Source organism: Acartia tonsa, chromosome 2 (genome assembly GCF_053477335.1).
Source record: "Acartia tonsa isolate MP-2025a chromosome 2, ASM5347733v1, whole genome shotgun sequence".
In the NCBI taxonomy this organism is placed as follows: Eukaryota; Metazoa; Arthropoda; class Copepoda; order Calanoida; family Acartiidae; genus Acartia; species Acartia tonsa.
This window is the reverse complement of record NC_137261.1, coordinates 35,882,906-35,954,994: the sequence shown is the minus strand read 5'-3', so window position 1 is coordinate 35,954,994 and position 72,089 is coordinate 35,882,906. Positions and strand designations below refer to the sequence as shown.

The window sequence follows — 72,089 nt, the reverse complement described above, 5'->3', positions numbered from 1 at the left end:
CACCGATGAATTTAAACTAGATAAAGAATCATTTTAATTAAAAGCAGCTTAAAAACAATGATTTTAATGGGAGGTTGAAAGTTTATAAATTTTCTACCATTCTTTAGTTTAACAAATGCAGAGGCAAGGTGTCAAAACTTGTCAACCAATAAATTTAAACAACTTACAGAATGATTTTGTTTATAGTAATGGGGGGTGGGAGTTATATTAATCAATCAGACATTATATTTATTTATTCCTGATAGAGGAGAGAAAAATTTCTAAGATATTGTTAAAAATATACAAGATATTAGATAGACTCTATTTAGAAGAAAGGTAATTAGACAGACGGACGTATTATTTTGAATATATCCACTTATGGAAAATCTACGCTAAAAAAACAACTGTCCTTGTTGTATAATATTTAATTTAGACTGCTAAACAGGACAGCTATTTAGTTTGGCGGTCAAATAAAAAATATGTAAACAGAGGTGTTCAAGCAAACATGAAAATTTTTTTAAAATGTTTTTAAAAGCGAGCACTTAAAGTATGTTACGTCCAAATATTTGAAATCTTCAATGATGATTACTGATATACTGAGGTATAATCTAGAAAGAGTAGCAACTCTTTTATCAGAAACTGTGTACGTTAATATGATTTAATTCTTTAACTATTTTTTATGCCAACTTATATATGATCGTTTTTAATGTCTAATATATCTTTTGAATCATTTCTTTCTACAATAATGTTCATAGCATTTCTGAAGATTAAAGACGTGTAAGATTTTATAAAGTATTATACATTTAAAGCTGTTAACAACACAGATAATTAATTCACGGTAGGGCATCCAAATATCATATGTTTTTTTCATTATTAGAATTTCTTATTATTAATTACCTATTGATTCACTGTAAATCATGGAAAATTAAACAGTTATAGGTATAGTTGCGGGTTTTATTGAATGTCTAAACAATTGCTTTGTTTTGCACTCGCGTCATAAATACCCTGAAAATATTTTTACAATGGGCTTATTAGCAAAGTAAAAACTTTCATTTTCTATGGCTATTTGAGGAAAATTATTAATTTTATTATTTGTTAACTTTACAAATTACAAAATGAAAATGAAATATATCATAAATTTTTTGAATTATATTTGCTTTAGTTTTAAATATGACAACATTTCCTTACGTGAATTTACAAAAATAATTATTTATATCAATAAGTGGTGTGCACAGAGAAGAGGAGTGCGCGAAGTGCACCAGAACATATGAACCAAAATCGAGGTTAGTTTAGGAAAGGAATGGGCCTTAGAGGACTGTATTTCAAACAACAAGAGGATTTTTTTTGTTACTGCCTTAATTTGTCTTGATGGTAAATGTACATTCACGATGGATAAAATAGCCCTTCTGCAGGTTAAAAATATTTATTTTTGAACACTGCTAGTTTGAACAACAACCAATCAGGTTTTAAAAAAGTGCCTGATGTTATCAAGCCAACATATAAAAAATGTTATAGAACAAGGATGACAACATCCATAAAAGCGAAGCACTGAAACGGTAGGACAAACGGACATTAACACTTGTATAGTATCTGAACTCAAAAATCGAAACATAAATGTATAAATGTCAAATCAAAATTGTAGGTAAATTTGTTGAAAAACTGCTTAAAAACAGGATAATGTTTATGGACATACAAACATTTTTGGACTTGATTATAGAGTTGCTTCGCTTATATTATTGTTCTTTGTTGTCCCAGGAATCAATATACCAAAAATCAGATCAAACGGATAATTAAAACACTTGAAAATTTGTTGTTAAAAAAGTAGAAAAATCAACATGTTTAAAATGGACGTACGGACATTCTGGTAATGATTATAGAGTTGCTACGCTTTCTAAATCGTACCCAACTACTACAGGAATCATCATGCAAAGTTTGAAATCGATAGGACAATTCTAACATGCCTAAATTAACGAATAAAAGCTATCTATCTCGGACGGACGGACGTACGGACGGACGTACGGACGGACGGACGGACCGACCCTAATTATAGAAAAGCTTCGCTTTTAAAAATGGGGACCAGTGTAATTTTCACAGTCTTATAAAGAGAAAAAAAATTTCTCTGTTTTTCCTGTACCTATTAACTATTGAAAAAATATACAATAAACAATTCCTAGAAAAATAATCTCATTATAAATATATTACAAACAAAAAATACATTTATTTTTATCATTTTATAACATTCATATTATTTATTTTTATGTGACTCTAAAAGAGCAAAAATTAATTATCTTGTATCTACAAATTTTGCTTTATATTAGTTTTGTTAAAACTGTACTATGTTCCTCAAGGAAGTGTTAATTTTTACCTGTTAAAAAGTTAATAGTTTTAGAGTCCCTGATTATTATTTGAATCAATATAAAATTGCTATTTTTTAATATATTTTCTATACTCAGATGTTTACCAATTGCTTCTTTAGAAAAACTTGCGACGTTGACGTAACAATTAGCGCAATCACTAGTCGTTGAGGAGGTCATGGGTTCGAATCTCTGTCAAATCTTCAGCATAACAAAGAACAAAATACTGTTATGGTAGATGAATGTTATAACTAAAAAGTTTGCCTCTACTTCGTAATCAACCTTACGTAGAGGTAGTACAAAAAATTACTTAAAAGATAAGGCACAACAAATAATCTTAAATATAATTTAAAATATTGCTACATAAAGATTTGTTGCTTTATTGCAAACTACTATTTGCCCTACTAAATTTAATTAAAAATCACATTACAAGAAACTATAGATCTGCTATCTGAATGGATATTAATTATAGAAATGGGGAAGTAAATTACAAATTATCGCCATTTACAAGGACAGAAAGAAAAAAAATCGTTTGTTTGTGTAATAAGCACAAACAAATAAAATGTATATTCATATGTCATAAGTATTGCAGCAATTTTAACAGTGACGTGTACAGGGTTTGCTAGGGGTGTGAGATTTGAGATTCTGAAAAAAGAGAATGCAAGTCTTCCAAATTTTTAAACAATATTTCATTTTCATTAAAAATATAACTATAGAATATTTGAATAAATGTTTTAAAACAGCATGGAGTAACAATAAAGGTACTTAAAGTTGGAAAAAGTAATCTGGAGAGAGCTTACTTGTTAAAGCATTAGAGTAAAACACTAGAGGGAGAAAGGGTTAAATAACTTTATATCCCCTTCGCAACCACCTTGTGCATCCTTTCTATTGGGTCATTAAAAATCAAGCAATGATGTCGCTTATATTAACACAGCCAAGTAGCAGAAAATAATTTATAAGGGAGGTAGTTGTCTGTATATACGTCTATACTATAGATCTGTTGATAAATCATTAAGTAAGTCTTAAAAGGACAAGCTAATACCCATATGTAGAGATTTACGCATGTTTAAAAAGCTAAGAGACAAATAACCACTATTATATTTCTAAGTTGAATTAATATTTGGCTTTTAAAATCTCTTTGTTTTGTACATTTTAAAATATTTGTTAATTTTTCTGAAATCAGACAAAATATTCTATTGTCCACTTTAAAAATAACTGAAACAGTCATGGTCTAAAAAATATCAAGAATGTTCAATGAAATAAAAGAGGAGGGCTAGAACTTGCTACCTCGTTGGCTAAATTGCATTCTTTAGATAAGAATGATATTTGCTAAATGATCCAGTTCCCTGACAAATCCTATTTTATGAAAAACAATCCAGAATGATATTATTATTATTAGAGCAACTAAATAAAACTAACAAAATTCTTTTTTTAAACGAACAGAATTCTGTAATGTTTTTGAAAAGTTTGAACACTTAATGTTCCCTCCTTCCCTTGCCAATACTGCATAGAACATTTAAACGTCTGTCGTTTTCATATCTTTATATCATAGTAGCTGCACACCACATAAAAAAAAACATAATGTTTGGCATGCTTGCAACTATTTTTTAATACAAGTTTAGTTTATGTTATTGCCTAAAATTTTCTGGCAAATGGGATCCATATTTTATTTTTTATTGTCCACGCCACTGATTATTGTTCAAATATTGCTTTTTCCAAACAAATAGAGAATGTACAGTAGCAATTCACAAACGTTTTAAACAACATTGAACAAAATAAAGATCAACCTTTTTTATTATTTAATGTTAACTAGTGGATTCGTCCATCATAACCCCCCCCCTCCCCAAATAAAAAAATGCCTCTATGAAATAAAGATTACCCCCCCCCCCAAATAAAAAAGCTTGGACACCCCTGTCGTCCATAGCATCTCAATGACGCATATTTTAGAGCTTGTGTTCTAGGAAAGATATTGAGTTTTTCATTAATTCTAGCTTTTTTAAATACATATTTTTATTCGAGAGTGTATTATTTTCAAGAAAGTAGAGGACAATGGAAGGTTAGATTACATCCCGAATTAAAACTTATTTGAATTTTATTAAAACCAGTATTTTTTCAGTCCATTGTCCCTTCCCACCCTGGTGATTATTAAATATTTAAGATCAATTATTTTGTATATGTTTTAGTATTGAAACTGCCATGATACATGATAAATTTAATTGGATTTGGAGGTAGGGAGGGTAAATTTGACATTACTTGTCTTATCCCTTGAGATAGCAGGATTTTGAAGGCATATTACAAAATCTATGATTTGGGTATAATTTCAAAAGAGGGATAGAAAAGGCATTATAGTAGGCAAGCTTTGGTAGAAATTTAGTTTAATATCAAAACAAAGTATTGGTAAAAATCTAATATTCCTAAAATCTTTGAAACCTAAAAGAAAGGAAAAATATCTTTAATCTGCTATATATATTTATCAAAATCAAACTGTCAACCATTTAAAATACAAGAAGAAAATTATAAAGGCTAAACAAAAACAATATACCCAATAAAAAGATAATTCTAAAACAATTAACTTTTTTTTTATTTTCATAGCAATGACAATCTAAGGGAAAAAGAATTAACCATTGGACAGGATTCATTCCCCCTCCCCTCTTTTACACATTTTCCCCTAAAGACATCTAGAGATGCAGCCGCCAGTTTAACATAATGAAATCATTCTATTGTTAACAGTAACTTGCAAGTTGCATAAAAATCATTCAAAACTCTAATAGAAATCATTTACAATATATTGTCAAATTTGTTCAGATTTTGAGGAAAAAGTTTTGACAATATTTCACAAATTTTAGATTTATCATTATTAATCCCTGCCCCCCTCTCTCTCTCTATCTCTCTCACTCTCTCTCTCTCTTTATCTCTCTTTTGGTTAATTTTGTTTTGGTTTGTAAACATTTATTTTGAGATGATTTTGACTACTCTACTTGCTTGGAGAGGGGGTTTAACTCCCAAAACAAGCAAAACAGCCTGAAACCTTCTCTTGTTGCCCATTGGAAAGCTTTTCTGAAATTAAGAGAACTCTTGGTCTTACTGAACAAAAGGACAGGTGCACGTCCATTTTTTTGTACGAGAAAACCTTTCATAAATGAAAGGAGGTAAATTTGAAGTCATAGTAAATTATAAGGAAAAAGTAAAATATTCGTATCTATTTTGTCCTTTTCTCGTGTTAGGAAATGCATTTTCACAGAAATACAATGATAGGTCAATGAAAGAAAAAGATTTCAAAAATATCTCTAAAACTAAAAATAATAAGACTTCTAATATTAAATTTTGTCTTTAGAAGCGCAGCTGATATATAAGTCAGTTATTTGGTTACTTTCAGTTCTTATGTTTGTGGTGACAAAATCTGACCCTACATGTTGCTTGCCTTAATTTTGTTCATTTGACCGTTTCTGGATGTTCTTGCTTTGGATCTTATTGACAGTGCGCATATCGGCTAAATTGTATCTATTTATTTCCTTACTGGCTATCCATATTTTACAGATTTCTCATAATTCGAATACATATAGGAATAGAAAAGAAAAGGTATATTAGATATAGAACTGCACAGTTCCTTGTAAAATGTGCAATATGAGTCTATAATATATATTTTTTCTTAACATTATTACGTATTCTACATATTTTACAAATTATTACAAACTGTTATAAAAATAGAAAATATATATCCCTATTGCAAAATTTTCTATTATTTTATTTTACATAATGGTGATTCCATATATTATTTATTAGTTTCAATAAGCAATTAAGGTTGAAATGATTTCCATGAGGTAAATGTAACTAACAATGATAATGACATCAATAATTAGCAAAATAGATAAGAAGGACAGCCAAACTGATTAAAGATATAAATAAGCATAACAGACAGACATACAGAGCTTTGGAGTAGATGATCAATGTTCATACGAATATTTATCAGTCTTTTAAAAAAGATGGAAAAAAACATTTTTAAAAAGTGTAAATAGAAAGACGGACAAAGTAATTTTTGGAGTAAATGTAAATTTATCTCATAATAGACAGACACACCTATAAAATCAACCTTCTATCTTATAATATACGATTTATATAGTAGCTTAGCAAATAAAATGATAATTCTTACCTTGCATGGCATAAATATTCATGGTATAATTGCTGGGTAAACTTGGAAGTTTTCTTGGCATCTGTGGCAGGCGGAAGTTTAATGCCTGGGCAAGAACTGGACTCTCTAAATTTAATTTTTTCCTTTTAAAAGCGAAGCTTCGTATAATTAGGGTCGGTTCGTACGTCCGTCAGTTGTAGATAGTATAGTTGCTAATTTAGGCATGTTAAAATTGTCCTCTTATTTTCAAACTTGGCCTGGTGTTTGCTCTATCAAGTACAACTTAGAAATTTCAATACCAGAAAACACTTGAAAATCGGCATTAATGAAATGAAGATGCTGAAACTGCAGATATGTTGGATACATGAAACTAATCTCAAGATTTGGGATATTTTTCAATAACCCTACCTAGTTTGTAATATCAAATATATGAAGAAAAAATGCAAATAAAACTTTTTTCTATCTTCTACTTCTAGTTTTATCTAGTATTTTGAAGACAAGGGCAAAATATCAATGATGTAAATATTTTTTTAACAAACTGTTTTTGTAATTGTTTTTTTTTTGTAACACTTTTTTGTATAGATTGTTTCACCTATTAAAAACTAAACTGTTAAATCTATAAAATTTTAACTTTGTCTAAATCTAGAACAGTTAATCTAAAATATAAATTTGTCTTTGAATTGTAAATTTTGATGTAATTAACACTATATAGGTGCACATTCTTTCTGTAATCATTATGGGAGGGAAAGAAAAGTTGACTGTAAATAGTGCTGGTATTCAATTTCTCTCATCCTTTGGCTTTCAAAAATTGGATCTTGATTGGTTGGTACAAAACAAATAGTTCAACTTTTCAACAGACAATTCCAATTTATATATCTTACTTTATTTTTCTAGATAGGTCTACATTTATGTGGCGCTATTAATATAAACATATTCTAGATTAAAGTATATCTTTAAAAAAATATACATGAGCGCAACCTCCTAAAAGAAATATATTTTGACTGATTTTTCCTTATTCTTATTGACTATAAAATAGTACGATAATATCTCCTTACAGTAATTTAGATAATTGAATAAGAATTTCCCTTCTTACAGTTGAGATGTCAAAATGGTTCATAAATAAAATAGAGAATAAACTAATATGCTCATTCTCTTACTTAATATTCTCATTAGTCATCCCCTTTTTTTAATCACGAAAAGTAAAAATTATTTTAATTAAAAAATTGCCATTTTATCAAAATTTAAAATGATATACTAGGGGCCTTACCCAGGGAGGGAGGAGACATTGGGATGATTTCTTACACTAGTCCCTAAAGTTTATAATAACGTTTTCTTATTCGTATGCTTACCAACTTTAGGGTCTTTTATAAAACTTTGATTGGTTGGTTTATCAAGTTGAGTGTCCTAACGTTTTAACTAATAATCATTATCTATAAAAGGGGTAATTTTGAGTATATCATTGGGGATGTACATCAATTTATCAGCAATGTATTATCCCTTTAGATCCATGGGCCTAATAAGTTATTGTTCTCCCTAATTAATATGACAAGATAGCCACTCTTTTTCAATCATAGATACATCAAGTTCTCCACTACTTTACACCTATTATGAATCTCTAAGTGTAGATTTTTCATAAACAGAGAGTGTTAAGCAAATCTAATTATGAAAAGACATTAGTCTGTCAGAAATAATTGAGGTTATAATGTATTCATATTTATGTAATGATTTATTTATCATTTAGGACAAAGTTAGGAGTGAAAAAATAGTTGTTGTAATTTCTGTAGACTTTTTATATTTAATTAGTTTTCGCAGCTTCAATGAACCGTCGCCGCCACCGAAATTTATGTTTTGAATATTTGATATGAAATATACAAAAGTAAATATTTTATGAAAAAAATGTTCATCTAACTTAAAAAACAAGAAAGTTACAACTTACAGTCATACAAATTTGAAATAAAAAAGGACCTATAAACAAATGTTGTGAAATAAAAGGGTAAAGGAAGCAAAATTTGACTTTGACTGACTTATAGCCGTAAATTCATATAAGCCCTCAACCAATTTAAGTCCAGAAGGGGGCTCGACTGTAAAGGGCTTAAAATGCGTTTTAAAATTTTTGCCTATCCTTTATTTCATCACTTAATACTACTAATAATGATTTCTTTTAAAAGTTGACTATCAATGAAGGAAAAAATGCCTAGTTGTGAGTCAGTATATCCTTGTGGTGGGTGCTTAGTGTTCCATGTCTCCAGGTATGGCTGGCCGCCAGAGGTATCCGTCTTCCCAGGATGCTCTCCAGTCCACGCAGATCTAGACGATTCAATCAACCTATTATAATAGGTTCTACTATGTACTAGCCTGTTTAAAATTTTAAATATTTAAAAAAAAGTTTTCTAAAATAGTTATTTTGTTGATAAATTGTATGACTGTCTTTTTTTTCACATAACTTATTGTAATAATTCTGCTTAATTTTTTTTTTCAAACTTGAACCTTTCCCTGGACACTTTTTCTAAAAGAAATCATAACAGAATTTCAACTTTTTTCTTTATACTCCCTATCTAAATAACACAACAAGGGTAATTTTGTCATAGCACATTTCATAGCACACTTTCAATGCAATAATAACATATTTGATATAAACTTGTAAACCTGCATATTATAATTTAGCAAATGTATATATCTGCTGCAAGCGATTATTTAATTGTGTGTGTGTAAGTCTTGATGAGAAAGTGTTCTGTCATGTATGTATTAGTCTGTTATGACAATTCCGTGCGCGAAGAAAACTGCTTAAATAATGCATAATTTGCACAAACTATGTTGTACTTTAATGAGGCAGACGTACGGACCGCCATATTCCCAAGTAATAGGGTAGCTGCACTACTATAATAAGGTAATGTGATGTGTTACCTGTCCTCGTACTCATATTTATCTTTGTCAAAATAGTTGAGTGGGGCAATCACTAGCAAACAAACTTTGATTCATTATTAGAATGGCGGTGATTGAAAATATATATATATGGTTTATTATATTCATTTATAAGACGTCCTATACTTTAGAGCATGTATTTGAATGATAACATTAGAAATTCCACTATCTAGCCCCTAGCCCCTGCAGGGAGTCTAAACATCGCGTGGGGCTAACCTAAACTAACTGTATTAGAATTTAAACACCTAAATAAACCATTAAATAGTTGCAAATCTACGTTTGCTGATTGTATGCATAATTGTTTATTTTTAAAAAGTTGAAATTTCGACGATATTATTCGTTTCTTCTGTTGTCACATCCCTGATTGTGACACGTAATAGTCAAGGTCAATATAAAAACAACTTATTCAGTCCTATTTCACGCTTAGTTAAATTCACGTCTAAAAAATATCAGAGCTTCTCTTAAAGCTATAATATTTTTTACATTTTTTATTTATTTCTTATTACACAAAAAAAACACTTTTTTATATGACATAGACATTGCATGTTTAGTAAAACTACAATGTTCTTAAAGAATCAGTTTTTTAACACGAATTTTCATTTTAATTTATTAATTTGCGGCTTCGTCCATATCACAATTAATCCCGTTCACATACTTTCCATATTAATTAAATTACCTTTTGCTTTATACTTACAAAGTTAAACCTATTTGCGCCGCTAAACAAAGGCATGTTCTTGTTAATCTACATAAATTCTAGTTTTTGGGAAATTGATAGTAGAATGTTTTACGCGTTTTTACATTTTTACGTAATTAATTAACTAAGATATTTTATCAACAATGTATATTTCACTAATCTGACATTTCAAAAAGAGTATATATATGGTTAAACTTTGAGTGTGTTAAAAAGACTGGCTTCTTCTACAGGTAGTTTGTGCTTCCTTCTTGTCTGGTTGTCCGCACGCGCAGTATGCATGGTTGTGGTTTATATTTTTCGGAGGTGTTACAAAAGTTGTAACATGCTCCCCCCTCTTTATGAGGCCAACGAGGCAGGAACTTACAATCATTCAGTAACCTGGATTATCTTTTGTAGATTTAGAAGTTATTTTCAAAAGTCGTCTTCAACATAGTAAATGTTTTTGTTTTCAGGTTTCGATGACAATATGATGATTCAACCAAAATTGCAAGGTAGAAGCTCGCGGAAAATATGAATAATTTGAAGGAGAACTACAACGAACAATTGTGAAGAAGTGGCGCTGCTTCGTATCATTATGATTAGTTTATTACATAGTAAGCAATATTATATATTACAAAATATTAAAAAATGTTAATCAATATCATTTTCTTAATCAAAGGGAAATATTTACTATTTGTATTTAATTGGTAATTGTCACTAAGCATAAAAAATATCAAAAGTAAATGATTTTGTAACTTTAATTTTATTGCAAAAAGTTGATTCAATTTTTCATTTTGAGTTTTCATTTATATTTAACATATTAAAATACATAGATCACATATTAACAAATGTTTTAAATTACATAAATTTTGTATTACAATTATCAGTGAATTATATTAATTTTGTATCATAATTACTGGCGAAAATGTTTGAATTGTTAAAGAAAATTTATTATTTTTGCAGTACTATGTAACACAATAAAAAATTAAGAACAAAGATAAATGAATGTCGCCAAAATTATAGTATATACGAATTGTTGATTATAATTATAATAAGAATTGAATATCATAATTATTGTTTCTTTGTTTTGCTGTTTTTTATTTGTTTTATTATAACCAAATAAAGTATGACAACTTGGTTATTAGATTGATTCGTACAAGTATTTAATTATAAATAATGGTTTATTTGTCGGTTTATAACAAATTTCCTCAATCGAATAAAGAATGGATTATTGATTGATTTACATTTCGATTATATTAGCCAATTAAAGAATGAATTAACGGCTGATATATTTTACATCAACTAGATAAAGTTTGAATTATCTTGTTGTGATTACGCAATTTTTATAAAAAGTAAATTACATTTCGATTCTATTAGCCAATTAAAGAATGAATTAACGGCAGATATTTTGATTTTTATAAAAAGTAAATTACATTTCGATTCTATTAGCCAATTAAAGAATGAATTAACGGCAGATATACTTTACATAAACTAGATAAAGTTTGAATTATCTTGTTGTGATTACGCAATTTTTATAAAGAGTGAATTATAAAATGCTTAATTTAGGGACGCAGGTTTATAAAGAGTGAATTATAAAATGCTTAGTTTAGGGACATGTCAATAAATACCAGCTTTAATATTTTATTCCTGATTAGGATTGACTTAAGGAGATATAAACACTGGTTCTTGTGTATTAGCTGGTGTATACATTGCACTCCTTCTTGTATAACTTAGGGACATTAACCCTATAACTTTATAATTTGAGCAAACACATTTGTAAAAAATGTAATAATATGGCGCTGATAAATGTTTGAGTAGAATCACCCCCCAGAGTGAGATGGTTTAACAGAAACCAGGTAATGTCTAGGTAAAAACCTCGAGAAAGGGCAAGGTTTGTAGATATTAATCATGCAGGCTTTGTCTAAAATTTTCGTCGTCAAAGGTTGTCTTGGATACCTTAATAGGAAACAAAAATAATTTAAACTTGAAAAGCAAGATCTGATTATAAAATCTTATCTGGTATCTTTAAGCCATTTTTTAAAAAAGAAAATCAAGACCATTAAAGAAGATAGGAACAGGGAAACTTAACTCCACTACTCATTTGATCTTTGAAATGAATTTAAAAATTACGTTTACTTTTATGTAATTGAAATGAAATATGTCTAATATTTATATACATGTGTATATTATGTGTATATACATGTATATATAATACATGTGTATATTATATATATGTATGTATATATGTATGTATATTTTGCGTCTCGAAAAGGGGTTGTTGTATCTATAATGAACCTTGATATTCGGCGCTCCGAATAACGTAGCGCGCACGCGAAAAACCGGTAATTTTATACCTAAAAGTTTGGAATTTTTTGGGGTTTTTATTTCAAAAATATTATTTATGTACATTAATGTGCAATTTCTATTACTTTTTCGCAATTTTTTGGGATGTTTTTAAGCATAAAAACGCTATTTACTTGAAAAATCAGGAAGATAGTATTTTATGAGCGCACACTTTATTGTTTGTGTGAGTATCGTAAAAACATTGACCACTTTTGAGATTTGAATTTTCCGATATTCACGAAACCCAACTAAAAACCGTTACAAATTGTTTACAAATATAAGACCATATCGATCGTTATGGTAATGTGTAGACAAATACTTTCTAAAATATTTATTCCATATCTGCGTATTGTGCAGACATAAAAAAATAAAATAATATATCTCAATGCAGATTGATAAAAAAATAAAATAATATATCTCAATGCAGATTGGTTATGTAATATATATATTTACATCTTTCTTTATATAGATATATTTTTTAGATACATATTATAAATTTACGTATTTTTTAAGGGAAAAAGAAACCGGTGATGAGATCAAGTACAACAAGATGAATCTGACCTCGGATACTAGACAAGCGGTCTTCAATGCTTTATTGGGATTCAAAGTGAGTTTTACCTTATATAATTCTTCAATATTAGGTATAATCTGCGATGTTTTATTGAGGATGGTCGATCCTGAAAAATAAGAATTTTTTTAGGGATTTTTATATCCAATATATAACTTGTTATGAAAAAGTTTTTAATAGTTAATTTTTTAGGAAACCTATGGACTCGATGGACGTCAGACTTGCAAGAATGAAGTTAACGGATGGCTACTTCTGATTGTTTTTGTACTTTCATGTTTCTTGGTAAGATAATTTACAGAACACTTTTACTGGCTTCAAAAGCAAATACTTATAATTATTATTTTACTTCATAATAAATAATTAATAAGCATTTTGTGTGTAAATATAAAAGATGCGGTATAAGCAAATAAAAACGTTTATTTATGTATCATAAAGAATAGAAATTTGATTTAGTTTAATTGCGTAGATAAGAATCAATTCCGCAAGCAAAAAAGAACCTTGTGAACGAAAGGGGAGAAAAATTTTTCATTCAACGGCTAGGCAAAACTGTAAGACTCAATTATCTTGCCGCAATCGCGGACGTGATTAGTTACCCTTTTTTTTATAATGTTGGTAACATAATTTCCTAACTAAATTTTATATATTATTTATGGTACATAACAAAGAATAATTTTCAAGCCTTTATTTTCTTACACACACAAAGAAGTTTGGGAACTAGTTGTTTAACAACAAAAGATAATATACTAACAAGTTAGAAAAATAGGGTCTAAATAATTCTATTTTTATTTTAATTTTATTTAGGTTTCGGCGGTTGTTTTAGCAGCTGTAGGTAAATCCCGTAAGCAAGGACAATGTTAAGGACAGTTGAAATAACAATTAACTTAAGGTTTGAAATTAGTAACCTGTTAGTATTTTACTTAATAGCGCAAGTTGGTAGAATTTTTATATGTAGTGGTGAGTTATCATTTCCGTTTTTGCTTAGATGCTTTCATTGCTTAACAAATCCTTATTGTTTGTAGGAAAAATAACTATTAAATGTTAATTTGATGTAAAGTTAATAATAAAATAATTGTTTTGTAATTGACGTTTTTCTTGTATGTCAATCATTAATTGTTATCTATTATAAAAATGTACAACCTATTGATATGTTATTAAAATTCATTGCACGTAATAAAATTTAAAAATAAAATAATATTGCAAATTTGTTTTTAACTTGCGGAAATTGTAAAACGTTAGTAGGGCTTAGCCTAACCCGGATGCCAAGCCTAGTAAAGCTAGTTTTTATGTTGCTTTGTCATGCTAAATCGTGCTAGGTAGAATATCTTGTTTTGCACAAGAAGGTGTTCTTACTTTTTCCGCAAATTGTTTAATTTACAATATAAAGGATGGAATTATGTGTAAAATAATTGGTAAAAGAATTTGCATTGGCTTTAGAACAAATATACTTGTATAACGATTTAAAATACAAAAACACTAGTATAATGACGTGATACTAATATTTGGTATATAAGCCTTTTTAGCCAGTTTTGCAAAACATTTATTTTTAAATAATATACGGCGGGCCCGCATAGCTTGCCCTGGCACAGAAACGCCTTTTTAGAAAGTGCGTACCGTACCGGATAGGTTTACCACTAAACCATTAGGCTAGCTATGGATGTACTACAAATTTTTACACATTATGTTTGATAAATATCGTTTTAGCGTATTTTAAATATATTTTAATAATTACCTTTTTATGTTTTTGTAGTTTTTTGCCTTTATACAAGATAGGTAGGACACGGGGGTATTCAGGGTTCCTATAATATTAAAAGATTAACATTAAAGATATAATTGTTCTTTTTTTAAAAAGACATTTTTCAGTATGGAGAAAAGATTTTATTACAAACATGAAGATGGTTGTCTTTTAAAATATAACAATATAAAAATTGAGCGAAAATAATTTCTGTCAAATATTCACCTTTAAGTCTTTTAATAGTATAGGATGTGTGTTATTTTGATGATATAACTCGATGAGTGCGTTATCCTTCCGTCTGAAAGAAAAAGGCAATTTTATAAAAAATGTTTATGAGGTTTGATAATTTCTACAATTATTTTTTTATTAACATTCAGAATATATAAACCATAAGTCACAATTTTTGGGATATTATGTACAGTAGATATAATAATAGGATACATACTCATAAACATTCAGAATATATAAACCATAAGTCACAATTATAATCAGGGAAATGGTTTAATGAGTATGATGTATAACTGTCTATCTATATATTTATAACTTAGGATGAAAAGTTATAAGAAATAGAGACAGACATTAAATTATTATACAAAAGATAGAGTGAAGGGGAAAATAGGTAAGGCTATATTATAGCCATATTTTAGGGGACAATTTATTAAAAAGGATTTAAATTTACATTTTAAACTTTTATAACGTCTACCTATTTTTAATTTTCTGTACTTGTTTGGTATACCAAATTTAATGTTATTAAAGGGAAATAAACTCGTTACATTAAAGCTTAACACAAATAGATATAACGCAAAATTAACGTCAATTAAACTAAAGTATGTTAGCAATATGAGAAAGAAAGTTGTATTAAAAATGAATTTAGTAAAACTATGTAAAGACTGATAGTTATTACTGCTATTAATTTGTTGTGTATTATTTGCAAAATTAGTATTCAAATCATTTTTTTCAAAAAGATGATGTCGATAAATTTTCTTTTCAAGATTGATTACATTAACCTTATTTGATAAAGATATATCAACAGAAAGATTTAAAAAAGGGACTGACTTACTGAACTTACTATCTGTAATGTTGATAGGGTTCTCCAAAGATACATCAACAGAATGATTTAAAACAGGGACTGACCTACTGAACTTACTATCTGTAATGTTGATAGGGTTCTCCAAAGATACATCAACAGAATGATTTAAGACAGGGACTGACTTACTGAACTTACTATCTGTAATGTTTATAGGGTTCTCCAAAGATACATCAACGGAATGATTTAAAAATGGGACTGGCTTACTGAACTTACTATCTGTAATGTTGATAGGGTTCTCCAAAGATATATCAACAGAATGATTTAAAACAGGGATTGACTTACTGAACTTACTATCTGTAATGTTGATAGGGTTCTCCAAAGATACATCAACAGAATGATTTAAAAAAGGGACTAACTTACTGAACTTACTATCTGTAATGTTGATAGGGTTCTCCAAAGATATATCAACAGAATGATTTAAAACAGGGACTGACTTACTGAACTTACTATCTGTAATGTTGATAGGGTTTTCCAACATAGTATCATTATTTACAACAGGGACTGTGTAGTATGGCACACTATTTGTACAATTAAAAGAGTAATTTTGTGCATTTTTAGGACGACGCTTTCTTACGTGTCTTTTTCTGACCTTTTTAACTTTTCTAAAAAATTGTTCTTTAGACATGCATCTACAGGGTGATCATATAAGTCTTCAGCATAAATGTCAAATTGCTCCCAGTCAACATCTACCCTTTTTATCATGTTTTTCTGTATCCTAGATTCTTTGGATATAAAACTGTCAATGGAAGCTTCGTGGGTACGCAAAAAATTTTCAAAGCCGAAAAGCGTAAGCTGGCCATTTTGCATGGCAGCGGTCGAATTAAGCAGGTGCCGAAGGTCATAGGGAATATATTTATATACCGCACTAATAATTTTTCTCTGCTTTTCCCGCTCAGAAATAATAGTGTCAGATATATTTTCAAGGTATTTTTTGTATTCCCACAAAATGGACATAACGGATTTAGAGGAAGGTTTAAATTTATAAAATTTTTCCTCTACTTCAAACATGTTTGTAATTGACCCATTAAGGACACGATTTACTTTATTTAAATATTCGCTAGTAGGGAGATCTAACGGGTTACCCCCAGCCATTTCCAATTTTTCTTTGATTTCCTTAGATATGGACATGTGAATTAACATATTGTATTCACATGGGCTAAAGTCCGAAAGATCAAAACTATCCAACTGATTTAAAAAAGCTTTTAGCCCTACTGTTTCTATGGACATCAATTGACGATGGATAACTCTTTGTTTTTGGAAAAGTTTATCTGCATTGTACGTGTTTTTTCTATTTGCTAAGAAAGGGGGCTCAAGGTTGTTAAAGGTGTTACACTTTAAATGAGGGGCGTTGTAAGTATTCTCAGTGTTTTGTGCTTTAAAGATTTGTTTTATTTGTTGGCTAGTTTGATCTAATAGCAAATCTTTGTTTATTCTATCCAACCCTTTAGCCTTATTTATATGGTCCTCTATTGAAGAGAGAAGTTCCCTAGCATGAATTGTGGATAATCCCGTAGGAGATAAATCTCGTTGGTTTGACCTGTAGACGGGAATATCAGTTGTAGCGTAGCGATAATTCTGAGGGCCAAAACTAAGTATTGGGTTTAGGCTAGGAGGGGGTTGGCTGAAATCATTCCTTATTGCATTACTAGAACCAACCTGCAGGTTGGATATGTCACTTGCCATTTTGTTAAGACTACTTACAATTTCTCCCATATTATTTTTTAAAGCATTTAATTGATCTTCATTATTAGAATTGGAGTTTTGGGAATTAACTGGTGGAGTAGGGGCCGAAGGGACTAATAAAGGTGCTCTAGGTGTGTTTCTTACAAATCTTCGTCCGAAAGTTCTCCATCTATCCCTCATACCTATAGAACCTTCGTCATCGCTGACGTCATAATCTCTGTTCCTATCCATGACTTATTAAAAGCAGTATGTAGCCTTAAATATTTATATGGATTTAGGGACGAATTTAATATGGATATATTTTTGTTAAAAATATATATTATAATAACTGACAAAATTTAACATACAATTATAGCAGTATGACGCTATATGTAATATGTAAAAAATCGTACAGAATTATATAAATTGAATTAGTTAACAATAACTTTTACAAACAATTATAGCAGTGTGATGCTATATTACAATATATAGGTTAGGTTATAAAAGGGATTTGTGACTTTAGATATGGTATATAAACTAAAATGAGTCTTTTTATGAGGGACTGAGTAAGGACAGTACCCCGCGGGAAAAAAAATAAATTTTTATATAAAATTAATATATAAAAATTGAATAAAACTTACCGGTTCGAAAAAGTCGACGGTGGTTAAGCCTCCATTTTACATTTTTACGTAATTAATTAACTAAGATATTTTATCAACAATGTATATTTCACTAATCTGACATTTCAAAAAGAGTATATATATGGTTAAACTTTGAGTGTGTTAAAAAGACTGGCTTCTTCTACAGGTAGTTTGTGCTTCCTTCTTGTCTGGTTGTCCGCACGCGCAGTATGCATGGTTGTGGTTTATATTTTTCGGAGGTGTTACAAAAGTTGTAACAGCGTTTGAATTCCGGACTAGACATCAAATATATCCTCACAAGAAATCTACTTTTCACACTAACATATATTTAACAGTAATACATCATTATAAATCATGCTGCGTTTTTTGGGCTCGACAGATGCTGTTTTTTAGCCTAATTTAATGCATAATTTGATTTCATTAGCATAGGTTTTAGTTTCTTTGTGTGTCTTTCTAATTCAAAAGATCTCAGTAACGTCCAGATCAATTAAATAACCTTTTTTGTGGATATTTAGTCTTGTTATCATTTTGATGAAAACACTTTTATAAAAGAATAAATATAAAATTCAATATATTATCAAACACTTTTATGAAGTCAAGGTGATGATAAATTACAGTTATCACAGTAAACATTTGTATTCTAGATAGCTGCAATCTTTTTATATATAGATACGAGGTAAAGACAGCAAGAATTATAAGACAATAAGTAGCGTAGCTAGGACATGACACAAAGTCCAACACATTAACATTTAGAATGGTAACGATGCTCTACAGTTTTAGTTTAAATATGATTTTCAAAGCTAATTTTACGTTATATATATTCATATATATGCTTCATATTAATCTACAAAAAAAAACTAATTGTAAAGAATCTACTCGCAAATACTTGCGTATGTCAGAAACGTCGTTTTCTGAGGCAGCATTGCTACAAAAAATACCATTATACAATTGTAGTCCGTGTCTTATAAATGTAATTATAAACCATTCATTTTTGATCTTTTAACTTTTTCTTTTTATAAAAGTTTAGCAATAAAACAAGAATCAGAAGCCACAAGCCATTCGCTTAAAAAAACTTGTAAAATGACTAATTCTTCCCTTTATAATACATTTTACTCCTTAAGTAAATTGATAAAACAGCAAAACTGCGACTTTTTGCGGCCAGCGGCTGTCGTGCACAAAGATCGAGTTAAAGAATCCAAGTTAGTTTCCTGGGTTGTGAGTTAGAAAAATGGCCACAATTAAAACATTCTTCATCTGAAAGTTTTGTCTTTGTTACGTCATATAATTAAAATATCTTTGTTATCTGTTTGTATACGTGAGTTTTATCTATAGGGTTGTACCTATTTCACACTAGTTGACACTACACTTAGGTGTAGAAAGATTGGCGGTTTCCCTCATAATGCATCTGATTCTGGACTACTTTTTAAACTGTTTTTTCATGTTTATTATGGAATAGCTAAGGTTAGATAAAGGTTATAAATAGGAATAGAGACCCACAGAACACCATGTAGGGCTAGAAACATTATTTATAAATTAAAGAAAATAGGGGGGGGGGGGGGGAATCTTAAAATATCTTTGAGTAAAGAACCAAACGGTTTAAAAAGAATAATAAGAAAGTACTCCAATATATCATAAGCAATAATATAAAATTTGATTAATCCCTTCTAATGTAGGTAGTCCCAGCAGAGATAAATTTTTGTTTATGGTGGTATTGTTGTATATACCCATTACCTCATCTAATTTATCTTTAGAAGTTTGAAATAGCAGAACCTTGTCGGGGAATTTAAGAAGATTCACTAAAAATGAGATCCAAATACTAAGGTCCAACTGTTATTGATATCTTTTGGTAAAACAGACAGACATACATTCTTCTATTTTTAGAAATTGAGGTAAATAAGTACAATATGTGTACTGTCACATGTATGTATTTCTAACAGTATAAATATATAAATTAATTAGATAAAGTTATTAAGCACGATTTCCTTATAAAATAGATGTATTGTAGGGAAAACATACAGCTGCGAGGAGAGGTACACGGGAAATAATTTTTCTTAATCCTGACACCAAAATTTCTTACTATAGGTGACGATTAAAAGTTTGAATCTTGGCAAAAATCTCGACATAATAATTGACGTTATAAATATAACCTTATTATATTATGGCACTTGATACTTATAAAGGGGTACCTAAAATCGGTCATGATACTTAGGACTTATAGGTAAGGAAATGGTTGCTTGTTTGGTTGGTTACTTTACCTAATGCCCTTGACGTAAATAATGAAGAAAGAAACAAATTATATAAAAAATAAATATGAAATAGGAAATTTAATGTTTTTATTTTATATTTCACAAGATATTAATTTATCTCCTATTGGCCTTTCTCTATATTTCAAGCTATAAAAGATAATTAAATAAATGACACCCCTCCACATCTGATAGACATTAAGTACATAATGCTCTAAAACTATCAGCATTAATGCGATGTATAAATGTGCCCCCCAAACCTCAATTGAAAAAAATCTCTGTAACAAATAAGCAAATATTTTTTTTAAAATCAAGACATCCTCCTGCGTATGATTCATTTAGAATGCCTATGACGATTAGGTACTCTTTATAAAACGCTGCTTTACTATAATAGTACGTCATTGTGTATAGCAATATCTTGATTCAATAATGTATTGATTTCAAGATTAGATTAGCCTTGTAACATAATAAAAAAAATGTTTAAACTTTTTTGTGATCTCTTTAAAGTAATTTTTGTTGTAATACTTAATTATTCTTTTACTCGTTAGAATTATTTCTGTAACTTTTTAGGACATGTTTACAAATATTTGAGCTAAATAATCTCCAATAATGCCCAGAATTTCTTTTGAAAACTTTATATTCGCAAGAAAGAGTGTTGATAAATTAGTTTCTAACATTTATTTCATTCTCTCCCCACCCCCCGCATTGTACAGTGTGGCAATACTATCAAAAATCTTGTTAATTACTGTTAATTTTGCTAATCAATGGGCATAAGATTGTTGAGGTTTAAAAAACACATGTACTTTATCTCTCAATTGTCTAATTATTTTTTAATAATTTTCCTCTGTATCCCACTGTGCTTTGAAATAGTTTTCACAACTCATTAGCTTCAATAGCTTTATTTAAACTGTGTGGATGGGGGAAAACTAAGCAAATATTTGTTAATTACTTTAATCCCTTTGTCTTTTATAAGCTTATTTAGTTCTCAGCTGTATCATTAAAATAAGGTGCTTCCACACAAAGTGCTTGTTGGGCACTTATATGCCACTTATTTTTAAAAAAATAGTTTGCTTGTTTAGGTCAGGTTAGGTTAAGTTATACCTGGTAGCCCCGTAATGAGAGAGCAACCCAGGGTCCCCTGCATGGATTAGACATAGGGAAAATCCCCCACCTTAGTATAAAGCGTTTTTCGGTGCTCGACAAACACTTTAAGGATGCTGTGAGTATTGGTGCAAAAAATATGACGTAACAAAAAAAATTAGCCAATGAGAGGCCACTATAAATTTTACCATTGGTCAATAACGGCCTCTCATTGGCTAATTTTTTTGTTACGTCATATTTTTTGCACCAATACTCACAGCATCACTTTAAGGGAAAGCATTAAGTTGTATCATTTTAAATTATAAAACTAATTTAAGCAAACTTTTGTATTTGATAAATTAATTTCAAGAATAAATCAATGACAACACCACTTCGAGTAGTACTGACTATTAAAAGAATAAGACTATATTCATCTTTTTATAAATCTGAATCTATCCGAAGGACAGTCCTTATAGGATTGTGCAATTTTTAAGAAGCCAAAAAATCTGAAATATTTTTGTATTTTAATTAATTTAGCGTCCTAAACTGAAAATGCAACCTCTATAGATAAAAAAATCGAAGATATTTTCTAAAAGTCTAAATTTCTTACAGTTTCACCCACGGAATTTAGTTTTTAATAATGAAAGGTTGGCATTGTTTTTCATTTTGCTTATTGCAGAGGGCAAACTTGTTAAAGAGAAAAAAAGACCGAAAACGGTTATAAAACACAAAAATGAAATGAAAAGAAACAAAATACAAATATGATTAAACATTACGTGTTTTATGACAAAATTGTAAACATATTTTATTGTACGTATTTCTAACGCATTTTTATTATAATCTTATTTATATCAAAAGGAGTTGGAAATTAATGTTATAAAATAATTAGGGAGAAAGGGATAGGAGCTTTAATTAATTCGGCTACAAAATTCGTAATAGAAATAGAGGATATTTTATTGAATCATTATCTGGCCGGTTTTTTACCTGAATATTGAAAAGTTGGATAATTAAGAAAACAAAAATAACTTGATGCTTATTTCCTCTAAAATTAGGTTCATGAAGTAGGATCCCCAAAGAAAGTATATGAGGGATTGGTTGATTTTTTGTTATGATTGAAATGAAACAAAATGTTTATATTATATCTTAAAATATAAAACATCTTATTATATAGTTAATTCAACAACAATTGCGGTGGCCGAGTCATACTTCAGGGTGTTAAGATACATTATATGAAACATTTTATAATTAACTTGTATATTTAATCTTTTTGGAGTTAAATATGCATTTTAATATTAAAAAAGAAGAAGAGTAATTGCGTTCATGAGTAGCGCAACAATAACAAGCTAATTTCATTCAGATTTATTAAGACAAGTAAGTAAAACATAAGTTTTGCGATAAAGCTGTTTTTAATTCATTAGCAAGTTTATCTACACCACTAAATAAGACTTTGCTTATAGATATCTTATTAAATTTCATTCGATTATAGCAGTAAGTTTTCGATAAAATATCAATAAATAAGAGAGTTCTACTCATTTTAAGTAATTAACTTGGTTGAATTGAACCAGTGACAGATGTACATCAACTATTCATTAAATAACTGCGCTAATAACAAATTAAATGTTGTTAAATAATTTTCCGTTTAAAGCAAAGTTACACAATTTAAATTAATTTCACTGTATTTGGTATTCACTTAATCACAATTAAAAATCACAAGGGCAAAAATGTCCATAATTAGCACAGTAATCAATAGCAAAGAAAACAATAATAAAGTATGATTAATTAAGCCTGAAGTAATCTATGTGTTTGTAAGTGTGAAGATACTATTGTAAAGAAGCTTCGCTATAAAAAATCACAGAGGTGACCTCTTGATAGGTCAGAGAGAAGATATTAACTAATGAAAATTTGCTTTCTCAGGAGCACCACCTCCTTCTCTAGCATAGACACAGCTAGTGGCCTGACGGTCATACAACACTATATACTACACGGTGTTCATACACATTAATACAAGTAACAAATAGAGTAACAACCCATCTAATATTCAACAATATTTAGAAGTCTGAGAACAATCTTTTGTAACTTTTCAAGAAGACTTAAATACAGTAGACCTAATATAGACATACCTACATTTTTGAAGTAATTATAGAGATGCTTCGCTTGTCAATACGTATCTAGGATATAATCAATAATTAATTTATCACTTAGATTTTTATGGACCTAATTGTACTTGTTTCAATGTACAAAACAAGTATTTTGGCAAAATGGAGTAATCACCTTTATATACACACAATTTTCTGACAATTTCTCGCAAGCAGTTACGCCCTAGGGGACAGAGAATTGTAAATGAAAACAAAAAAGGTTAGGAGGGCAACTATAAAAACAAAAACTATCCAGGATTCATTCTTGTTTGTTCAGGATAGACAAGGTACACCTGTTTATTAGTAGCGAGGCTATATTTTGACCAGGGTGTGACTGTCCATCTACCTATTTTCCTTAAGTAGTGAATAATAAATAATGTAAATTATACTAATATCCAAAAATAGTAACAAATTCCTCTCATTCGTTGGTTTAAAAACCTTGGGACCTTTTATGTATAAATATTGCTTTAGTGATAAAAACATTTTCCACAAATAATTTTCATCTAAAATGGGGTAAATTTGTCTTCTATAATTCAATACAATACATGCATTTCGGTAAGACACAGAACTGTTTCAAATCCAGCGTAAATTAAAGAGGATAGAACCCATGTTGGAATTAGTATTCCTTGTTTATACTTCAATTCTTTGTATGTTTGTTCTTTATGTTTTGTGTTGGAAGATTTTTTGTTTTTTAAGTTCTTTAAAATTTAATTTTAATTCTTCTTTTGTGCTTCCTTTTACATTGACCTACTTAACTTTAACACTTTCATCTCATTTGATGAAAAATTATTATTACAAAATATACCAATAAATATTTTTTTGGTAGCAGTTGGTGAAAAGGGATGTCTTCTCCAATAAACAGCCTCAACTAATCGTGATACTAGCTTAGGATTAAGCTTATTGAATTGCTTACGAATCTGCGCGCCTTATAGTGGCTGTGACTGCAGAGCCTTTTAATCTTAACATTTTCAAGATTTTCTTAACATTTCTAGTCATGCTATTTTCTATCTATAAATAAAATATTTTATATTATAACAAACAAACTTGAACTGTCTGAAACTAAAAAAAAATACACTTATCTAATTGTAAAATAAAACGAAGATAAAGAAAAGATTCCCTAGATAATTAAATCTTGACATTTGCCTGGCCTATAAAACTTTAATTATCCTGTTGTTTCAGTTTATTATAAAAATAAGAGCTTAATTGTATTTTGGCCCTTTTACTATTCTTTAAACAGGGATTTCTTTATTTTTAGTCAAATATTTCACTTTTAAATTTGAAATATAAAATGTGTACTTAATGTTTTCTATTAATGATTATTGTTTATTTAAAAAACACACATACCTTATAAGTATTTAGAAGCGAAGCTATTCTTGAATTCGAATTATACGTCTGTATGTCTGTAAGAAATGGAATGGAATTTAAGATAAACAGCTAAAATTTTTGTCAATATTACTGTAATGTTAAAATCAGTAAAATTTTCATCATTTTTAGGGATTTTTGTGTCCTTTAATGAAAGGAAAAGTGTTCTCATGAATGTTTTCATCCTTGATTTAATATCAATATGGACCTAATAATTTAAAATTAAATTATGCAATTGCTTGACATTATAATTTTTATTGAATTATATGCCAAAAAAATAGGGCTCGGCATTTACGCCTATCCGCGCATAAGCCTCACATTTAAACTCACTTGTGTACCAAAAAGAAATTCTGAAAAGTTGGATTGTCTGTTTAGGAACAGGTTTAAACATCAAGAGGAATCTTAAATTTATAAAAGGGGTCAGTTAATAAAACAAAATTTAGCATAAATGAGTTATTTAAGCAAACAAAATTTAGCATAAATGGATATTTAAATCCCAAGGTAATGAATTTCAAAAATCGGTCTGACAGTTTTCCCAAAGTCGGGAAGATCTATCGAATGGAAAAGGTTTGAAACCGATAGAACATTTCTTTATACTAAAACATATTTTTTCTCACGTTTTTCCCTTCTCAGATATTTTTCCCACGATTGAAAAAAATGAAATTAAATGATCATTTAATGCCAAAAAAATGTTTCTCACACTAAAAAATATCTCACGCTTTAAAAATATGAATTAAATGATAATCATATGTATCATTTAAATTACAATGTTTGAATAAAAGAATATTTACTTAAACCAAATATCGCCTTTTTTGCAATGGAATGAGTTATTTAAATTCCAATGTATTAAATGATCGAGCGAGACTTACACGCGGTTTGCGCGCAGCAGCCGAGTCCTGACTAGGGTTGGGCCGGATATCCGGTGAGGCCGGATATCCGGCCGGATATCCGGCCATTTTCAATATCCGGCCGGATACCGGATATTAAAACTATCCGGCCGGATATCCGGCAATATAATATTTTATATTTTACAACAAAAATTTCTGTTTTTTTTAAATTATAAATGGCTGTAATTTTCTTATTATTGAAGCTATAAGTACAATTTTTTCTGAATATGTTTATCTTTATGTAAATTTTATATTAGAAATCTCAAAACATAAATTTTGGCGGGGGCAGCAGTTCTTGGCAGCTGCCAGCCTCAAACTGGCAGTCGGCAGGTAAACAGTAACAGATTTTATGAAATTGTAATATGTCATGAAGACATATAAAAAGCCTAAATTTAAAATTTGAAGTGTCTAAGACAAAAATTGCTGTCACAGGAACCGTTTAAAGATTTCTGGAGACCTGGAGGTTCAGGACTTGCAGGACTATACCTGGATTCTGAAATCACCTTGAACACCTATATTTCATATGAGGATGTACGACTATAGAATATTTAAGTTTTTAACAACATGAAATGCTTTGTTTAAGTAAAAAAAAATGTTTTTACTTTTTACCTGAATGACCTTGCCAAGTTTGCTGGCATCCTGTGCCCGCCAGGAAGGAGGTATTCAAAAAATTCCAACTCTCAGTTATGTGTCATATCCATATTTCGAAAGTCATTTAGTTATAGCCCTCTACCTTTTATACAGAGAAAATGCACAGGGGGGGGGGGCATGCGTTAAATGCCATCTCCCCGCCCATCCTCCAACAGGGGTTAATATTTAACAGATTGAGGGTAGTAATAGTTTATTAGATTAGTTAATAATAGTTAATAGTTACATAACCTGAATCCTTATAATAAAGTAACAGGATGTATATCTGTTTGTCTGTACTGAAGGATCTCGCTAACCGCTGAACCGATTGGGTTCTCCTTTACAGGGTTGCTTCTCATAGGCCTTGGGAAGGTTTATAACTATTTTTGGTGAGGGTACCAACACTCTACCAAGAGAAATTGCCCCTAGAAAAAAATACCCCCCCCCCCAAAAAAAAAAATATATTTTTATTTAATTTTTCAACTAAATATAAAAATAAGGGGCGTCAGCCCCCCCTACATTTTTTTTCTTTCTTAAATCTGAAATAAAAAAAATGGTTATCAAATTCAACTCCCCCCCCCTCAAGTGCCCCTAGAGGCATCTAAGGCGTAGCCGCCAGTTTTATATAATAAGACGCCAGTAATTTGGCTGGTTATCCGGCCGAATATCCGGCATTTTGGCCGGATATCCGATAGTTTGCTGGATACCGGATATCCGGCATTTGAAATCGGCCGGATATCCGGTATCCGGCCAAAAAACTATCCGGCCCAACCCTAGTCCTGACAAAAACTATTAGTGATTTAAGTCAAACTTAGGTACTGTACGTTTAAAAGATGCGCTCAAAGATAAAAACATGAGACAATTTTACGGTGGCTACATTATCTGAGAAAAAAGGAATCATAAATACAATTATTTCATTTAAAAGATAATTAACAAAGATAAGAGAAAATTAAAATAGGAAGAATAGCTGAATTTAAGATATTTAAAAGTTGCAAGGCTAACAGTTAGATACGTAGGTGTATAAATATATATTTGAAAAGTGTATAATAACTTTTTTAGTGGCAAAGCTACTCTATCATTCACTTCGTCAGTCTGTCCGTCTGTAACGCTATGGGGAATATGAGGATTATGAGGTTTACTAAGCTGCTATTATATCTAGACCTCTGACTTCAGTATTCAAAATTCATATTTTTATTGGTCTTATATAACATTTATTGCAGTCCGACTGATTTGAAGTATCTATTCAGCCACTTTTTTCTGATATCTATGGTGTTTTTGGTTTGATTAAAAAAATGTTGTTTGTTGAAAGTGTCGTCGTTTTTATCATTCTTAATATCTTCTATTCTAATGCCCGTCTTTTTGTTTATAACCACTGAACATTTGCTTAATCCACGTTGTCCATTTGTCAATCCATGTTTTTTTATAGGCTTCACTACTTATGGATGTTGTCATCCTTGTTTAAGACATAATAAATGTTATTGTTTGAAGAGTTGTTTACAGTTGTGGATAGATACTACAAACAACATATTGGAAGGTTCATTTTTATTTTACAGTAAATTTTATTTTCTTAAACACCTAAGAAAACATTTATCGTATTGTTTGATAAACTTAAACCCTGAACAACTTTATTATGCAATCTACATTTTTCTGGATATTTTGTCTATGGTAGTTCAGCTTTACAGTATATTGTTTCTATTTTGTGAAGCAACATATATGATAAAAGAAAAAGATGCTTTTTAGAGTAAAATGCTTAGATATCATTCAAAATCTAAATTTTTAGATTTTTTACTGAACAACTTTATTATGCAAATCTTTAAAAGAGGAGAACAGTGCAAAATAAACGTTTTCCCATTAATTTTCTTTTCATTTGCATAATAAAGTTGTTCAGTAAAAAATCTAAAAATTTAGATTGTGATTTATATACAAGCATTTTACTCTAAAAAGCACATTTTTCTTTTATTATACGTGTTGCTTTACCAAATAAAAACAATGTATTGTAAAGCTGTACACTTATGGACTAACATAGACATAATATCCAGGAAAATGTATAGATTGCATAATAAAGTTGTTCAGGGTTTATATATAAATATTAGGGTTGGGCTGGATATCTATTTTCATTATCCGACAATATAATCTTTAATAAATTATATCACACAAATTCCTACTTTTTGTATTTTAAATGGTTGTATTTTTTTTTAAGATATATGAAATTTTTTTCAGAAAATGTTTACCTATATGAAAATTTTATATTATAAATAGCAAAACATAACTTTTGGCGGCGGCATCTGTACTTGGCAGCTACCAGCAGCCACAGTTGGCAGTTAAACAGAAGCAGATATATTTTAAATCAGCCGGATATCCGGTTTCCGGCCAAATAAGTATCCGGCCCAGTCCTAATATGTATATTGCATTTTGATGAAAAAAGATAAACGTATAGCGATAAAGATGTTATTGATACAGCATTATTATTTCAACAAAACGTGAAAAGTATTTGTATTTAGAGGAGATTTATTACATATCTAACAACAGACCTAGAGTATAGATTTTATACAAATAACTTCCTCCCTCCCTTTTTCAATGATCTTATTCGTCTGCTGCCAAATTGATTTTTGCTACTTCTAGCAGTGTTAATAGAACCCACAACATTGGTAGATTTCCTATGACCCAATTGAGAGTCAGCACAAGGACACTGCGATTGGAGTTACAGTTATTTTACCCTTCCCCCCTTTAGTGTTTTATTCTAATTATCTAACTTTTTATATAAAATTGAGAGCATGTTATGTTTGTACTTTAAGGTTATTAAGACGATTTAGTTATCTATTTAAGAGATGCATCAAATTGGTCCCGCGATGGTTAAAGCATTCATTGGTAGGTTTTAGGCCATTTTTCTGCGCTTCTTCCACCTAAATGGAATAATCGCCTCCCTAATCTATAATAATCAATTCACGCACCTAACTGTCAGAGTTGTCAAGATCAATTATTGCAAAAGAAATATCCTGCCTGCATTATGTTCATTCTAATTATGCAATAATGGTAATAAAATAAACATTAATATTTTCAAGTTGTAAGTTGTTTCTTGCGACACCTCCCTCTAAGAAGTAATATATACACTTTGTCATACATCAGATAAAGACTAGAAAAAATGAATAATAAAAAATTTCTTACTTGATTTAAATTCTCATTGTTAAATGTCTGTTTAGTGTAATATTCTAATTTTATAAACAAGAATGGAGAAAATATTTTTGCAGAATTCTTGTCAAATATTTTACATAGCAAAATTACATCTTTTCATATTCTTACAAGGTTATCTGCGTTCATAAGAAGTAAAATAAAACTATATATCTAGCGAAACGGATAGCTTTTGTGGTTAATTTATGCATGTTAGAATAATCCTTTTGATTTTAAACTTTGCATGGTGATTCTTATAATAGTTAGGTGCGATTTAGAGAGCGTAGGAACACTACAATCATTATGGGAATGTCAGTACGTTCATTTAGACATGTTGATTTTAAACTTTTTTGACAACAACTTTTTATGATTATCCAATTTATCTGATTTCAGTGATGCATCTTTATAATCAAGTCCTAAAAATATAAGTATGTCCTGTATTTAAGCATTTTTGCAACAAATTTACTTACATTTATGTTTGTTAGTCCTATCGTTTCAGAGCTTCGATTTACTGTAATGTAGTAAATATTTTGAAAATCCCATAATAACAAATTCAAAGTTTTATACAGCGAATATGAGGCAATGAAATACTAAGCTCTCCAATGAATTATTGTACCACAATTTTGTTTATGCATTTTTAAAATATAGAGTATCGGAGAGGGACGGGCGTGGACAAACCTAGTGTTATAGAACAGCTATGCTACTAAAAATGTTCATAATATGTGGAATTGTGGATACTAAGTGAACTATTTAATATCATTTACAAAACAATTTAATACAAAGTTCATAAATTTTATCATTTAGTGACTATATTATAGTCACGAGTGGTTGCGATAGAGAAACAGAACCTGAATTGTGGTATAGCACCAATCATTTGATTAAAGATTCTAGGAATTTGAGGCTAAGATTAAGCTTTATCATCCAGAAAAATTACTAATAATCTGCCTGAAGCAATACAAAGTTGTCAAAAATTGTTGCCCAATTTGTCGAGTACTCTTTCAATAAAGAGTTAGTTTATACTAAGTACATACACAAATACAATATTGCTTTAATATATAGGAAATCATTCAATACAAAAATTAAATTCTACTTTTCAATATAGTTTTTAAAGAAATCTGAAAGTATAATACGTTTTTTTGCTTTTCTCAGCATTATAAAAACCAATAATGGTGGAATGTGTTACCGATCAATTATTACTCAATATCTTAGAACCAAATCTAAAAACAAGGATGATATAGAAGAAAAAATAATCTCTGCAAGTGTTAGTGTAAGTAGCCGATTTTCATTATAAAGAATTTTCACTCTTTTAAATAAAACATTTTAAAAGGAAGAACATTCTAAAGTTTATACTAAGAGTATGACTCTTAAACGCAAAGAAGATAGAGTATAGAATAGAATCCAGGTAGACGATTCTACCTGGCTAGCCTGAAATAAAATTGGAACTTTTGAAAGTCCCAAAAGTCATAATGGCCCTATTAAAATCGCATCACTACAGAAATTATCCAGATATATTACTAAAATAAATGCCTTTTTTACTAAATTACTGGAAGACGTACGAACTGGCATTCGGCCATTCACAATGGATTAAAACTTTGTGTAATGTGCAAAACCATGTAAAAAATTGAATGTAAACATAAATTTAGTAAAGAATAACTAAGAAATATTTGGACAAACATAATGATATTGGCACATTCGATATATTTTCCTTTTATAAAGTATTATTTCAGTTTTGTCCCAACTGAACAATCGTACAATTCAAGTTTTTTTTTTGCGCAAGCGCGACTTTTCTTCAATTTTCCATGATATATTTGAGGAATAGAAATAGGAGAGAAGAACTTTAGTGTGAACCCCTTTTTCGTAAATCTGACAAAGGAACTCCTCCAGCTGACAAAAAACTTTAAAATATATAATTTCTAGAAAGCTAACTTTATATTAAGGAATTCAACAATTCATAGCTAACTTATTAAATGATTTGTAATATGCTTTACACTATACTAGAAAATAAATTTTAACACGATATAATTTACGTGAGAAAAGCTTTATCTTAAGAAATGCGACTATTTACAGCAGTGGCGAGCGAACTGAAGGGGGCGTTTTGGGCAATCGCCCCCCCCCCCTAGCGACCAAAACGCCCCCCCCTGCCCCCCCCCCCTAGCGACCGCCCCCCCCTGCCCCCCCCCCCTAAATGTTGAAAAATGCCCCGTTTTGCCCCCCCCCTGGTAAACAAAAATGCCCCTTTTTGCCCCCTACCCTACAAAAAGCAAAACTCTCCCAATTTCCAAAAAAAAAGATCAAGAAATACTCAACAAAAAAAATTTTGGCGCTTCGCGCCAAACAGGCAGTTACTATTCATTTAACCTTAATAGGAAGTATCTTTTTTTGTATAATATAAACTTTTTACCAAAGAAATTTTGTACATCCCCAATGATGATACACAAAATTACCCCTTATATAGATTACAATTAGTGGATGAAACGTATGGAAACTCAACTTAATTAACCAACCAATCAATATTCCATTTAAGTCCCAAAAGATGTTGAGCTAACGAATAAGAAAATGTTTATATGAAATATTGGGGACTAGTGTAATAAATAGCCCAAAACACCTTCCCTCCTCCCTGCATATTTGAAGAAAAAAATTTGCGCTTTGCGCCCTTCCAATTGGTTTCTGCTTTTTATCACATTGTATAAAAACATTTGTAAAAATCAAATATTTAATCAAAAAGTTATTTAAATAGAAATGAAACAGCGTTGATATTTATCTAAGCCTTTTTTTCAACATTGTATGTCTGTCTAAATTAATAACTATATATGATGTCATATGATGTTCAGGATAAGTTTATCATTTTTTTGTGTACATACCCTTACAAAAAGACATTGTTTTTTTTTATGGCAATTTTCATTAAAGAGCCTTAAAACTAACTACACTCTATATTCCTAACTTGTTAAAATACGTCACTCTTGTTGTAGTTAATTGATTTTAGTTCAAAGAGGAAATAAATGTTTTTCGGTGCGCTTTGCACACTGCCCTAATAAATCCTTGAAAACACCACTTCATGAAAAATTGACATATTGTTAAATTGCCATTTGAAGAGGGTAGGATATGTTGATATAACTTTTTATCTTCTCTATAATAACTATGGCTGTCAGTTTGTAATGCTAATGGGGAAATGTAATTTTCTTAACTGCAATTAAAGATAGAAGGCTAAAACTTAATGTTAACACTCCCAACATTATAGAGTATAATTAAATATTAGAAATTTCTGGAGGTTGGACTGCTTTTTAGGACGTTTTTGGCAATTTTGTATCTTTCACAATTCCCCCATTGTTTGGTCCAATTCACATAATTTTTGTAGCTAAGGGTATCAAAATCAAATTTCGGGTATAGTCCCTTTCGTGACATTGCCTCTTAATTTCTTCATATTTTCACAGTAGCTTTTCCCCTATTTATAGCCCCTGTGGGGCCAATTGCCTAACCCTGCGGGAAAATCACCTAACCTAACTTAACCTATAATAAACTATTAAAAGCTACTATGAAAATACGACGAAATGCCCCTTAAGAGGCGTTGCCACAAAAGAGACTATATCCCAAAGTTTTCCATATTTCTAAGAGATTTTCATATCTGTAGATGAAAGGACAAGTATTTTTTTTTTATTTTTTACAAAGTTCTTTAAAAAAAATTTTTTAATGGGGTTATTCATCCTTCCTGCTGAGATTTTATAACATCCCTTTCCTCCCATAAAAAATGTTTTGTTGTGGGGGGGGGGGGGGTGGAAGGTTAAATTATCTTCTGTACTTTTTTTTCGAAGATGCTTTCTAGCTCCCTTCCCTTCGGTCATTGCAGGGTGGGGAGAAGGGATGGGGGAGAAGAGAGGGGGGAAGAGATGGGGGATATAAATAGGAAATAGGGATGGGGAAGAAGGGATAAGGACTAGAAGGCCCATACTCAAATAATCCCACCCCTTAAAACGCCCTTATTTAAAATTAGTATATATAATCAAAATGCCCCCCTCTAAAGCAAAGTGCCCCCCCGGGGCACTTTGATTTAGGGGGGGGGCAAAATTTCACAAAATCTTCAAAATGCCCCCCCCCCCCTAGACAAAGTGCTTCGCACGCCACTGGTAACGAACGTACTGTTGTATTGCTATTTGTTGTTATTTTATTTTTATATAATTTATTTCGAGGTAAACATCAACCAAATTATGAATTTATGTATTTTAAATGTTTATAATAGATACGAATTACAAATTAAAGATTATAAATCATGTACATTTGAAGTCCGAGATATTATTTTTTTGTTTTCATAGAAACTCAAGAAAAAAATATAATTTTATTAACTTAAATACATAAAGGGATTTTTATTATTTTAAAACGATTGCAATAGATGAAGCATATTTATTATTAATGCACAGATAAAACATAGATGTGAAACAACAATATGAAGTCAGTACTTCATGTGATGGACTTGATTCGAGTAAAAGTTGAAAGAACAGCTCTAATTAACTCTAATGAAAAAACTAGAAAACTTCAGTTTAATTCAACCAATGAGATCTCATGTATGCTCCGATGCGATTCATTTATTGGCTCAATCTGACATTACCTCTCTTTCTTAGTACCTTTATTATTTGAGGTTTTCAATTCTATACTTTATCTTCTTTGCTTAAACGTGATTAAACGTTATTGCTGGATGTCAGGATGTCTAGATGTCTGTTATCAGGGAGGAAGGGAAGGGTAAATTATACTGGTACCCAAAGTCAAACAAACTTACACTCTCCTTCTAAAAACATTGGGCACTAACAAATACCGAACTTTTCAATAAATAACCTCTATCTATAAAAATCTTATCCTTTGAGTTCCCAAAATTTTTAAGATGTGGAATTTGATATTACCTTAATAATTGCTGAATAAATATACCAATTATTGAGAAGCTTTTGCTGCAAAAAATGTAGATTTATTCTGAATTCCTAAGTTGGAATTTTATCTCTAATAAGAATTTTTTTAAATGCAAATTTTTTGTTGATAAATTTTCACAATTATATAAAAAAAATTAGGAAGGTAATATTACATTGACCAGATTTTACAGAAAAATTGGAGTAATGAAAATTATTTTGATATCAAAGATAACATCTACCTACTGAATTGAAATTTGAAAAAAAAATTATAATATATAATTTAATTTGATTAAAATCTTTTATTTCACAGTAAAATAAATACAGATTGTGAATATCAATTGAAATTTTATTAACACAAAAAAAAACTATAGATAAATAAGTCTCAATAAAACAAAGAGAAATGGAAATAAAATTTCCTTTGTTTTAAAAGACAATATAAAACATAATGAACTGTACAAACAGTAAATAACCAATCCACATACTTTTTAATTTTAATTGCAATGTCACATTTAGTATACCTATATGCCGGTTTTATAGCTTTTATGATAATATTTTACTTAGTAAGAAATATGTATTCAAATATTAATAATTAATTTCTTTCAAAATATATAATTCTGGACAATTTTTAAATAATTATATGACTCCCAGATTCTTTCCAACTCTGATAAATGCGTCCACTGTTCTATCAATATCTTCCTAAACAAAACAAAAAAATATCAAACTTGATTCATTCCAGTTCTATAATTAACTTTACAGTTCAACTATATTTTTATAATTGAATTACGAACTTTTCTCATTTTTTCTATCTTTTATTCCTTTGGGATACGAGTGAATTATTTTTTTTTATTATAGTACATAAGGTTTAGTGTTTTTTTATTTGATAATATTATTCGTATAAAACCTTATAATAGGACAGTTATCTTCATGAGTAGCCCAGAAATATCAAGCTGGGAAAAAAGTAAATAACAAGTATTTACCCCAATTATAGTATTTTTTAAAAGTATTTAAGATTAAAAAAGATCAACGTATTATAAGGAAATATTATAATTGATTCTTCTCCTAGTTGTTATAGACATCGAAGTAAAACAGCCTTGCTTCCAATGCGTTCTTTCTTGTTATAAAATTATATATTTTCTTTAAAGAGAAAAAATGTACTGCGCCGTTTTATAAAAAAGATAAGAGAAGAAAAAAGTAAAAAAATTGACTCGAGTGCCCTACACTTTGATAGAACTAAAATTATATCAAAAGAATAGAAAATAGTTTTTATGATAGTTTTTGTTTGTCTGTTTGTTTGTAAGGTAAAAACATAGATAATTTAGATGGTGAGACAGGTATATAGTTGTGACAATTTAGGACAATCAACCCTTTGGTAGCATGATCTTTGAAAAGTTTGAATTTAAACTAAACATAACTTGTTTTCTCTGGTTTAAAGATTAGAGTTTGGATTTTTTGTTTGTAAAAATTTTATGAATGCGCAAAAAAGTTATTATTGAAGTTTCTGAAAAAAGTTTTATAAATGGCAAATCCAGGAATATAAGAAATAAATATGAAAATCATTATGAATATATTTTTTTAAAGACCAAGGTTACTTTTGAAGCCCAATATTTTCTAACAAAATCTTTATTTTGCATTCAGTATTTCTAATACAAACCATCTTTTCAGTAAATAAATAATATTATTTCTAATCTCTAGCATGGCAAGTAAGAAATATTTTTTCCCAGGGGAATAAAGGATTCAGCTAGATATAGCCAAGAAATCAAAATTTATTTTATCCTTATATTCGTAAACAAATCTTAAATTTTGATCAAATCAAATTTAAATCAAAACTTTTCATTGATAAATGCATGCGTTCAAATGATTTGTATGGCAAACAATAAAATAAGATACATCAAGTCCAAAGGAAGATCAACAATCGATACAAAATATATAGGATATACATATGTCAATTTCCTTTTTTGCAAGTCAGTTTAATTAAAGCCTGGTAGAAACCCACTAATTATTTTTCTTTCTAATTTTTGTTTAATTAAGCGTTTTTAATTTGATGGCTGACAAATTTTGAGTACTTTTTGATTATAGTTGATTCAAAACTTTTTAACCATTAATTTTTATTTACTTAAGAACTTAATTGCTACAAACAAGGACAAAACTCTAAAATACCTCTGTGTGAGCGGAGCTAATCTGGACCCTGATTCTAGCATTGCCTTTGGGAACAACTGGATAACTAAAACCTGAACAGAAAATATTATATGACAATATTGACAAAATTTCTCTTATCTGCTATCATAAAACATTGGCTACCTTTTGTTAACAATACAAATGGTAGCGCTCCGTTTTTTTTTTACATAATTTGTTTAGATATTCAATGATTGTTTACCTATAACATAGATCCCCTCCTGGAGCATGGCGTCCGCAAAGTCCGAGGCAAGTTTAGCATCCCCCAGCATGACGGGGGAGATGGGGTGGTTGTCACCGGAGATGGTGAACCCTGCTCCGGTCATCTTACTACGGAATCTAAACAAGTATTATAAATTTCGGTGACTCAAAAAGTTTGGTTACATTTATTAAATCAACATTTCTTATAATATAGTAGTGTCCATGATTTTCAGCCAATCGGTTTTCTTTGTTATCATCTTTAAGGATGGACATCAATATATCGTCCATAGTCTTAACACTTAAGACTCTTCATAATACTCACTATAGGCATAAGATCAAAGTTCCAGCAAAATCAATTGACAATAGAAAAACCTTATTCACAAAGAGACCATTGTAAAAGCGAAGATTTTTAATAATTAGGATCAGTGGGTATGTCAGTATCTATTAACCTTTATCGTTATTTTAGGCATGTTAGAGTTGTAAAATCGATTTCAAGCTTGACATGACATATAGAATGATGATAAATCATTTAATATGTGTGGGTGAATTTGTTTACCTTTCAGTGTTGCTGATAATTCTCTTGACAAAGCTGGAATCCTCCATCAACATAGTAAACACCTAGATTAATAAGGTTTCAATATAAGTCCAATACTAGAATATATTACTATACTTATGAGTAGTAAGATTTTTTTGTCCGATAAAATTTTGTAATTAAATAGATTTAAACATTTCATGTAAATCTTTAATGATGATGAACAAAATTACACCTTCTGTAGATTTAAATTTCTTTTTGAAAAGTTAGTGTACTGTAAATTTAGTACTTCAAATTATTAAGCCAACATATGAGAGAGCATACTTTCGGTACCAGTGTAATTAACTGTCCAATGTCCCCTCTCTCCCTGAAAATTACAGAACCGATCCAGTAAGGTCTATATTAGCCACAGGTCAGGTTTTTATTTGTTTTATTTATAAATTAAAGAAATCGTAGAGGCTCCACTGCATGCCTAAATTATAAACATTTATAATACTTATAAGGCTTTTAATATGAACAATCAATTAAAATCTTAAATTCTTTAATCTTAACCCTAATCATGTAAGTCCCTATAAAAATTATATTAAAGACTATACAACATACTATACAACGTAATAAACTAACTTTATAGTTTTATATAAACTAATGTATTCTTTTACTTCAGAGAAAATATATTAATTTCTGTGAAAATGAAAATGCAAATCCTGCCTTACAAATTTATCCTAGGATAACTATAAACTAGATTATAAAAGTTTTAAGAAAATTGTTCTTTGTGCTTAGCTTTGCGAGCTGAATTCTCATTATTTTGACATTTATACAAGTATAATTAAGGTTAGCTTTTTATATTAGAATTTTTGGATCTACTGCAGTTCACAGTAAAATATTGCTGGTAACGAATATTGCCAAAAATCTATGAATTTTAAAGGCTGCTGGCTGCCGAACGGCTGAACGTACAGATCATGCCCGCAACCTGTTTTAAGCGGCATAACAAGGTCTACAAATAAAGTGTGTTACTTTTTTATATGTTTCATCATTATTTGGCAACAACTCAGTCAAAAATGCTTACAAAATATACCTTTTTCGACCTAAGATACTCGAATAGTTCCTTTACAAGCCCTATCAATCAGTTTTGAGATATCTCCATATTTCAAGGAAAGTTGATAAAAAGGGCAAATTTGGGTGTTACCTTTTATATGCTCAGAAACCATAAAATCAATAAAAAAATACTTTTTTATACTTTTCTCTCATTTTTAAAGTTTGATTCTGTTGAATTGAATATTCTTGAAGATATTTATGCATTGATTATGAAGAAACATAATATTGGGTGGAAATAAATGATCTTCAAAAGTATTTTTTTTTTAAATAAGAAATTTATCCCCCACTGCCCTGGAGGACAGCTGCTGACCTCTAGTGTTCATGGTTTTGTCAAATACATGCTAAAGAAAAAATTAAGCCTAAAAAGTACATAAAAAAGTATTTTAATGTGTTAGAAAATTAATTTGTTTAACTTTAAATTTAGGGATGGTGACCTTAAAGATGCTCTTACTGGTGGTGATGGTGACATTGAAGTAAATGAGCTTTATGACAACACAACTATTGAACTATGATCTGATTTTTATATTCGTAGCAGCCTCCAGTCAAGAGAAATCCCAAAGATTTTTCAATTCTCAAATTCATAAGGTAAATATTGTAGATTTTAAAAGATAGTTAAAGTTCTTGTTATATTTTTTATTGGAGGCTGCTACGCATATGAAAATCAGAACACAGTTAAATAGATGTGTTGTCATAATGCTCATGTACTTCAATGCCATCTGGGTCACCATCACCACCAGTAAGAGCATCTTTAAGGTCAGCATTCCCAAATTTGAAGTTAAACAATTTAATTTTCCAACACATTAAAATACTTTTTCATGTACTTAGTCAGCAGCTGTCCTCCAGGGCAGTGGGGGATAAATTTCTTATTGAAAAAAAATACTTTGAAGATCATTTATTTCCACCTAATATTATGTTTCTGCATAATCAGTAAGATATATAAGTTTTCCCAGGGAGTAAGGGAGGGGACAATGGGCAATTAATTCAATATAAGAGTTATCAAAGAAAGGGCATGAAATCCAGTTTAATCCAATAAATTTGTAGGAAATTATAAAGGGATTGTTAATTGAATAATAGATTTCCATAGCGTCATGTAAAGTGAAATCACAACTTGTTTTTGATGAAATATATTGAGGTTTTTTGGTGTGATTTTCATATTAAAAGATTATTGGACACGGCCAGCTGCTAGCAAGAATATGACTGCCCCTTTTTATTCTGTTTATTTCCCTTGCCCCCACCTCCCTTTTCCCTTCTCCCCGTCTGCTACATTCCAAACTAACACAACGAGTGTTTATTTCCCTTGCCCCCACTTCCCTTATCCCTTCTCCCCGTCTGCAATATTCAAAGCATACATAACGAGTAGCAGCATTTCATGCGCAAGTCCCCAAACTCAGTCAGAAACTGCTAAATTCTTGCACATTCCATTTAAGCCAGTCCCCAAAGTCTGAGACTCATAAAAATTGAATATTCGATCCATTGTCCCCTCCCTTACTCCCTGAAGTTTTCCTAAATTTTAAAGTTAGGGGGAGATTTGAAATCTGCATCAAATTTTGATTATTTTTTTTATAAAATTCGTTTTTTGTATAATTCTTTATCTAAAAGCGGAAATGCAATTTAAGTTAATTAATTTTGGCATCTGTGATTGGTGGATTTAAAAAATCTGCGCTCTGATTGGATGGCGTACATCATTCAACTAATTAGAGCACAGGTAGTTTAAAATCCACCTATCCTATTGGTCAAAATTATTTAACTTAAAATGCATTACCGCTTTTAGATAAAGAATTATACAAAAAACGAATTTTATAAAAAAAATCCTTAAAATTTGAGGCAGATTTCAAATCTCCCCCTAACATTAAAATTCCGGAAAACTTATATATCTTAAAAATCAGTGCATAAATCCCTTAAAGAATATTTAATTCAACAGTATCAAACTTTTTAAAAGAGAGAAAAGTATAAATGAGCATTTTTTTTATTGATTTTATGGTATCTGAGCATATAAAAGGTAACACCCAAATTTGCCCTTTTTATAAAATTTCCTTGAAATATGGAGATATATCAAAACTGATTTATGGGGCTTGTAAAGGAAATTTTTAAGTATCTTAGGTCGAAAAAGGTATATTTTGTAAGCATTTTTGACTGAGTTGTGGCCAAATAATGATGAAACATATAAAAAAGTATAAATCAATAATGCATAATTATCTCGCAGTGCAGAGAAATGCGCGAAAAAGGCCTATTTTACGCGTTTTTTCTTCAGTGAAGCTTTCCCTGTGCATCATTAGATCTTGGCTATTCCAGATTATTTGTAGGCCTTCTTATACTGCTTAAAATGGTGTGCGGGTAAGATCTGTACGTTCAGCCGTTACCAGCAATATTTTACCGTGAACTGCAGTAGATCCGATTTTTTTCTATTGCCAGTTTTCACAACAGTTTTATGGGTGTTTTCTCTTAAATTGTCTAGTGATTAAAGAAACACCCCCCATACCTCTCGTCTTATTTTTAAAAATAAATGAAAATAAGGAGAGGGTACTTATTACACCCAACAACTACATGGGGCCCTAATACCTGTTGTGTACTAATCCTTAGGGGCTACCCACTATAACCTAACCTACTTAACCTAAAGTGAAACACAGCCACAAGAAAAACTAAACCCCTGCTTAAATAATGATGGGGGGAGGTCGGGGATAGGGGTTGATTCTGTGCTCGACTAGCATATTTGAGGGTTTAATGCAAATGATTGTTATTAAACAAGGATGGCAACATTCATATTAGCGATGCTAAAATAATGCTTGTTTAGTTAGTTATGTCATTAAATGTTTACATAATTTCTGTATTGTAGTTTATTATTCATCGTTAGCTTGTTGTTGCTGCGCTACTAATGGACTACAAAATCAGAAATTGTTGTTGGTGTTTATGGATGTCTTTTGAAATCTCTCTTACTGCAGAACTTATTAAGTTCTCTATTATAAAAAAAGCTTTATTAAGTTCTCAGAATGGTTTAGAGTAGTAAATTTTAAATTGTATCCCTGAATAATTTTTATTGATCCCCTAGATGATGGAGGCGAGTCTGGAAGTTATCAAAAATATCAATGCATCATCTTTTTCTTATCTTGTGAAATTTATTGGTCGTAAATCATAAAAACAATTTTCTGACCTCAAAAACTTTGCCAGAATTTCTTATTTTCAAATGTAGCATTTATAGTCCCCCCCCCCCCTCCAACCCCCCCCCCCCTAGCCTTTATCTCATAAATTTTAGAAGTAAAATAAGGTATGATATGAATGAAATTGTTTGGGATATTTTAAAAATAAATTATCTAATAAAACATAAGTACAAATAAACAAGAATGACAACTTTCATAGTATAGAAGCACACAATAATTATGAATGGAAAAACATTGAAGTCAGTTATAGAGCAGGTGTCAAGTGGTTGTTAAGAATAGAAGAGGCTAAGAAAATAAGAGAATGAAAAAATATTATTACACTATATTGGAAGATCTTCTGTAAAGAGTATTTTTTTTAAATCAACGGTAAATTTTTTGTCTTCTTTGCGTTACGGACGGACATAATTAGTAATTGTGAAGTAGCTTCACTATGAGGCCTTTTTTCTCGAGTAATCACACAATGCAAGAAAGTATAAATTGTGAGAAATTGAAATAAAACAAACTCCATGCAAAAAATGCATGAATGACAGACCAACACACAAGTTTTTTATCATAGATTGCAATGCTGTAAACCTTAATATGCAAATATAAAATTTAATAAAATTTAAGGATTCTTTACTTGTATATACATAAATATAAAATATATTGTACTTTTAATGTTTTGAAACGTATTCTGAATATTTTCATGATAAATTCTATTCTTGTCGCATTTTTTCTATAAATTGTAAAAATTTGAAAATCATGGAGGGATTTATGCCAACACAAGTGAATTTAAATTTTTTAACTGCATTTTGAACAAAGATTTTAAAAAGATATTCAGTCACCAAACTCCAACCATACTATTGATAATTGGCTGGTCAGTGAACCAGTAAAAAGTATTGGCTGCTCCCTATCTTATACATTCATACAAAGCCGGAGGTGACATTTTAGTTGATGGAGCCGGTTAATAAATGCGATTTTCCCCTGGAGCCGAAACTGAGTAGGCCAGAAAAATGTTGCCCTAGAATGCTTGCAGCTACCTGGTCTGGATGATAAATATGTGGCTTACCTGACTAGCTGAAGCAACCACTGGTGGGGGCAGGGAATTAGAGAACAAGTATGGCCTGAATAATTTTATATTGTATTTTGGTTAAATAATCAGGAATGGGTATTCCAAATATTCTTACAATGTGTGACAATGCAAAACTTGAAATTTCTCTCTTTGAAATTTTGCAATGTGATCACTATATCGACAACATAATTTGGAAACCTATTCCCGTATGTGTAATATTACACAAATGCTATACATACATAATTTTGCCGTATTTTGAACTAAGATGTATGAATTACAGCATAAAAATCTCACTGCAATATATTATGCATTATTATTAAAGCGTAAATTCAATTATTTTTAATCCATTTTCTGCCAAAAATTGTGCTTCTCGCTTCAAAAATAAAAAAAATTACAGTCGTTTGAAATTTTTAAGTAGAAAAGGACCAAAAACAAAGGTTGTGAAATAAAAGGCTGAAGGAAGCAAAAATTGACTTTGACTTACTTAAGGTCGGAAATTTATTATCAAACAGGGGACTTGCACAAAAAAGTTTAGCCCTCTAGCTTTATTAGTAACTGAGATAATAGGGGGGGGGGGGAGTCGTTGAACGCCCCCCCTCCCGACCGATTAAGGTGCGGCAAGGGGCCCGACTGTTAAGGATTAATGCTTCTCTACTTTAAAGCAGTATCGCATTTGTCCAAACGGAGCTTTTCTATTATTAGGGTTGGTCCGTCCGACCGTCTGTAACGGTTAGCATTTTTCGTTCAAATATGTTAGAATCTTCCTATTGATTTCAAACTTTGTATAATGATTCCTATAACAGTTAGGTACGATTTAGATAGTATAGCAACTCTATAATCGATACAAGAATGAACGTACGTTCATTTAAAACGTTTATTTTTAACTTTTTTATGTGATATAATTAGCCTGTATATCTGATTTTCGGAATACTGATTACAATATTTTAAGCGAAGCATAATCAAGTCTTAAAAATGTAAGTATGTCCTTTAAACAGTATCCTGTATTTGACAATTCGACACTATTAAAGAGATAATGTTCATTACAGAGCTTCGCTTTTATTGAAGTTGTCGTTCTTGTTTATAAAACTTTAGTTGTGGGAAGTTATATTAAAAATCCTGTTTCAAAGTTTGAGAACTTTTTCCAAAAAAATATGGAATATTTGATATATAATGATTAAAAACTAAAAAATGTGAAGTGTTTGACAAAATATGATTATACTATTCATATAATTTTTTAAAGCTTTTCTTACAGAAAATTTAATAGTTTGTCATTTGAGTTTCAGACGAAAGAATTCAATTACAGGTACGGATATGTCACTGAAAATAATATTTTTCAATAATTTCTTCTTAAAAGGTCAGGTGAAAAGTATTGACTCAGTGGCGTGCGAACCGAAGGGGGCATTTGGGGCAATCGCCCCCCCCCCCTAGCGACCAAAACGCCCCCCCCCTGCCCCCCCCCCTAGCCACCGCCCCCCCCTGCCCCCCCCTAAATGTTGAAAAATGCCCCATTTTGCCCCCCCCTGGTCAACAAAAATGCCCCTTTTTGCCCCCTACCCTACAAAAAGCAAAACTATCCCAGTTTCCAAAAAAAAGATCAAGAAATGCTCAACAACAAAAATTTTTGGCGCTTCGCGCCAAACAGACAGTTACTATTCATTTAACCTTACCAAATTTTTTAATTAGTGTTGAAATTAGGTTATAATCTTTTTTCACTGAACATAACAAACCAGGTATAAGGAAGTATTTTATTTGGTATAATATAAACTTTTTACCAAAGAAATTTTGTACATCCCCAATGATGATACACAAAATTACCCCTTATATAGATTACAATTAGTGGATGAAATGTATGGAAACTCTACTTAATTAACCAACCAATCAAAATTCCTTTAAAGTCCTCAAAGTTGTTGAGCCAACGAATAAGAAAATTTTATATGAATTATTTTGGATTAGTGTAATAAATAGCCCAAAAAACCCTCCTTTGAAGAAAAAAAATTGCGCTTCGCGCACTTCCAAATGGTTTCTGCTTTTTATCACATGCATTGTATTTTGGTTTTTATTTCTATAAAAAATATTTGTAAACAACAAATATTTAATCAAAAAGTTATTTTATATAAAAAAGAAAAAGCGTTGATATTTATTTAAACTGTTTTTAACCTATTTTTTAATCATATATCAAAAATATACTATGACACCAGTAGAATCAGACTGCAGAGCCCAAATTTGAATTAAGTCCCCAATAAACTTTTTTTGGGGGATTTAAAAATTAATTTTATATGTTGCTGTGATCATTTTGACGGAAGCAAAAGCAACTTTTAGTTTGGGGTTAAATTGTTTCTTACAGAACAATTTTATATGTTTCTCTGTTCGATGGAAATAATTTTTTTTCTAAAACAATCAATTTAAGTAAAAAATTTAACATAATACAATAAAACACATAATGCTAAAGTTAAACCAATAAGATTTCTTGTTTCATTTCAATAATTCATAATTTCCGAAAGAGTGTATTCACAAAGTGACTTATTTACAATGTAGTTAAATAATTTTTATTTAATTAAAATGAAAAGAATGAAAACTATACACCTAAAAGATACATACTTTTTAAAAATATTTAAAAAAAATAAGTTTGAATAATCTTATTTTATATCATATTTGTATATGTGTCAAAAATAATTTTGTTGTATTACATAAACATTTGTTGACATCATGTCATCTTGTCATCAAATTTAACCCTTTACAGCCAATTTTTATGTGTTTAAAATAGGTGAACAAACACAAACATGTCAATGTTAATTCATTGGTATATTGTAAAGATTTAACTTTTTAGTGAATTTTTATAGTAAAATCTTAAGGCCTAATTTTACTCTATACCAGAATTCAATATTTATGAAGCAAAACACTCTAAAAGCTACGAATTTTACCCAAATAAAAAAAAAGACCTTTTGCTTGGGTCAAAATGACCACGGCAACAGTAAAAATTAATATTTAAATCCCCCCAAAAAAGTTTATTGGGGACTTAATTCAAATTTAGGCTCTGCAGTCTGATTTTACTGGTGTCATAGTATATTTTTTATATACAATTTAAAAATAGGTTAAAAACAGTTTAAGCCTTTTCTCAACACTGTTTGTCTGTCTAAATGAATAACTATATATGATGTCATATTATTTTCAGGATAAGTTTATCATTTTTTTTGTTTACATACCCTTACAAAAAGACATGTTTTTTTATGGCAATTTTCATTAAAAACCCTTAAAACTAACTACACTCTATATTCCTAACTTGATAAAATACGCCACTCTTGTTGTCTTTAATTGATTTTAGTTCAAAGGGGGAGTAAATATTTTTAGGTGCGCTTCACGCACCCCCCTTATAAATCCTTGGAAACACCACTTAATGAAAAGTTAACAGAGTTTCAAAGTGCCATTTAAAGAGGGTAGGATATGTTGATATAACTTTTAAGCTTCTCTATAATTCATTATGGCTGTCAGTACGTAATGCTAAGGGGGAAATGTAATTTTTTCAACTGCAATTAAAGATAGAAGGCTAAAACTTAATGTTAACATTCCCATCATTATGGAGTATAATTAACTAATAAAAATTCATGGATGTCGGACTGCTTTTCAGGACATTCTTGGCTATTTTTGTATCTTTTTAATTTCGGGTATAGTCCCTTTTGTGACATTGCCTCTTAAGGTGCATTTCGTCGTATTTTTACAGTAGCTTTTCCCCTATTTATAGCTCCTGCAGGGCCAATTCCCTAACCCTGCGGGGAAATCACCTGACCTAACTTAACCTAGAATAACCTATTAAAAGCTACTATGAAAATACGACGAAATGCCCCTTGTTGTCATACAATAAAGAAATATTTAAAATCAGTTTTACATATTAGGTTAATTTTTGGTATATTATTTCCAAAATGAGTGTTTTTATCTCCTCCCCCCCCAAAATTTTTTTTTAATGGGGTTATTTATCCTTCCTGCTGATATTTTATAACATCCCCTTCCACCCATAAAAAATGTTTTGTGGTGGGGGGGGGGAGGTTAAATTATATTCTGTACTTTTTTTTGAAGATGCATTCTAGCTCCCTTCCCTTCGGTCATTGCAGGGTGGGGAGAAGGGATGGGGGAGAAGAGATGGGGGAGGGGAAGAGATAGGGGATATAAACGGGAAATAGGGATGGGGGCAGGGATGGGGAAGAAGGGATAAGGACTAGAAGGCCCATAATCAAATAATCCCACCCCTTAAAACGCCCTTTTTTAAAATTAGTATATATAATCAAAATGCCCCCCCCTAAAGCAAAGTGCCCCCCCGGGGCACTTTGATTTAGGGGGGGGCAAAATTTTACAAAATCTTCAAAATGCCCCCCCCCTAGACAAAGTGCTTCGCACGCCACTGAGTATTGTCTGTAGTAAAGGATCTTACAACCGCTCAACTGATATTATTTTCTTCACAATGAAGCTTTCTTGAAAAAGGATATTCTACCCTCCTATGATAAATCGACTTTAGAAAAATAAGGTGACTATTATTGCTTTAAAAAGTAGGGTCTGTTAGTGGTCCATATAGGATTGAGGGCAGTGGCATGCGAACCAAAGGGGGCATTTGGGGCAATCGCCCCCCCCTAGCGAACAAAACGCCCCCCCCTGCCCCCCCCTAGCCACCGCCCCCCCTGCCCCCCCCTAAAAGTTGAAAAATGCCCCATTTTGCCCCCCCCCCTGGTCAACAAAAATGCCCCTTTTTGCCCCCTACCCTACAAAAAGCAAAACTATCCCAGTTTCCAAAAAAAAAAGATCAAGAAATACTCAAAAAAAAAATTTTTGGCGCTTCGCGCCAAACAGACAGTTACTATTCATTTAAAGGACGCCTGCAAGAAATACCACGCTTTAACTGCTGAAAGACTGCCACAAGTAGACCCAATACCCCAAATTTAAAGCCTTCAGCTTCAATAACAAAAAAGTTCTAGGCATTTCAAAATAGCATTTTATGTACAGTGAAAATTTTCAAAGATTTCCAATGCTTATAAAAGAAAAAACAATATTAAATTACGTCGCCTAGACACAAAATTATGACTTTGCCTTTGTCAGAAACTTACATTGCCGGTAACTGATTACATTTTTACAATAAAAACACCACATTTTATAGTCAAAATCCATGAAAAAAAATCGATTTAAATTGCATTTTTAAACGAAAATCATAGCGGAAACAAAGGGGGAAACTCAGCTGTGATTGGTTGCTTAGCTGATTCAGCCTTCTGATTGGCTACAGTACATTCGGTACAACGCAAGTTAAACTTAATTTTTTTTAATGATTTTGACTATAAAAATGGGTATTTTTATTGTAAAATTATAATTAGTTACTGGTTGCCTAAATTTATGACAAAAATAAGCTTATAATTTTGTTTCTAGGCCACGTAGTTTAATTTCAAAATTTCTAACATTAGCACTGTAATTCTTTCAAAATTTTCATTGTACATAAAATGGTATTTTAAAATGCCTAGAACTTTTTTGTTATAGAAGCTGAAGGCTTCAAATTTGGGGAATTGGGTCTACTTGTGGCAGTCTTTCAGCAGTTAAAGCGTGGTATTTCTTGCAGGCTTCCTTTAACCTTACCAAATTTTTAAATTAGTGTAGAAATTAGGTTATAATCTTTTTTCACTGAACATAACAAACCTTGTAATAGGAAGTATTTTATTTTGTATAATATAAACTTTTCACCAAAGAAATTTTGTACATCTCCAATGATGATACACAAAATTACCCCTTATATAGATTACAATTAGTGGATGAAATGTATGGAAACTCGACTTAATTAACCAACCAATCAAAATTCCATTAAAGTCCCCAAAGTTGTTGAGCCAACGAATAAGAAAATTTTATATGAAATATTGGGGACTAGTGTAATAAATAGCCCAAAAACCCCTCCCTCCCTGCATATTTGAAGAAAAAAATTTGTGCTTCGCGCCCTTCCAAATGGTTTCTGCTTTTTATCACATTGTATATTTTGTTTTTATTTCTATAAAAATATTTGTAAACAACAAATATTTAATCAAAAAGTTATTTTATATAAAAAAGAAACAGCGTTGATATTTATCTAAGCCTTGTCTAAATGAATAATTATATATGATGTCATATTATTTTCAGGATAAGTTTATCATTTTTTTGTGTACATACCCTTACAAAAAGACATGTTTTTTTATGGCAATTTTCATTAAAAACCCTTAAAACTAACTACACTCTATATTCCTAACTTTATAAAATACGCTACTCTTGTTGTCTTTAATTGATTTTAGTTTAAAGGGGGAGTAAATATTTTAGGTGCGCTTCACGCACCGCCCTTACTTGGAAACACCACTTAATGAAAAATTAACAGAGTTTTAAAGTGCCATTTAAAGAGGGTAGGATATGTTGATATAACTTTTTAGCTTCTCTATAATTCACTATGGCTGTCAGTACGTAATGCTAAGGGGGAAATGTAATTTTTTCAACTGCAATTAAAGATAGAAGGCTAAAACTTAATGTTAACATTCCCATCATTATGGAGTATAATTAACTATTAAAAATTCATGGAGGTCGAACTGCTTTTAAGGACGTTTTTGGCTATTTTTGTATCTTTTAAATTTTGGGTATAGTCCCTTTTGTGACATTGCCTCTTAAGGTGCATTTCGTTGTATTTTCACAGTAGCTTTTCCCCTATTTATAGCTCCTGCGGGGCCAATTGCCTAACCCTACGGGGAAATCACCTGACCTAACTTAACCTTAATAACTTAATAACCTTAAAAGCTACTATGAAAATACAACGAAATGCCCCTTAAGAGGTGTTGCCATAAAAGAGACTATACCCCAAAGTTTTCCATATTTCTAAGAGATTTTTATATTTGTAGATCAAATATTTTATTTTTTACATAGTTCTTTATATCTTTGGTTTTTATGGTACGATAAATTTTTTTTGTGGATTATAATATTTAAAAAAATAAAATTTCTTGCTGTTTCGAGCATCCAGTATATAATTTACTTTGACTGTCATCACACAACGTACAGGAAAAAGGATTTGTGACTTTTTCTACCTAAAATATATATTTATTTCAACAGATGCTCTTTAAATCTACTTGTCTGTATTCTTATTAATGATTTTTTGTGCTTTGCTACTTAAAGATGTTGTCATCCAATAAAGAAATATTTAAAATCAGTTTTACGTATTAGGTTAATTTTTGGTAAATTATTTCCAAAATGAGTGTTTTTATCTCCCCCCCCTCCAAATTTTTTTTAATGGGGTTATTCATCCTTCCTGCTGAGATTTTATAACATCCCCTTTTACCCATAAAAAATGTTTTGTGGTGGGGGGTCATTGCAGGGTGGGGAGAAGGGATGGGGGAGAAGAGATGGGGTGGGGGGGAAGAGATGGGGGATATAAATGGGAAATAGGGATGGGGGAAGGGATGGGGAAGAAGGGATAAGAGTAGAAGGCCCATAATCAAATAATCCCACCCCTTAAAACGCCCTTATTTAAAATTAGTATATATAATCAAAATGCCCCCCCCTAAAGCAAAGTGCCCCCCCGGGGCACTTTGATTTAGGGGGGGGCAAAATTTTACAAAATCTTCAAAATGCCCCCCCCTAGACAAAGTGCTTCGCACGCCACTGAGATTTTATAACATCCCCTTTTACCCATAAAAAATGTTTTGTGGTGGGGGGTCATTGCAGGGTGGGGAGAAGGGATGGGGGAGAAGAGATGGGGTGGGGGGGAAGAGATGGGGGATATAAATGGGAAATAGGGATGGGGGAAGGGATGGGGAAGAAGGGATAAGAGTAGAAGGCCCATAATCAAATAATCCCACCCCTTAAAACGCCCTTATTTAAAATTAGTATATATAATCAAAATGCCCCCCCCTAAAGCAAAGTGCCCCCCCGGGGCACTTTGATTTAGGGGGGGGCAAAATTTTACAAAATCTTCAAAATGCCCCCCCCTAGACAAAGTGCTTCGCACGCCACTGATTGAGGGAAACAGGCAAATGAAAGATTAGAACAGTCCCGTAAGGATAAAAGCTCGTGGGAATAGGGATAGATCACCCTGATAGAAATTTGGTTGTATCTATGCCATAAAATAAAGGTGTTGGTGGTCTAAAAATAGGTTTCAGCTAATGCATCTAAAAAGTTATTTTATAAGATTTTAGAGTAAAATCTTGAAAGAAATTCGTTTGTTTTATTTCATTTATTACCTTGATCTTTGTCTAAGTAGATCAATCAGGGGTTTAGGACCAGTTGTATACCCCCCTGCTGCTCCTCCAAGCGCTTTCCCAAGGGTTGAATTGATAATATCCACAGAACCCTAAAAAAATAATAATAATTAAAATGAAATTTAAAAGACTGATCTTCAAATATCGTCACAGACTGAAACCTGCTATAAATATAATTATACGTTTTGATTGGTTGATTCCAAACAAGTAGTGTCCAAATTTGTAAACAAATAATTTTTAACTTCAGAAAGTTTATTTTTATAATCACTGGGGATGTGTATTAATTCATCATTATCTTTATTATCCCTTAAGAACCCTCCCTGATAGATATGAAACAGCTTTCAGTAATCAAATATTAACTAAATATACCAACCTCCATACCAAAGAGCTGTTCAGTGCCCCTCCCAGTAGGACCCAGGAATCCAGTGGCATGACACTCATCAAGAAATATCAAGGCACCGTATTTGTCTGCTAGCTCCTAAAAAAGCCATGGATAACGCAGCAATAACTAACAATTAAAAAAAGATGACAACATCCATAAGTAGAAGTACAAAAAATCCTCGATGAAAAAAACGGGCAAATGAGTTGTAGAGCTGAAGTTTAGTTGTCATAACAAAGAGAAAAAAGACAAATCATGCAAAAAGTAATAGATAATCACAAAACTTTTTTTTTTAAACTGGTGTTAGGGTACTTTACATAAACAAGTAAATTAAATATTGGATGCTTATTTGTACATGGAATCTTGAATAGCAGCAGAGAAAATCACATTTTCCCCACAGTGTTAGGGGTAAACATGCAGACGGACAGACAAAGTCAATTGACAAAGCTTATCTACTAAAAGCTTAACCTTTAATACCATAAATTACATTTTGTCAAAAAATAATAAGCGGATTGTTAAACAGATTATTATATGAAATGAAAGCAAGGTTTTGAATAGGAATGATGACATCACATTATTTGAAAACATAAAAATATAATTTTAACAAAGGAAAATCAAATAATTGAGTCCAATTAATTTAAAATCTCAAAAATGAAATAGTCGAAAAATAAAAATACTTATAAAAAATAAATTAGAGTGTTATGCATACTCGTACATATAATTTTAGCCTTCAGAACTTGACTGACTCAAATTATATTTGAATATTATTACAATGTACCTTGATCTGGGGGAGAGGACAAACATTTCCATCCATAGAAAAGACGCCATCTGTTACTATCAACCTTATTCCGTCAGTCTAAATATCAAACACATTATATAGTTCGAAATTAATAGTTTAAATTGAATGAGTAGTATATTTGACTGTTAATTACACTAGTACCCAAAGTTTCAAACCCAAGTGTCTTACTTAAAAACTTTCATTCATTCATTCATTCATTTGTAGAAATAGTATTTTCCTTACTATCTACCCGAAATTCTAATTTAAGAAATCTTCATTGGGGATGTACATAAAATTATCGTCCTTTGTCGATAAATTTACCTGAATGGCTAATTAGCAGCTGATTAGAATAATAGAGAGGTTAAATTCCAGCTTCTCATTATTTAACATTTCAGTAGAATATGAATGAAAAGACAAGAGGATAAGCGACGGATTATTTGTTTTATTAATTTTACCTCAGATTCAGCAAGTTTTGCTTCAAGATCCTTCATATCCTTGTGCTTGTATCTGTACTTCTTAGCCTTGCACAACCTAAACAAGTATTATATAAGTTTAGTCTCTTTATCCTTCATATCCTTGTGCTTGTATCTGTACTTCTTAGCCTTGCACAACCTAAACAATTATTATATAAGTTTAGTCTCTATATCCTTCATATACTGGTGCTTGTATCTGTACTTCTTAGCCTTGCACAACCTAAACAAGTATTTTTACAAGTTTAGTCTCTAAATCCTTCATATGCAGATTATAAAAACAGAACAAATAGTTGCACTTTTAATTTTCTTATTTACACAAAATATTAATGAATATTTGTTTTAAAAAGATAATCTTCATGAATAGAAGAGATAAAACTTACTTGTTTAAATTGAAATTTTACATTATTTTGCAGTAATAGCATTGACAGGTTTACTGTGTATTACAACCTTTACGAGGATCATAAAGGCTGAAATGTGTCAAATACACAATTTTCTCGAGTGCTCCCAATAGAAGTTATATTATTTGAGGTTTTTTTTCAAAAAAAAGCTGAATACTTCAAAGACTCACCAATAAGTGATTTTATTTGAATGCTAGTTTCTATCTTTTATGCTTTATCTCCTTTAGTTGGCTATAATGTAATAATAACCACGTAAAGTAATGAGATACAATCAAAGAAAGCAAAGGATATTTTTGTCCTTATATTTATAAGACACACAGGGTGCGCTACATATCTAGGGACTTTTTAAAAACGGCCATAGCGTCAAAACTACTTGACCAATCAGGACGTTTGACCCCACTATAAAAAGCTTAGGTAATGACCTTTTAGCACAAAAAAAATCTTTGGGCGAAGATGGGCTCGTACTCCGAGCTGGCCGCACTTATGTTCAACAAGGCAGATTCGAAGTGCGTCGGTGGTATAATCTGGATTCTCAACTAGGGCCCTCTAAATCGGACCTCAGCCCATCTGTAGATGAGCTAGAGTTATGCAACTTGCTGGGGATACTGTTAGATACATAAGTAAGACACTAGAAAAGACTACAGCTCTTTATCTAAAATGGCTTGGCTTTAGTACTCCGGCAAAGTGAAACGTGGCAGATTTAGAGATTTCAAAAACGTCAAAAATCGTGTAAAATCGTGAAAATTTCTCGTTTCTCGACGTCAGAGACCCATATGGAACTTAAAACTCATTTTAGACTATGAATTGCGCTGACAACCCTAGATGAATCTTCCTGCCTTTTCCAAAAAGGTATAGAACGTCGTTCTAGCTCAACTGTGGTCCGAATAAGAGCCTCTGTGTCAAAGGGTAGCTTGAAAGTTGGGTGAATTTGGATCCTGCGGTTACTCACATTCCTAAGGAAATGGGGCCTCCCAGCAGCCCGATCTTAATTCAATGGACTTTTGGACCTTGGGGCACCAATAGACGTACCCATAACATAAAGACCTCCCTCATTGCCACTATCAAGGAGAACTTCGCCAGCTTGGACAGTTACATTCTGACCTTGGCCTGCCAGCGGTTGAGGAGGCGGGTAGAGGCGATGATTGATGCTGGCGGCGATTTTATTCAATAATCTAATAGTCATATACCTAATTTGCTCCCCAGTTTTTAAAATTCAATAAAATCTTTAAAATTGACGATTTTATGTTCATTTGTTTACAATTTAGAAAAAGTCCCTAGATATGTGGCGCACCCTGTATAATAATATCAAAATATATAGCTTGTCTTTTTGTCATCGAAGCTGTGGATTTTATGGTTGTTAAAGTGAGCAGGATGCCCTAGGTTCCTGCTGTTTCTGTTGCCAGGAGTATTTTTCCTGCAAATTTTTTTTATATCTATTCTATTATTTCTATTATATCTATTATGCTGTACCCGTCCTCTTCACTTCAAATAATTAGTCTTTCAAACTTATTTATTTAGGTTGTCAAATTAATTGATATCAAAGAAAGAATCATGGAAAAAAAACAAAGTATTGGGTTTCGTCGTATTTTTACAGTAGCTTTTCTCCTATTTCTAGACCCTGAGAGGGGCTCTAAAACTGCGGGGCCTATTTCCTAACCCTACAGGTCAATCAATAATATTTACCTAACCTAACCTAAAATAACCTATCAAAAGCTAAACCTCTACTTTTCTTTCCTTGATCCTAAAGAAACAGAAAGTTGTGTTAGTTTAACTGTTGTTACACGTGAAGTAACACCAATTGTATCTGTTCATTGTCAAGTAGTTGAAGTGTTCGAATCTCGGCGAATCATGACTATTGATGGTAAGACTGTTTTTTTACTGCTGAAATGTCAGGTAGGCACATATTTAAATAGAAAGAGTAATGAGAATGCGTTATAGACAAAGGTTTGTTTCGTCGTTTGGCAGCAAAATCATACATTTCATTGGCAAGATTTGGTTCAGAGATTCACCTAAATAGCAACACGTGGTGTATACTATCCTCTAGAAGTTTTCTAGCTTTCTCTGTTTTTTAAAGTGTCTTAGGCCAGGACTGAAAAAGCTGTAATTTCAATTGGTTTTCGTGTTTAAGTTTGTACTATTGTTGAGTTTTAAAATCTACTTGTTCGCATAACATTGAGCTAAAGACAAATCATCCTTTTCATGAAGAAAAATATTTACAACAAGGTTCATTTTTCCTTCTAATTTGTTTAAATTAAAAACCATTTGTAACTAGTGTTACCATTTTTCTTCTATCTGTTGCTGTTTTCCTGTGCATTTCTACAACCACAATTCTGATTTTAGAAGCATTGTTAGGAGCAGAGCTACTCTATGTTTTGGATAAGTTTTCATGACACTCCGTCAAAAAAGGAGTAGTTTTAGTATTTCCATATCTAATTAATTTAATTCTATTATATTTTCTTACTATACCCATATTCCTGTTTATAGTCAAATCCTGTTCTACCTTTATTCAAGCTATTGTTAATTCCCAATGCTGGGCTGATTTAAGACAATATTTTCCTTGTGGTACATACAACCTAAATGAATTCAGTTATAACAAAATATTTTGTATAATAATCTCATTATGCTTAAAACCTTTATGGCTACTTACGGCTTCGCCTCTAGACTTTAAAAGATAGGAAAAGGTACACAACATTTATTTCAAACTTTCGTTAGATATACACGAAGCTTCCTTGTAAAGTACAACCAAATTAAACCTAGCGTTTTAAAGATATTTTGATTCCAAAAAAACTTTAATTGCATTAAGTTTTAATTGATGAAAAACGTTAATTAAAAGAAAAATACGTTAAAAGAAAAAAAATTTCAAGATCAAATTGATTCAAAACAGGTTGTAGTGCCTAACAAAAATGACCAATTATAGGCCAGTATACATTTCATTATTGGTCAATTACAATGTATACTTTCCTATCATTGGTCATTTGTATTGTATGCTCTATAAGCTGCTTGAACTAATTCGCTTTAGAAAAATTTACGTTAAACATGTTGATTTTACAGAATAGCTTCATATAATTGACAAATATATATAAAGATTAGGTAGAATTTTCGATAAAATGAATACCATGAACGTGTACAACAAAAATAATGTTCTACCGTTATTCAATAATAAACAAGAATTATCAATATAAAAATAACGCCTTCAGTTATTAACAAAACACGGAAATAACAGAATGAATAATAACTGATTAAAATTACAATCAAATAAGTAGAAGTTAAAGAGAATGAAGGTGAAAGTCAGAATTTTGTTTGTTCTAATTTCAGAAACGAAAGTATTTTATAATTATTTTATTCTACCCTTCGTCCAATTTCTAAAAGCTACAAACACATGGATAATAAGCATACTAAACGCGTTTTGACCTTAGAAAGGCGTTTGATTGTTATGCTTTCCTTCCTTCCATGTATATTGTATATTTCCTGTATTTTTGCTAGATTAATAAATACACAACCAACACATGTGTTTTATATTCTCTCTGTACTCGCGGATACATGGAACAATCTATAGCATAAGATTGGATTTTTCCATATTATTAGAAAAAATATATTTACAATACAATTACTTCTTAGTGGAATTATATGTTTTATTTTCATGGAATGGTTTAACTTATCTATAATACAAAGTAGCTTAATGTCTGTCCGTCCGTCCGTTCGCCTGAAGCTTAAGATCTCGGTAACCACTTAACGGATTGGATTTTACTCTCCAGGGAATATATCTACTGGTCCTGTGGTAGTTTTAAGCTATTTTCTTTGGGGATGAGAACCCCAACCCGCCCCCCCCCAAAAAAAAAATTCTCCCTATTCTTATTTTAAGTAGGTACATAATTTTTTTGACAAAGTCCAAATTGTGTTAAAATTGTGTCAAATTGATCCATGTGACGTAATAAAATGAGGAAATTGAGAAGAGAAGTTGGAAAGTAAACCCCTAAAAAAGAGATAGATAATTACTCATTTTTATTACGCAACATGGATCATTTTTGACACAATTTTTACACAATTTGGGCTTTGTCATTTTTTTGTTCTTGAATTACCTCTAGAGGCTAGGGGCGAATCCATTAGTATCTTATAAAAAGGATTTAATTTTTTTAATGGTTCTTTAAATCTCCATTAACCTTTCTCTGAAACACTTCTTTAGAATATATTACTCAGGCTTGATTTAAAATTCGATAGAATCTGATCCACTTTATTGGTTTTCAATATATTAATCTTGATCAATATTTAGAAATAAGAAACATACCCATGATGCGTACCTTCTCTATAGATAGTAAGTTTATTCAAACTCACTAACATTTCTGATTGTATTTCATTATTTATTTTTAGAGTATTTGCATTATGTAGTGTAAGGTTTGATACATGCAAAATATGGATAAATTTCCAAAATTGTAACCCCCTTCTTAAACCCTCGACTTCCTTACACTGATATAATTCATACTATTTTGCTTGCTAAGTCATTTTGAATTTTGATGTTATGTTATGTTTTGAAAATTTAAATTTGTTTGTCAAAAAAACAAGGATGACGACAAACGTAAAGTGAAGCTCAATACATAAGACAGTCAGATAAACGAACAATAACAAACGTAAAGTTTGAATTATTTTTGATTCTAAGAGATATTCTATATAAAATAATACTAAGGCTATAATAGTTATTTTAGGCATATTCGAATAGGATTTGTAATAATATTTTATTTTTTCATACTAAAACTATACCCACTCTGTGTTTGCCAATGTTTGTTTGAACATTAAATTTGTTGAGCTTTGCTTTTTTTTTAAAGTTGCCAATCTTGTTTCCGTTATGAATTGCATATATTTTACCTAATTCCATCAATGATAGAGGCATGGTTCAGCTCATCTGATAAAATCACATCCTGTAAAAAATAAATATACTGTATAAAAAAGACACTTAATCTTCACAGCATGCAAAAAGCAATAATGTTTAAGTACAGGTGGTTGTTATTATGGGGTAATACTTATCCATTAAAAAAATGTTACTGGCGACGTATTTCATTTCTTTTTTAATGCCATATTTCTTCCAAATCAAGTGAATTTTTAAATTTCACACCACAATGTGGGCACCTAATCCCCCCCCCTCCCCTAATATATTTTTGGAGTTAATTCCCCTTCAATATATTTAAGATGGAGGGAAAGACAAAATTTGTTTAGAATATTACAAGTAATTATCTCCAAAACTTTAATTAACAATAAAAGTTCATCTTATCTTTGTCGCTCATAATTAAGATTTTCTTATGACAAAATTTATAAAACTAAAATATTATATTATAGTTAAAAAGACATAAAAGTTATTTTAAAGTTGAAAAAGTTTGCCGAAAATGAGACAGAGAGGGAGAAGGAGAGACAGACTTGAGGTGTTTTATGAAAAAAGTTTAGCAAATAAATCTAGAAATAAAGATGCTACAAAAAGTTATTTTCATTTGTTTCAAAAGTTTGTGTATACGTTTTACATATAATATTCTTTCATTTTAGATATGAACTATGTAAAGTCTATAGAATTAAACTTTTACTGGATACACGGAAAAATATAGATTATTCAATTACTTTAAATTTAATTATAAAATTTCCCCATGAATAAGCTAACAAGAAAACCAAAATTATGTTAAAAACAAGGAATAAGGTGTTACCAACAAGCGAAATAAATCTAAAATAATATTAGGGGGGGGGGGTTTGTAAAGGTCGTCGTTTATACATGTTTACCCCAAACGACAGCTGAAAATCAGGTATAGGTTTCGTGATATGTGCGGGTTAAAAACTCCTATAGGTTGTTTTAGTATAGATTTCATAGGAAAACCAATTAAACACTAATAATATTTGTATATGTACGTTATAATATAGGTATGTTTTCCAACTTTGTATCTTAATTCCATTTGTATATTTGATATATTTTTCAATGCTTTCCCACAAAGCGCATAAAAAACACTGTAACTCACTCCTTTTTTTTAAATTAATTGTTGATAATGAGGAAACAAGTTTTAATCTCTTTGGGTGCACTTAAACTTGCCGACCGCTACCCCTGTTGGGCTACCCAATATCCAATATAACCTAACCTATTATGACCCGAAGTAAAAAAAATACGAAAAAATATTCCCTCCTCATTTTTAGTAGCGAAGCTACTCTATAATTCGTAATGTCCATGCGTCTGTCAGAGACAGAAAAAGGGGAAACGTGATTTTCTCGGCTCCTTTAAAAGATAGAGAGCTGAAATTTTCAGGGTTTAATTGTGTTAACATTCTTCATATTTTCACCAAGTTTCGTTAAAATTCGTCAATTGGTTGGGGTGGTAGACAGATTCCTTCATTTTCAAGTTATCATGATTTTCTCAACTTCTATTCAATATAGACGGCTGAAACTTTTATATTCTGCATACTTTTATAAAATTTTATCGAGATTTGCTTATTGGTTGGGGTTGGATGGGTTTATCCATCCATAATTTTTTAGCTTCATTACTTATGGATGTTGACTAAGAGAGGTGGGTTCTCTTTGACAAAACACTTTGAGGGAAAGCGGTTATTTTTCCAGAGGTTTTCCTTTTACTACACAACTCTTTCTCTTACTTCTGGAATTGTCAGTTAGCATACAGTTCTAGTAGAAAGTTTCTTATTTTATAATTCTAGAAGTATAGCTACTGTATATTATACTAGCGGCTACGCCCCCCTAGAGGCCTCTAGGGGCACTTGAGGAGGGGGGAGTCGAATTTGATAACCCAATTTCTTATTTTAGATTTTTTTTAAATTAAAAAAAAAAATTTGGAAAGTGGAAATTTTTTTTTTTTTTTTTGGGGGGGGGGTATTTTTCATTTTTTGTGGGGGTTGGGGGTGTCCAACTCCCCAAGAAAATAGTTATAAACCTTCCCGGGACCTATGAGAAGCTACCCTGTTAAGGAGAACCCGATCGGTTCAGCGGTTGGTACAAACATACAAACACACAGACAAACATCCTGTTATTTTATTATAAGGATGGAAATATCTAATAGAAAGTTTCTTATTTTATTATTCTAGAAGTGTAACTACATTATATTATACTAGTGGTTGCGCCCCTAGCATCTAGGGGCTCTATAATCAAAGGGATATGGTTGGGCAAAAAAATAGCCTAAAACCACCTTAGGAGCTTAAGAAGCTTCACTGTTAGTTAGCGAGATCCATCGCTACAGACAGATAAAAGCTTATTGCTTTATATAATAGGATGGAAATATCAGAAAGCATAAAGTTCTAGTAGAAATTTTCTTATTTTATCATTTTAGAAGTGTAGATACTGTATTTTCTTTCTGTAGATGTTTTCATCCTTGTTCTATTGTGTGAGTCCACTTTTGTAATAAAAACTTTTTATATTAATTTTTTTAAAGGTAAACCAATGACATAAGCCTTATAATTTGTTTTTGTTATAAATTAGATAATATTTTCTCTACAAAATTTTAGACAAGGAAATTTAACTTGGATAAGAATTGGATATTGTTCATAATTTAAAATTTTTGGTTACTGATTTTAAAGATGTACAAATCATAAAGATTGACACCATCCAGAAAATCGAAGTTCAGCAATTCAGCGGTCAGACATACGAACACAGACAAATATAGAGAAACAACGCATTAAATACTCAACATTCTTTAGCAGTCTTTAAAAAAATAAGTAATTAATTAAATATAGTTTGTTAATATGGATTTGACATTCTTTATTATACAACTAGCGGCTTCGCCCCTAGCCTCTAGGGGCTTTGCCTCGAGAGGTATAATTACATCTTCTATTACATACCCAGCAGAAAAAAATGCAAATGGATCGAAAATTTTCGCACCTACCCAGCAGAAAATTTTTTCGCGATTAAATAACGAATTCGCAAAATTCGCTTAATTCATTATATAAAAAAATGGGGGGGATTTTTGGTTTTTGGAGGGGTTGGGGATGCCACACCCCTCAAGAAAATAGCCTAAAACCACCACAGGACCTAGATCTTAAGGGACACACGGACAGACAGACTGACAGACAGACGGATAGACGTCAATCTACTTTGTATTATAGATAACGGGAGCTTCGAATTTAAAATTGTTGCTAATTGGCATAGGAATTAATGTTTAAAAAATCAAGGGAATAAGATAATTATATCTTATAAGCCAAAAGTCACCTATATACATACGGACTTTAAATGATTTTACCTGAGGACCACAAAGTTGTTCAAAAAGGCCAGCATTGGCATCAAAACACGAGGCATACAGTATAGTATCATCCCTTTCGTGAAATCTAAAATTAAAACAAAGGTAAAATGAGTTATTTAAGTAAACAAAATTTAGCATAAATGGATATTTAAATCCCAAGGTATTAAATGATCGAGCGTTAGCTCATCATTTAATACCGAGGGATTTAAATATCCATTTATGCTAAATTTTGTTTGCTTAAATAACATTCTATTGCAACAAAAAGGTGATGTTAGCAAATAATTTCTTGAATAAAATCATAAAACGTTTTTTCATTTAATTTTCATTTTTTTCACTGTTGTGTTTTTATTTGACATTGAAAATAAAAATCATAAAAAATCTTCCAAATCAAAGAGAAAAAATCTTTGAATTATTGGTCAATTTAAGTTCAAAGATTTTTTTATTGTAAAAAGTTAATTTTTTAAAAATATTTTAGAAAAAAAATCTTCTAACAAAAAAAAATTATCATAATCCAAGATGGCGTCAATACATGAAAATAATATTTTCAAAACAAAAAATTAAAACTTGAATATCTTTTTTCACAGATTGAATTTCAAAAATCGGTCTGACAGTTTTTCCAAAGTCAGTATGATCTATCGAATGAAAAAGGTTTGAAACTGATAGAACATTTCTTTATACTAAAACATATTTTTTCTCACGTTTTTTCCCACACTTCCAAAAAATGAAATTCAATGAAAATTAAATGGTTCTCACGTTAAAAAAATTTTCTCACGGGTCCTAAAAATGAAATTAAATGAAAAACATATGTACCATTTAAATGAAAATTAAATGGTTCCCACATTCTAAAAATTTTCCCACGCTTGACATTCTTGAAAAAACCTAATTAATTGAATATTTAAACAAACTGAATATCGCGTTTTTTGCAATGGAATGAAAATTGCAATAATTTTTTTATGTAATAAATTACATCCAACAGTTTTAGAGCCCCCCGTAGGGGCTAGAAATAGGAGAAAACCTACTGTAAAAAATACGAAGAATCGCCCCTTAAGGTGCGATGTCACGAAAGGGACTATATCCTAAATTTGTATATATCTAAATATAATACCAAGAATGAAAGATTTAGTTTTTGCTTTTTATTTTTGCATTATTCATGACTAAGATAAGAAAATATACCAACAGGCAGATATGGATACTGATAGTGAAATTAAATAAGAACAATTAATCTTTATATGCAACAAATGAAATTAAAAAGAAGTATAAAACTCATAAAAGAGTTTCTAAAGACACTTTGCCATTTACCTTTCAATGCTATAATAAAAACATATCATACTACTATTTAATATTTTGTTTTAAAACTGCAGTCTCATAGGAGGGAGGTGACATAGGACTGTAAATCAGACATGTACAAAAAGTTTTACAGTCACGTTATCATTTATGTTGGGTCAAAACTTTTAGGTAATATTAAATATTTTTTACTTATCTTTGAGTCCCTTGCTATGATACAATGAGGAACTAAAGAATGCATGATATGATATATTTATGAACCATACCATAGTAGTATATTTATTTTTATATATACAAACAAAAACAAGTATATATATAATATAAATCAAAAATCATGTAACATAAAATAATAAGGTTTTTCATTTGAAACAAAAGATATTGGAAAATCCGAATTTGCTGTGCTTTCAGAGAAGCTATATAAATGTCTTGGATTGGTTTTACCCTATGAATTAGGGCGAAGTAACTTGTAAATAAATATCAGAGCATTATTAATGTTTTGAAAGATAAAAAGATAAGGGGTATAAACACCACCAAAACGCCTCTATTGATCCTATATTTAGCTAGTTAAATAAAAAAAATTTTGAAGTAGATGTGCTACTATAAATACTTTAATATTTATGAAAAGAATATAGCACATTTATCCAAGGATTTTATTTGGTTGGAAAGGGTGGAAGGTAAATAAAAACAGTCATGTAAGTTATTTAAGGTTGAATGGGGAAGGGTTAATTTTGGACCAAACATTCCATGAAAAATATGGGTAACAGAGATTTTCGGAAGGATTAATAATTGTGGATGAATTTTTATTCAGATTAAAATTAAAGGGACTGTGAACGTAAATTTTTCTCATCTTAATATCAAATCTTAACATTATCTCATTCATAATATCTCACAGATAGAGCAAAACGCGCTTTTGTTTGCTTAAAAAACGGCTTTTTCCGACGATTTTTATAAGGTAAAGGGAAAGGAAGAAATTTTCCGTATTATATAAAATGTGCATTAAATTGCTTTTTTCTCCCATTATAGCTAAAATTAAACTTTTTCACATAGTTCTGGATTTTTCCTAACGGTTAAGCTGACTTTTAACATAATCCTTGCTCTGAACCAATGTATAGTTACTTAGAAATTGATAAAATAAGCAATATTTTTTATTGAAAACCAAATACAATAACAAAGCTAGAAACAGGTTATTTTATTAGTATCCAATTAACTTTAGATGGCCCATCTCTCGCCCACCTTTAATTATAAATTTGTAAATAATAAAGACGCAATATTTCTTTATAAACAGTCCGATAAAAGTGTAAACTAATTCTCGAAAGTGGGTTATTTATTGTCCAACACAATAAAAAGGGATATTCTTATTTTAAATAACCTATGAGATTCAACCCTTTGTAGACAGTGAGGTATTTTTTTGTCAATAATACGAATTTAGAATAGGTCTTTATTACCTAATTACTACGTTATAAAAAATCTAATTGGCAATTTTATATCATAAAATAAATCCTTAACAGTAAGTAAATTGTTTCAACTATATATGACAAGTTAAATATTCCTACAAACATTATAAGAAACAAAAACGTTCAGATTTTCCCTGTTTTTTCCTTTTTCCCTTCCAAAATACCATAAAATCAAGGCTTTATTTCTGGATATTTTTGTTAATAGAACGCTTTTGGTTGATCAGTGTAGTGAAATGTGCTTAGAAAATGTTAAGATTTGATAATCAGATGAGAAATATTTACGTTCACACTCCCTTTAAAATGGTATAGTGGTGGGGTCGGGGGGGGGGGGGGGGCTAATAACCCAAAACTCTTCCCAGCTTCCCACATCATTTTAATACAAATAAAAAGATTTTTAATCTTTTTATTTGTATTAAACCTTCACTGTAATTTAATCTACCAGCAAATACATGATAAAGATGGAACTTCTCTCTGCTCATGTCTGCTCGCTTACCTTGATATTTTGTCCTCCAACTCCTTGTGGATATCCTGGGTTCCACAGATAAACCTAAACAAAATATTTTTACAATTTTATAGATTCAGGGATCTGAAGGGATAAGACAAAGGCGATAGAATGATGTACTAAAAGAATATAGATTTCAACGATTGGTTGAAAAGTTTAGACACGAAAGGATTTGCAACTTATAATGATAATGAAATTAGAGTTAACAAAAATAAAATAAAAAATAGTGAAAAATTTAGAATCACTTTCCCCTTTATCCCTGGGTAAAATATTTTTTTGTTGATAACAGCGAACATACATGGTCCCTGATTTAAAGATAATCAGTTATTTATCGTATTTTAAAGTAATGATCATGCTGGAATGTTTTTTTTTCGTACTGTAATTGACACATTATTCTATACCTATATGAGCGACTACTTTTTCTGTTTTTTAACTTATGAATTATTTTCGACAGATTTTTTATAAAACGGCTTGCTTTATTGCATCAAGATCCATGACAGATCTATATAGGAAATAAACGTCTATATATGAGCTCGAGTCTTCTAATGCTAAAGTGTTTAATACTCATAGTGCTCCAATAATCCTTATTAAACTCTCATTGACCAAAGCGATAAGACCTTTATTCTATTTGTTTATGGAATGAATTAAGTTTTTCACTTCATGTTGATATTTGAATTACATTGAAGTATTTAATCCTTTTTTCATAAATAAAAAATTTACGTTCATAATAGAGTAAATCTAAGAAAACTGTATTTTAAAAGAATTCGATTGTGGCGACACTTCCTTTGTGTTTAAATATTTTAACTAAAATTTTAATCATATTAACCCTTTGGTGATGGTAATGTGAAAAAAATATAATTGAAAAAATCTTTTTAAAATCATTTAAATTAATAAATATTTACTTCTTTCTTTTACAAAGTAATGGTGGGGGAGGAAAATTGATTTATTGAGAAATAGATAAATAGATATGTACAAAACTAGCCAATAGCGATATAGTTATATTGAGCCAACTCTAGTAGTTTTATATCTAAAAGTTATGATATTACTATCTTATGTTTCCATAAACTTTACATTAAACTTCAAAATCGTTATGTGGTAGGCGGCATACGGACAGGCCTTTTCCAGAGTATACTATGCTCCGTGTTTACCAAATAACACCCAGACGTTAATCCCCGGCTTATCACAATTCTAGCCAGCCCATTTTTGGCCATTGTTTGATCATCAGAGACAACGGTCAACTTATCCACCGCTGATAACGGGAGGGGCGCTGCCCCTCCCCACTTCATGCTCCAGCAACCTACCCTTTTCCGGGGGACGTCTACCTTACCCCCCTACGGCAGCCTACCCCTCTATCATTCACCTGGATGGGGCTTCCCCCCATCTCCTCCACACCCCTTCTCTACCTAACCCATTTGTAATTTGTTTTGTATATAAGCTATTAAATTGTTGTATGTGTATTCAGTTCAAATATATCTTTCAAACAGTAACTACTTGTAGTACTTTATTGATAGAATCCTTAAGGCTAGGGGCTCTTTTGAATCGAACTCGCTCAGTAGGGTTGAACTGCTTCACCCCTACCACAGTTACAGCAGTTTTAAAAATTTGGTCACGGGTTCTGTGTCAATTAGGTTTAATCTATGAAGGCTTTAATTAATACTTCAAAACTTTTTTTTTAATATATTGAATGCTTTTTGTGAATTTTGATTTTTCAATGATAATGTCTTAGACGATTAAAGTTAAAACCATGAATATTTAAACGCCACTTCTCTATACTTTATTCTCTATAAAAGCTAATTTGCTAAAAAAAACTTAGTTTGTGAATGCTGTCGCCCTTGTTTGTTCAATACTATTTTATAACAATAAACATTACCAACACTTTTTGAGTTTAATTATAATGAAGGTGTTATTTATAATTAGAAAATTTGTGATGAAAAATATTTTCTATTTTCTTTCAACTTATCTCAAGTGTCCTTAGTTTCAGGAGTACGGATAAATAAGAATTTTTTTCATTTATTTTCTATGTCTGTCTTTACAAAAAAAACTTATTAAACAGAGAAGCATCTTAAGTTCGTACAGGTTCTGTTTTTATCGGGTTTTGGGGAGGATAACTTTACTCCTATGCGGAATATCCCCTTTATAAATTAATCGCCCCATTAAAAAAAAAAAAAATAAAAAAAAAATGAAATCCCAACCTCCCAAAAATATAGAAAAAATAAATCTTCTGCTGCAGTGAAAATTTATATTTTTTAAATAGGTATTTAAATTAAGTATTAGTAGCTAAGCCTCTAGATGCCCTGTGAAGAGGGGGAGGGGGGAAGTCAAGTCAACTGTCAAATGCAATTTTAGTTGTAAATATAAAAAATATTTTCTATAGGCAAATTATATTCGAGATTGAAGGTACCATTCTCTATAATAGCTATAAACCTTTCCTGGACCTATAAGCAAAACAGAATCATATCGGTACAGCAGTTACCGAGATCCTTTGCTACAAACAAGCATCCTTTCTCTTTTACATAAATGTAACTAAAAATTAATTAACTATTTTAGTTTTGTTGGTCTCTATCCCCGTCAGTGTCAACAACACTATTTCATATTTAATTACTGTAAGAAGAAATTATCAGAAAAATAATGAAGACAATTTATTATTTTTCTTCAGCTTTTCTACCAGAAATTTTCTACTAGATCTAGGTTACCCTGTAACATAAAATGAAAGAGAGAAATAAAGTGTTTAATTAAGAAATTTTGCAGAATGATAAAAGGTTTGGAACTATAAACATGTATGTATCTTTTAGAAAGCTTGTCTCGTGGCTGTGACAAAATAGTAGCACTTTACTCGTACTCAGGCAGGCGATATGTGTAATTCTCGGCAAAATTCAGCGTCAACTCATTCTTACCTATGAACAGTTTGCTTAATTAAAAAATTGGTTGCTTGTATAATTATTAATAGACTATAAAAGTTTTAAAGATTTTTAATCAATATAATAGATTTGAAATCTGCATAAAATTTTAAGGATTTTTTATAAAATTAGTTTTTTATATAATTCTTTATTTAATGGCGCAAATACAAATTAAGTTAAATAATATTGAGATCTGTGATTGGTGGATTGAAAACTATCTGCGCTCTGATTGGAGAAGCTTAAGTGACGTACATCATTTAACCAATTAGAGCGTAGGTAGTTTCCAATCCAGCTATCCTATTGGTCAAAATTTATTAACTTAAATCGTATTTGCACCTTTAAATAAAGAATTATATAAAAAACGAATTTTATAAAAAATCCTTAAATTTTTATGCAGATTTCAAATCTATTATATTGATTAAAAATCTTTAAAACTTTTATAGTCTAATAATTAAGATTTTCAAAAATTTACCAAAACTAGACATAATAGTGTATCCCGTCCTCTAGTTTTTTTTTTCAGGTTATCTAGGGAGGAGATTATACATGTACTTTTTTGGGTTACAGCAAAGTTTAAGGTTATACTATCTGTAAAAATCCTGCGCAGGCTGCTGGAAAACAAGATATACCTGACAGAGGAGAGACCAGCACCATGGCTTTTCAAAGCATCAATACCAGCCTATTCAAAAAAATATTGATTAATATAATCCTACAATATATAGCAGTAAAGTTTTTTTTCTGAAGCTAAAGATCTCATAAAATACTTGACTATATTGATTGGACTTTTAAGGGAAGCTTTAAAATGGCTTATTCCTTATGGCTATTTCCCTACCTTCCCCGCGGCCTTTCCTAGATACTAAGGGAAAGCAACTAGTATCAAATAAATTATATATTTTATTTGTAACATATCTGCAATTACTCAAGAAACTAGCCAACCTTAAATGTACAATCTTACTATGGTTAGAAAGCCCTAATAATTGTGTATGAATTACTATAAAATGATGCGAAAACTGTTAATTTTTCAACCTTACCTGAACAACCTTGGGATGGTTAGAAAGTCCCAGATAATTGTTTGCACAGAAATTTAAAATAGATTTCTCAGAACCCTGAAATAATCATAAATATAAGGGATATGGAATTTAGAGAGTTTCCATTAAAGTTTCTAGCTAGCTCAGAAACCCATTCCTCCGCCTCATTATTTTGAAATATATTGAAAGAAAGGGAGGAGTAGTTTTTCATTTAGTAGAGTTTACCTTAGATTATCCTATATTTTGTTTAAGGTATCCGTGCATGGTTAACACAGGTATAAACCTTGCTGCAGGGCTAGGGTCGTTTCCTAAGTCATTAGTTATCTCTTTAAAGTAAATCATTACAAGCCAAAATTATTTTCTTCTGTTCTATTCTTGTAAATTAATAATATGATGGAATTCAAAATCGTAATTCTTTGGTATTCAATCAAATTGAAAGTTTTCAATATCCGTATGTACTGTCTAGGTTATTTAAGTTACATGGTTAATATTTTACTTTATCTAACCAGTTAGATATTTAAAGTTTTATGAAAGCTTTAGTTTAGATAAGATTTGGTTTGAAGGAAAGTTGTAAGTTTAGAACCATCTCTTTTTGTTTTTGTTTTAAATGGGACTGATTTTGAGATTAATATAAAATAAAGATTCCATTATGTGTTGTAATCAAGTATATATATACTTTTAAAGCGCTAAAGGGTGTCATAATAACATTCGATCACATGTACAGCTTGATAATTTGGTTGATAAAACTAACCTGAACTTTGATGGCAACATCTTGTTGGGAAGTTATGATGCGTTCATTTTTCCAAGTACCAGCCTGTAGATAAGCAAAATTTGTTTAGGAACAAGTTTATACCTTTTTTATACCGTCCATTACTAAATAATCCGTCAAATAAAAATAAAAGGCACTTTTAAGTATTATATTGATAACTTATAAATTACCACTATACTACAGATTGATATTGCACAGTGGAAAGTAAGGTCCTAAATTTGCCTTGTACATTTTGAATGACAAATGGCCTCTCATTGGCTATTCTATCGTATGACGTCATCTGTGGAGGGACTTTTCAGATCCTCAGGGAAATTTATTGGAAATATAGTATTGTGAAAAAAAAACAATTATCTGAAATACTACCAACAAAAACTCATAGAGTAGCTATATCCGTAAAAATAAAACATACCTTCTTAATACCAGCTAGTTCATTCTCTAATTTTTCCCTAACATATACAACAAAGTTGTTAGGGAAACAATTCTTAAACTATTATTGCAACAAAGTTTTAATTTTCTAATATTTTGCAAAAACAATTTTTACATGGTACATGGATAGGTAGATACTAAGGAATTTTCATCGTAAAAAAATATATATGTATAGTATTTTTTCAATTGTGCCATTTCTATAAAATCAAATTTAAATAAAAAGTTTGAGCAATGTTTACAAGATAGTTTAATTCCTAATCCCTAGATTCAAAGATGAAAGTATAAAGTTAAAATTGAAGTATTAGGATCAAAAAGTACAAAATCCAAATTAACAAGGAAAAAAATAAATTATTACAAATCCTCAGCCTATAAAAATTAAATAAACAGTTATAAAAAAGTTAATCTGGATTTTTGAGTTATCCACCAAAATTAATTTAGTGGCGTGCACAGGGTTTTGCCAGAAAGGTGCACAAAAGCGATTCCGGATAAATTTGTAAATCAAATCAAGGCATGATGTATAGGGGGGTTGCGAGCTTTAGGGGGATGAATTACAGGCAACAAGAGGTTGTTGTTTTATTCTCAGTTGTTTAGATACATATACTCTCCTAGGTGTCCCCTCCTCTACATAATTTTCATTCTCAAAAGTCAAACAATTCTCTTTTTATAGGTAAGATGAAGTGCAATGCGATTTTTCACAACCCCCATTAAATTTCACGGAGTATGGCTATTTTAGCCTAAATTCCCCTTGGCTGTGTGTATCATTGGGTGTTTCCCTTATAACGGGGTAAAGAGGGGTGTGGATGGTGGATATCCCTTTTATGCACGCCTCTGGTTCAAATTTTTAATCGATTCAAATCTAAGAATATTATGCTTTGAATTTAAGTAATTTTAAGTCATGTTATCAAAGGAGTATGATTTGGATTAAACAAAAAATAAGAATCAATACCTAACAGCAATTGAAGCGGCGGTGGATTGGTTTCTTGTAGCTGGCCTCCAAAGTATTCCACTTACATTGGCTTCTCTTACAAATAATTGGTATCCCTTGCGACAACTCATTCTTGTCTAATAATAGCTAAAATTAAAACAATATAACAAGGTTTAATACCTGATAAGAATATATATTTGTTTAGTATGTATTTTAAAACAGGCATCTGATGGGACAAGAAAATAAAGTTGTTAACATTCCAAGTTATGTTAAACATAATTACCCATTCTTTATATTAAATTATTGGTTGAAAAGTTTGGACAATGCTAGTACAGAACCAATCAAAGTACCCAATTAGTACGACTAACATAACGTGATTACAAAACTTTAGGTACCAGTGTAATTTACAGTCCAATGTTCTCTCCCCGGCCCCCTTGGTAGGAAACAGATAAACCCATGTATTAGGAAACAAAATTCTTTCTATTTAATTAATTACAGCTCATTAACTGCAAATGTCAATTTAGCATTAGTATTTCAAATACTTTTATCATAAACTTTATATAATACACACTTCTTTAACGCAATGATATGGAAAAGGCTTTGCCATTACTTTACTAATTTTCTTTTAGCATTATGTCCAATTTTCAAAAACCAGTTATGTTGCTGATATTTTCACTGTTTTACAAATATTTCTTATTTAAACTTATAACCTTACTGGTTTTACTTATGATAAAAAAGTTTCATAACTTGTCATAAAAATACAAAAATTGTATTTTTAAAACGTATTTATGAGGTAATAAATAGATTTGAACTGATATAGCCTATGTACATAGGCAGAAAGGCTTGTGTTGTTAGCATAATTTTAGAGATGTTCCCGCATTGTAATAAATATTTACTTTAGGAAATATTAAAATTAAATGAATACATCTTATAAAAATAAGCATAAATATAGTAAAAGTTTAATCCAGACTTAAAGTATTGCTCTAAATCAAGTGAAAAAGATGGATACATCTTAAGTTAAATAAAGTTTCATCACATAGTAATTAGTCAGTTTTCCGCGAATAGTAAAGAAAAAAATGTAAGATTTATTCCATTTTACAATAAAAGTTGAAAACGGGAAGCAAATCACAATTTTTAATGGCAAATTATTACATTTAATGGTTTTCTATAATTTTCCAAAGTTGTGCAACATTGTGTAAACATATTTTTTCGGATCATATGAAGGAAATGAAGTCATTCCTAAAAAGGACAGAAATTCCCTTCCAAAAAGGACAGAAATCATCTTCCTTTTTCTCAGATATCTCAAATATGGACAAAAATCACTCTCCTTTTTCTTACATATCTGAAAAAGAGGATAAAAATCACCTTCCTAAATCTCACTTATTCTTCCTAATTCTAAGAAAATTAACCCAATACCTCCATGTTCTTCCTTATTCTCAGATAATCTACCTTATTCTAAGAAATTCTTCCTTGTCCTTACAAATTCTCCCTTATTCTCAGATAACCTACCTTATTCTAAGAAATTCTTCCTTATTCTAAGAAAATCTACCTTATTCTAAGACATTCTTCCTTATTCTAAGAAAATCTACATTATTCTAAGACATTCTTCCTTATTCTAAGAAATTCTTCCTAATTCTATGAAAATCTAC

At 30.6% G+C, this 72,089-nt stretch overlaps 2 protein-coding genes across 2 annotated transcripts in view; both read right to left on the bottom strand.

Annotated features, from left to right (window-relative positions):
• LOC145311694 (netrin receptor DCC-like) overlaps window positions 1–19,343 on the bottom strand; it is a 67,790-nt gene extending 48,447 nt beyond the window's left edge. Inside the window, exons 1-4 of the mRNA XM_080150661.1 lie at window positions 19,304–19,343; window positions 9,367–9,420; window positions 8,657–8,769; window positions 6,484–6,588 (exon numbers count right to left, since the gene is read on the bottom strand). Of these exons, the coding sequence (XP_080006787.1) occupies window positions 6,484–6,544 (61 nt within the window). The 5' untranslated portion in view covers window positions 6,545–6,588; window positions 8,657–8,769; window positions 9,367–9,420; window positions 19,304–19,343. The remainder of the gene's footprint in view (window positions 1–6,483; window positions 6,589–8,656; window positions 8,770–9,366; window positions 9,421–19,303) is intronic.
• A 15,428-nt stretch (window positions 19,344–34,771) lies between these two features.
• Window positions 34,772–71,248, bottom strand: Gcat (Glycine C-acetyltransferase). The gene is made up of 17 exons (XM_080150660.1): window positions 70,462–71,248; window positions 69,499–69,535; window positions 69,072–69,134; window positions 68,324–68,398; window positions 67,922–67,971; window positions 64,390–64,443; window positions 61,159–61,243; window positions 57,813–57,865; window positions 52,537–52,612; window positions 52,082–52,159; window positions 51,298–51,402; window positions 50,907–51,016; window positions 42,691–42,745; window positions 37,417–37,478; window positions 36,862–36,998; window positions 36,645–36,715; window positions 34,772–35,183 (listed from the first exon to the last, which is right to left on the bottom strand). The coding sequence occupies exons 1-17, from the start codon at window positions 70,569–70,571 to the stop codon at window positions 35,121–35,123; spliced, it is 1,284 nt and encodes a 427-aa protein (XP_080006786.1). The 5' UTR covers window positions 70,572–71,248; the 3' UTR covers window positions 34,772–35,120.
• Between the last annotated feature and the right edge of the window lie 841 nt (window positions 71,249–72,089).

What these genes read in the sequence shown, in the direction of transcription:
- Gcat (XM_080150660.1), bottom strand. Translation starts at nt 70,571, where the DNA reads ATGAGTTGTCGCAAGGGATACCAATTATTTGTAAGAGAAGCCAATGTA. An exon ending in AACTAGCTGGTATTAAGAAG is followed by an intron (nt 69,135 to 69,498) that starts GTATGTTTTATT and finishes GCTTATCTACAG; the next exon opens with GCTGGTACTTGGAAAAATGA. An exon ending in ATTATCAGCAACACTGAAAG is followed by an intron (nt 36,999 to 37,416) that starts GTAAACAAATTC and finishes ATACTTGTTTAG; the next exon opens with ATTCCGTAGTAAGATGACCG.